Source organism: Lepisma saccharinum, chromosome 18 (genome assembly GCF_977018435.1).
Source record: "Lepisma saccharinum chromosome 18, izLepSacc3.1, whole genome shotgun sequence".
In the NCBI taxonomy this organism is placed as follows: domain Eukaryota; kingdom Metazoa; phylum Arthropoda; class Insecta; order Zygentoma; family Lepismatidae; genus Lepisma; species Lepisma saccharinum.
Genome location: NC_139246.1, coordinates 23,484,058 through 23,556,146, shown reverse-complemented (window position 1 = coordinate 23,556,146; position 72,089 = coordinate 23,484,058). Strand labels below are relative to the sequence as shown.

Below are 72,089 nucleotides of genomic sequence, written 5' to 3'. Positions count from 1 at the left end.
GCCAAAACAGTCTGCTGAAGTGTTGGCTTCCAGGCTGAAAGAGAAAGGACTACTCAGACCTGGCACTAGTGTCTCCTTTTATCGAAACAGAGAAGCAGCACTGCGAAAGTACTTCCATTCAGACGGTCAACTTTTTTAATGTAATGATGTTGAAGGGCTTCTTTACAATATGGGACTGCCTACAATGATTCAAGTGAATGGAGACTTTTATTGACAGTAGTAAAAGGAGTTTGAAATGTGTGTTACTGCACAACATAAATATATATGGTTCAATCCCAATAGGACTCTCTGTACGAAAGAAAGAAGAGTATGCACATATCAAAACAATTCTGGATAGATTGGAATATCATGTTCATGGATGGGTAATTTGTGTTGATTTGAAAATGGTTAATTTTCTGCTGGGGCAGCAAGGAGGTCACACCAAATGCCCTTGTTTCCTCTGCTACTGGGACAGTAGGGCTACATTAGAACACTGGGTTAAAAGGACCTGGCCACCAAGAATCAGTTTGACGCCTGGTGACAAGAACATGAAGAATGAGCCTTTGGTTGATAGGAATAAAATTATATTTCCCCCACTGCACATAAAACTTGGATTAATGAAGCAATTCGTCAAAGATCTTGATCACACTGGAGACTGCTTCAGCTATATTTGTTCAACCTTTTCAAGTGTTAGTGCCGAGAAGAAAAAGGCAGGAATATTTGATGGCCCTCAGATAAGAACACTCATCAGGGATCCAGACTTTGTTACAACAATGACTGCGGCAGAGGCTAAGGGCTTGGGTCATTTGAGCGAAGAGCATTTATATGCAGTCACAACTGTGCTACGACTCATTAAATGTTTGTTTCGTTATTATTGTATATTGTATTTTATCTTATTCTCATTTGTATGTCTGTTTAGCTCTTCGTAAATGATCATAAATGTGCTGTTTTTATTGAAAATGCAATATTTGATATCTCAAAAACCTGATGTGATAGTGCCCACCGGTCAATTCCGGGTAAAATCAATGAAAATGGGATTTGCCAATAGCATACAAATGAGATGTGATAGAGCAAATCTGAGATCAGATTTGGAATCAGCACCCCAAAGTTACCTCAAAACCATTGGAAAACCTTATGCCAGAAAATGTGTGTTGACCAGTGTAATACATGTGACTTCTGAGAAACCTTATTGGCTGTTCGAATTGGCAGTATAATTGCGCGTAGAAATATAGTGCATATGATAAAACCATACAAGCGAACATAAGTGCTATTTTGAAGTCGCGGTAACTTATATTACGAGGTGTACAGCCACGACCAATGTATTCATGAGCATAGTAAAACCAGAACTAACGCATGGGAAAGGAACTATTTTTCTAAGTCACGTGAATTTGTTTACGTTAACTTTATTCTTGCAATGGATGGAGATTAAGTAATATGGTAAACTTATATTCTTGTTACATATTATCGGCTGGACTCTATAGCCTTCTGTAATATTGTTGTTCAATATTCTTATTTTTCTTCACGTTTTTAGTGTTTTTGCTCAAACTGGCATGAACTTTAGACATTATCACCGCATGCAAAATTGTACGCACACATATACTTCAAATATACACTATATCATGTATTCGGTTTACAGTTCCTTTGCGTTGATTTGTTACCAATGTAATAATTTCCCAATCCCCATCGCCACGATTAATTGGAGGCCTACCGAATCATTGTAAAGTAGTATATATATATATATATATATATATGCGATAAGTTGGCGATATGATGATTTTCAAAACTATTGCAGATTGCGTAAATCACTTTACCTGTCAGGGAATCTAATTGATCATCATGGCCAGCCTAGAATGGAAAGGAACAGATAAAATATTCAAATGCAGACCAATGCTGTTAGTAATCAATAATCATTATACAGGGTATCCATATTTGTGGAGACTCCCGTTTAGAATGGGGAAATATAGGTTGTTCTACATGAGTGCAGGGGTGCCACAGGGGGGATTATGGCGCAGTTTGCACCATCCAGATTTTTTGGGAGGAATTTTTTCCATTCAAGTAGTGTAAGATTCAACATTTATATTTTTTCCCAAAATATATGAAAAAAATACACCTTAAATGCAGCATATTTAACCCATTTGATGAAGAGAAGAAAGTATTTAAGGGCATTATCGAAAGGGGGGAGGAGAAATATCTAACTCTTACATATTGGGCCTTAATTGGGTTCTGGGGGTATTCTGAATTAAACGTTGGGGGGGGGGCAGTATTCAACTGTAGTTCTTAGATTCTGGCCGGTATTTTACTTAGAGGGGGATTCAGCATTAAATTGAGGGAGGTATCCAATTCTTGCGTATTTCTATTATCTTAGACTCATGGGCGTCCGGAAGGGGGGGCAAGGGGGGGCCGTGGCCCCCCCCTGGAAAATGAAAGTCAACCAAAAAATATGTATTTCACACATAAAATTTCATTTTAGCCACAATAATATGTGTTAATTATAGCATGAACACCATAAATTCAAATTTAAGCAATGTTTTTTAGAGAACAATACTATTTTTGGGAAAAAATTGTCTTCGTTTGCCCCCCCCTGGAAAAAAAATACCTTCCTTGCCCCTCCCTGGAAAAAATCCTGCGGACGTCCATGCTTAGACTGTTGCCCAAATTCTGGTGTGGAGACAGAATTAATTTTTGGGAGGAGGCAATATTCACTCTTCAATATCAACAGTAAATTGGCATGGAAATTTTGCTGGTAGGATTGAGTACTAAATTTAAAGGGAGAGATATGAAGCTCTTGATAAAGTGTTAACTCTTAGATTGTCAAGGGATTTCTGTAGTGAAGAGAGATTTCGAACATTAAATTTTGGAGACTGTATTTAGCGATATGGTATACACACGTTTTCGACCCAAAACGTGCCAAAAGAGAAGCTGAAAAAGGCTAAATATCTCGGGATCCTAAGCAAGAATTGACCACTAAATTTAATATTCTTGAAAGCATGCAAAGAAATGGATGTAAAAATTTTCTTGCTAAAGCAGGTGCATAATTTGTAACAAAAGAAGAGAAAAAGTTCCTTTCGGTAGACACGCTGTAGTAATTAAATACCTTGTAGGGGTTACGATATGGTTTGAGGGTGCGGCTGATATGATTGGGGAGGGACGCATGGCATGATTTGGGGGGGGGGGAATGCGCCATTGGCCTTGGGCGAGACGGGCACCCCTGCATGAGTGGCAACTCTTATGGTTCGAACAGCATAATGGTGGAAGTTATTGAACATTATAAATAGCAAAGTGTTTTTGGTGGGAGTGTAGCCCATTTTGATATGTCACATGACCACATTTCCAGTTTAAGGAAATTAGATCGACTCGCACGTGACTGCGTTTCGGTAACATATTCTATTCCCCTTCCACATGTTCTAAACAAGTTTTTCCACTCGTATGGACTACCCTGTATTTGTTATCATCTACCATTAATGAATTAATTAATATAATGTTAATTAAGTTTTGATACACACATGAGTATTACTGTTCACGGACGTCCACAGGATTTTTTCCAGGGAGGGGCAAGGAAGGTATTTTTTCCAGGGGGGGCAAACGAAGGCAAATTTTCCTCAAAAATAGGGTTGTTCCCTAAAAAACATTGCTTAAATTTGAATTTATGGTGTTCATGCAATACTTAACACATATTATTGTGGCTAAAATGAAATTATATGTGTGAAATACATATTTTTTGGTTGACTTTCATTTTCCAGGGGGGGCACGGCCCCTCTTGCCCCCCCTTCCGGACGCGCATGTTACTGTTTAGATATTTATTTATTGAGAATATTCTAGATACATAACAGACGGCCATTTTACACTGAAATTGTGAACAATGAAAAGAGCGAAAAAAATAAAAAACAAAAATTTAAAGTAACACAAAATGAACAAATATAAACAAAGAATAAGTAAAAGATTGCATATTTGATATTATTTACAAGCATTTCCTCTGACAGAAGACCGAAAGGCATACTCCGAGGAAAATACAGTAAAATCTCGTTAATCCGGACCCCGATATGCCGGACTTCGCTTAATCCGGACAGGCAAAAGGAAAAAAAATCAGAATTAAAAGTTTTAAATGTGGCTAGAAGTCAACAATCGCATCCGTCATATTGCTCCGTAACGGCCAAGTATACGTACATCCAACGTCCATGGGAGAACTTCCCAAAGAAAAGGCAGTCAACCACTGATGCAATTCTGTTTCCCGTAGACTTTCAAGAAAAGAAGCCGCATTTACACAGGAATACCCGCGGCATATTCTCGTAAAACTCTGGTCACTATAATACGTGGCTGTACAAACGCGACACTTTTCCATAACAAGACGCCAGTTCAAATAGCCTTACAATTTGCCTTCCGCCTGCCGCACTCTAAGAACGTACTTCCCTTGCTTTAAGCCAACACACAAATTTTTGAATCGAACAACATTCAGCAACAAGTTCGTAAAAAAACACAGCCCCTATATTGTACTGTATAGTGTATTAAGGCCTATGCCCTTTAAATACACCATAATAAACGTGTTTTAATGCACTTCTACTGTTCTTTTTGGTTATTTCAGTTAATCCGGACTTTCGTTAAACCGGTCAACTTATCCCCCATTAGTCCGCATTAACGAGGTTTTACTGTATATCAATACTTGGGGAGGTCATTATATTGTGTGTGAAGTCTGTAGAAAGATCTTTTTTGAATTTCTAGTCCTGGTTTTTCTTGATCGATAATCCAGTCTTATTTATGCATTTACTGTAACACCATTGTAGTGTGAGAGTCATCGAAGGTTGGAAATTGGATTTTCAATTGTTTGACTGCCCTAAACACAGTTCCAGACTGTATTGCATTGTAGAGTTGTATAAAGTGCTAAAAAATGTAATACATTTACAGAAGGGTGGGCTAGAGCCACCCTCACTCTTCCAAGACGACCCCTGTACCGGTACCAGTAGATCTGCGTTAGATTCCTAGTGATCATTCAATATCTTTGCATTAGTGGTTGTGAGGTCCCTGGTTCGAACCCGCGGATGTGGCAATACAATCATGTCCATGCATTACCAGGGTTCGAACTGGAAAATTTAGCTTCCTAGCCTTTGACACTAACCATTCTACCACAGAGGCAGTAGAAAGAGTGGATGAATAGCAATTGCGAGCTTATGTCGAGGAAAATATAAAAACTGTCACAACTATCGTATGTATATAAAACATTATATATAACTAAATTGTTATTATACGAACCACAGGAGAGTCATCAAGAAGACCGAAAAATGTATCAGCTGACCCTAAAATTGACAAGAAAACAATAAATAATAACAGTAACATGTAAAAAAAAAAAAAAATCTAGCTATAAGTATTAACGAGAAACAACAAACAACATTGCAATATAAAAATAATGATACAACGGGTATAGCCCCAAACTTTGAAGGTAATTAGTAAAAATATAATATTTTTAAAAGTTATCCCCTGCACATTGCAACATACCGGAATATGAATGTGATGTGATCATCATTATTCACCAGGGTTGCCTCCCGGGTACCCATTTATTAGAGGCTAGGTGAACACTAGAGCTACTCTATGCAGGAGCATTGTTGGGAAAGTTTCTCACTTGAAATCACCCACCTCGGAATCAAACCCATTATTTTTCATTTTCTCGATTTAATAACAAAAAAAAACCTTTTTTTCTGCCGATTTCTTCCTTCCATGTTTTTCAATTCATTTTAATGTCTGTTTTTTTTTGGTAAATTTCTTGTAAGGGACAGACGGATTTCATCAAATTTACAGGAGAAATTACATACCGAATGCAGTTTCTTTATACTTCTGGAAGTTCGGGAAAGTGTTTTCTCGCATCGTTCATTGAATTTTGCCGGTAAATCATGTATTTTTCGATATAAATGTGTGACCGATGCACGAAAGCTCTTGCATCCATTTATTTCCAGGTGGATGTAGCCTGTGTGTGATGACGTAATCCCGGTCAGTGTTTTCAAACATGTGTTTTTGTAACTGAAGAAGGTACGTTTCCGCCAATGGTTTGTGGGGCTATGTGTCAATGGTTCGTGGGGCTATGTGTCAATGGTTCGTGGAGCTATGTGTCAATGGTTCGTGGGGCTATGCGAGAATGGTGTGTGGGGCTACGCATATTTTTTTCGAAACCAATTTTTAACTATTGTAACCTATACGTGACCCTACCTAACCTAACCTTACCGGAAATGGTTTGTGGGGCTATGCGTCAATGGATTGTGGGGCTACGTAGGTATTTTTGGGTGCAGTGGGGTGGAAACACTGCATGCCGAGTACGGTAGTGAAACTGTGACCGCCATTTTGTGTGTTACCGAAGGCAAAAAGAAACGAAGAAAACTTACTCGATATGTCGCAAATAGAGCTTATTTCCGTGAAATAAGCTAAATGCCACCTTCAGCGATGTTTCTCAATGCAGAATACGTAAGTACGAATATTCAAATTAAATGAACTAGCAAATTTCAGCCGTCTGTCCCTTACGAGAAATTTACCGTTTTTTTTTCAATTCTCTAACCTTTCATTGTAAATCTCAACAGCACAAATATGGATCTCTTAAAGGATTCGAACCCAGGACCCCAGGACCCCAGGTTGCCTACTGAACCACCGTGACATCGAAATAGAAATAACATTAAAGAATAAAAGAACATTCAAACTAAGATTATAGTGTTACTTTCCACTATCAAATAAAGACATCTATTTAGCATACTCCAATATTAACTTTAATAGGAAACAATATCATTTTAATGTTAAAATAGAGAGGGAGAGAGTGAAAAGTTGTTTGATTTTTTCTTACCAGATGATAGGGCGGCCGGTTCTTCATGAGCCTGTGTACATAAAGAACGACATATTATGTATATAAATGTAAGTTATATAAGTTTAAACATATCTGATACTGAAAATTAATTATAAATCTTTCAATTTTTAGTTCATCCGACATCAAAATAATATATTAGGTAGGCATATTACAATATTCATTCATTCTGTTTTCATGGACTGAAGCAGAAAGCACGAAAAATCAGAGAGTAATCTCTGCTACAGGACAATTACACTTACTAAAGACCCATAGAATGAAGGATATTTAAATGGACAATTTGCCTGCTCTTGTCCTTGCTGCTAACTCAAAAATCTTCATCACAATAGAGCTTATAGTGATTATTACCACACAAGTTTCATGTGCTAAAATATATACAAAATCAATTATTTGATTATAAATACTCACTACAGGAAGGGCACCTAGAAGACTGAAGACATTATCAGCTGATCCTGTAATAAATGGAATATAACAAAATGATTATAAAAATGTCAAAAAGCAATCATTGAAAGAGATGTACAGTCACGGACACTTCTGGGTTGTAGTGAGCTCATTGAAAGTTACAATACACTAGTGTCCGTGACTGTCCTTAAAGCTCTGGATAAACTTAAGGAAACTCGGACCATATATTCCTTACAACATTAACAAGATAAGAAGAGGTGAATGGACACCACAAACGCCTTCCATGTTGCCAATTCTTGTAGAAACCCACGTGGACATGTGGTGTCCACGTGCCTGGTTCTTTAAGTTTGTCCTAAATGAACTATACATTTTTAAACATAAATTTCAACAATAAAACTCAATTTAATAGATCTAAATACGAGGGGCTTTCAAATGCTAGCTTTCAGTACATGACCGAGTGCAGTGCACTTTCGTCAACGTTCTGAAAACTTTTCAATACCAATTGCGAAGACAGTTTCTGGTTTGTCCACCCCACCCATCCAACCGTAGAGAGCTGTAAATGTCTCACTACATTTGATTCTGACTACGCAAGGTTAGATGGAGCCAAGTCTGGGTTATATGGAGAATGAAGCAGAACGTCTCGCTTCAATTTTCTTCACGTTTCCAACGTTAATGTTCCGGTGTGAGGACGCGTGTTGTCATGAATGAAACAAAATAATGCTGTTGCTCCCGTTGCTTAGATAGAATTGCTGGTTTCATTGAGAGTACTGTTGAATGGAATGGTCCATTCTAGCAACAATGTCACGTGTTAATGATGTTCTAATCCACCGAGAGTGAGGCTGAGTTTCCTCAAAGTCCAATCCTTGACAAGGAAAAACATGTCATAACATGACACAGCACGCATCTTTCCATCCATTGTTTCGTGCGTCTCTGGGAACTAATTTCTCGTCGATATTTGAACAACGCTCGTAATAATTTTTAATAACTTTTTAGTGTAAAAACTTTGAAGGAACTAGAAAAACAAGTAATTGAGCATACCTGACTTTGCAAGTGATTTTAATGGACTGGCATGAAGAATGGTTGCCTGCAAAGAGAAAACAAAAGAACATGAAATTAGCAAAGCCAGTGGCCTAAGCAGGGGTTAGTGGGGGCCATAACCATCCTCCCTCCGTTGGCACAGCTTCTCTGGAATACATTCAGGAAAATGTGGCGAAACGTACGAAAGACTCGCTATTAAAGAAAACAAAGGGTCATATCAATAATATTGTGGCCGACAATGAATGTTTTTTTCCAGGTCAACCGTGCTGAACAAGGCATACTTGAAGATTGTTAATTCCTCTCTCATCCACTAGAGGGGCTTGCTGTTGTCAATATCAATTAATAAGTTGAGGCTGCGTTTAGTGAATAACTGCGATGTATTACACAGAAATTAATCATAATCTTACATGCTAACAATTTATTTGTTATTATATCTTAAAGAAACTGACTTTTGAGCATGGATTACATAGTATTATTCTAATACTTAATATATATTTTATCACATTGTGTTCGATATTCGAATCTGTATAGCAGAATCTGTAGACTCGTCATATAACTCGTGCTCGATATCATAATCATTTTGATCTGTTTATTAGAAGAAATGATTTAATAAATAATGTACTTGTAATTGGCCTGACATATATTCGGTTACAATTTCTGGCAGTTCACAGGTCTCTAAAGTGTCAAATTGATTGTAGAGGCGAAATTAGAATTATAAATTCTTTATTCATGGGCGAAGTTCGGCCTGTGGCTGCTTTATCACTTAACCCTCAAAACGTTTACTATCAAACAAACAAATATAACACTACTGTGATAGATACAAGTATTCAACACTTAATATTCCAGTAACTAACACTATAAAAACGTATCAAAATAATTTTACACAAATAAAAAGTTATTCGTTTCTGGTTCAAATCTGATAGTGTATTTTGTTTCCATTTTAGTGCAAACATATGCACTGTCCCTGTCCATTGAGAAATAGCTTTGAAGGGTTAGACTAGTGCTTGTAAGATCTTCAACTACAGTAAATTCTACATACATCTGTGGCTTTATTATTAAGACTAACACACTTTTGACGTGACTTTCGGCAACGTATTGTCAGCTCTCATATTAGAGGTGGGGTTTCTCAATGCTCTTAATGTCTTTGAAAATTCCAGAATGTAGTATTGCATAAAGGAAGAGAAATGAGTACGTTCGCTTGTTTGAAAAGTTTAGAACGTAATGTTTTGTGTGTACTTGCTCTAATATTGTACAAATACTCAAATTATTTTTGTCAATTTTCTTAATTTATTTATTTATGCTTTGCACTTCTACAGAGGATTGAACCTCCAATTACAGAAGGCGTGCACTGTGTTTGATTAATACAATAGAAATTGCATGGAAATATACAAACACATATTCATTCATTTACGTACAATACGTATAACATACAACATACGTAACACATGAGTTATATATACACACTTATCTACATACATTCAGGCAAGAGGTTTATACGTAATTCACAAGTATTGCATACTGTAAATGGTAACATTTATATTAAACATTCTATATTCTATCAGAGTTTCGTTTTCTATAGCACTGAATCTATTATTCTTTTATATCTGTCAAATGGAAGTGAAAAATCTACACATTGATTGTTTGCAACAAGGATATTGTAACTGTGACACATTCTATTTATTGGTGAGTTTCTATATTTCTGAGTTTTTGAAATTTTTAAGTTTGAATATTTCTATTACGCAGATTATTTTTTCTTATATTGAATTGTATTTAACCGAGAAAGGAGCTGTTGTCTAAAACACCATTAATTGCTTTATATAAGTACAACTGTTCTACTATTTTCCTTATATTACTAAGACTCTTAAAACCAAATATGTCAAGCAGATTATTATAATTCATGTTATTTTGTCGTGGGGACGTATCATATTTTTTGTAAAACAGATACCTTAGGAACTTTTTCTGAATTCTTTCTATGCTATTTTCGTACGATCTATACATTGGATAATAATAATTAACATTAATAATATACTGATTAGTGCTGTCCATTTCAAAATAGCCAATTACATGTTTTACATAAACGAATTCAATGGCGCCACCAAATCGGGAAAGCAATATTTTCTTTTTTTGCAATTTTTACATTTTTAAAAATGATTTTAATTGTTTTCCGTCATTCCTCCCAAATTCCTACTTTGCCTCTGTAGTAAATTCTGGTGCTCATACTTTGAAATACGAAAATTCAAGTATCGCTAATTTACAGTAGTTTTTGGTCTTAAATTAACGTTTGTGTACGGTTCTACCAATTCGTTCCACAGGAAACACCACCGTGCAAGATGCCCTGAACACTTACCAAGAGAAGCAGCGCTACACATGTGTTCAACCAAGCCATGGTGTTCTCCTACGGGACAGTTTAAACGATCTGGCGCACTGCTTACTTTATACGAGTTCGTCTCGCAATAAAAATATAGAAGGAAGTTTATTTTTATTGTAGTGCACGAGGGAGACAAAAGATAACCCTGAAACCAGATTGAACATCATGTAATTTCCTTGGATTTCAAAAACAAACTAAAATATCCGGGATTTTTCATTCAGGAAACTGCACGAAACTACTACTCCAAGGCCATATTGACAGATCTTATCAGAAACCCACATGTGTACACGTGTAAGAGGAAAATTCCTATAGTTGCTAGGATTAGCCACGTTACAATATACCAGTTTTATTATTATGGATAGTCCAATTTTCAGGGCTAGCTTTATTGATACCCCAAGCGCTATTTCACATTTTCCCCAGATCATGTCATAATCCCTATGAAGTATTTCTTTTCAACAGCGTGTCTGCTACTATCATACTCCTGAAAGCCACTCTGTTTTTAACTTTACTGAACACGTTACTTGATCTCCCCCCATAAATCGTTCATTTTCTACATCTAACGGAATAAATAGAAATTTATCTAGTAGAAAAAGTGACTTGGAACCAACTAAAGTTAATGAATCAATAATACGAGGGTGATTCAAAAAGTAAGGTAACAAGCGTTCTCATGGACAAACTTCATTCCACTAATACACATTACTTTTCAACATATGGATATATATTATAAAATATATTATTATATATGTTGAATTAGCAGTTATGACCCTTGTGCATAGTCTGTGCATAGCAACGATTATGCATATTTTTATGTGTCTTATGAATGATTTAAGTTTTAATAATGTAATCCACCTTGTTACAAGTTTTAATATATTTAATTATGAAGTTCCAATCTTGAGATGTTTATTTCTGTTTATGTCATAAATATTATTAGGTCATAACAAAATGGCGACGAGGATTAAGAAGATAAATAAATACTACTGTAAGTAGAATTATAGTAATTAAGTCCAAGTGAGCCAGTATGGAAAAACACATAAGTTTTATACCTGCATTTGAGGCTTATAACCCAAGCCAGGATATAAATTCGTATATTAAAAGATTCAAGGCTTTCATTGAGGCTAACGATATACAAGAATGGAAACGAGTGTTTATTCTTATTTCTGTAATCGGTAGTTTACCATAACAAGAGCTGGAACACAGATTAAGTCCAAAGGATCCACAAGATTGCACCTTGGAGGAACTCTATGCTACATTGCGAAAAATATATGCACCACAGATTAATAAATGGATTCAACGATTCGCTTTTATGCAAATATGTCCGAACATTTGTTCCAATAGTACACCAAGGCATCAATGTCAGCATAGAAGAAATCTGCGTCAAGTCCCTCAAGCCACGTCACCACGGCTTGCTGAGCTTCCGTATCGCTTGTGAATCGCCTACCACCCAGGTGGTTCTTCAATGGTCCGAAGATATGGAAATCACTGGGTGCCAGGTCGGGGATGTAGGGAGGTTTGTCCGGTACTGCCTACAGGAAGCGGAGTAAGAAATCACGCGTGCTGTTGGATGAGTGTGGTTGGGCGTTGTCGTGCAGCAACACGAACGCCTATTGAGAGAAGTCCATTTGCCCGTGAACGATTTTGTTCAATATTGCTAAGTCGATCGTCCTGAATCAGACTTTCAATACAGCACAGATTGTCAACTGTGGAGGACGTGCTTTGCGGACCGAATTGTTGCTTATCTTGCACATCTGTTCTGCGGTTATCGAACCCAGTGCACCAAGCCCTGAACTGTTTCCGTGACATTGCATTATCTTAATGCCCCTCCCTCTGTGCCCACGTCTATGCTACTCACACACATTTTAATCTTCATCTCACTTACGATCACTTCCCTCACCCCCGGTGTTTTTACATTATTGTACCGTTTTCTTCTCACAGAAACATTGCATCTCACTGTTCCTTGCGTAAGTTCTTTTTGCACACCACACTGAAAACTAAATGCATCAAATTTATTTGATGCACTAGAGATGCATTCATTGATGCACTAAAGTGTGATTCTTGGGCTTTACCAAGTATCAAGGTTACAGTATGATGCATTTTTGTTTATAATTGTTAAAGGCAGCAATAAAAGTACATCATGCAAGTTAGTCTTTCTATGTCGAGCTTACTAGATTGGGTTCCAAAATTAGGGGGGCAAGATGCAAAAAGTGGGGGAGAAAGAACAGTTTACTTCCAATTGGTACATAAGGTACATAGTGCGGCAGCAAAAGTGGCAAAAAGTGAGGGGCAACTGCTCCCTCCCCGCACGCCCCGCCCTAACTGCGTAGGGCTGTACATTTCTCGCAAACGCAATAACACCAAAAGACGTCAAATCTTGCAAGGAAGTGTTTATATGCGCAAAAATAAACCCTAATTATACCTTGTCCCAACTATGTTTGGAGCAGGAGAACGAAAACAAGTAGTGACGCGAGACGGCTCCACCAATGAACGCGCGAGAGGGAACGGGATTGTGTGGAGGGGGAAGCGACTGCAGTTACCAGCCTTTGAGCAACCTGTACTGCCCACTCATTTTCCCCCACTACTCTGACGCTATGTGCGACATTGCTCCAGATATAACTGAGACAGGGTGTAGGTTTCTTATAGAAATCGTGAAATGATGTGTATGACGTATTAAGTGATTCCCGCAGTCTTTTTTTTGTCATTTATTGCTCTACTTCACAAATAAGCCATAGTTGCACGCGTGACATAGGATAGCAAATTATACAGTATCATTTCTCACAAACCTAATGCTAAAGTCCTGTGGGAATGATGGGATAACATTATTAAGATGATTCTGAAAAAACTATTAAGAGTGATCAACAGTGGTCTATAATAGGGAAAGATGGAAATCTACGTTGCTGTGGCAAAAGACCTTCGGGTTTAGGAGTATCATGCAACATCATGTAGTTTTTGCGTAGAATTGTTCTATGTATCCAGGGAGACCCGTATTCGTGTATTTGTATTTCTGTGATCATGAGTATGAATGTTGAAGTGACAATCACAAAAGGACACTCATGACCATAGGCGTAACTTGGCAGGGGCAAGGCGGCTTTTGCCCTCAATTTTTAGGTTAATTAACATTTAGAAGTGAAGGTTAATTTTGTTAACCTTCTGAGACCGGAGGAGCAAAACAATGAAGAGTAATCTTTTTTGTAATTTCACCAATGTAACAGTTATTTAGTAAATAATCCTGGATGCTATTTTCATGGGAAGAATAGTACCTCCCTGATTTCGCAGTGGTAGAGTTGTCGCCTTATAATCAAGGAGTCCCGGGTTCGATACCCGGTAGAGGCACATAGTGGTTCGGATCCCACTTTAAATTGTAGATCCAGTCTCGATTAGCCTTACTGTGCATAAAGTGAACTTAAAACACCTATAATCAATAAATCAATCAACCATGGGTTGAATAACGTTTCGATTCTGCCTCCCCCCTCAAAGTTAAGCCCCAAATTCGTTTCTGGCCCCCTCAGTGGCGTACACAAGGGCGGGAGGGTTACCGGGTTTAACCCCACCTTGGGCTTTTGAAATATTATGGAAAATGCTGTAGAAAAAATTAAAAATGGCTAATTTATCATAGTCAAAGATCTGTGACAGTGATAATAATAATAATAGTAGTAGTAATAATAGGCTATAGCTCTTTTCAGTTCTTACGGCGGCCGGTCCTAGTTCTGCCAAGGGAGCCGGGATTACGCAACAGGCCAACCAGACAACAGCAGTGGCGCCGAGAGACACGACGCGGCCGAAAAAAGCACTACGTGAAACTCGTTCTACTGGCCGCTACGTTTCTTATCGCGCTGGATTGGTCGCTTACCCGCTCCCCACTTCCCCTGCCAGCTTCTAGAGCGCCCGCCGTAAGAACGGAAACGAGCTATAGTAGTAGTAGTAGTAATAATAACAACAATATTAACAATACTAATAATAATAATTTGAATTATTATTCCCATGCAGCATGAGAAAAGCACAACATTTCAAACACACGCATCTTTAATAGTGAATGCCTTGAAACTAAACACGAATTCTTGAAAATTAAATATGAGGGCAACTATGATTTATAAGAAAAAAGTTGTTTTGTACATCAACTGCAACAATGTTCAAAGAACATGCATTTTTTTCTGTGAACAATGAACTAAATAACGTTATTGGTTCGTTGTAAGCTGCTAATGTAGACAAATTCTAGACCTACAAGAATACACAATCACCGTCTTCCCATTGTTTGCGCGGTACATTTGAATTTCTGAATTCAAACTGCAATAAGCTTAACTATTGTGAAATGTTTTGTTGGTAAGAACAACGAGACAACCAGGTGTGAATTATCGTGCCCGTGTATAGTAGATTTTGAGAGCGGTATCAGCGCGTTTCTCATAAATCTTTACAGTGTAGTTTGGGATCCGTCGATATGTCTAAACAATCTAAGCGGCCGCAAAGTTCAATTTTGCAATTTTTTTGCTTCGTCGCAGTGTGCCGATCTCATTGCAAACGTTCTTAGCGATGCTGATTTCGCATTCCCTTGTGAACTCTTAAGTGATGCTGAGTCTACATCCACATCATTAAATAATGTTGAAGAAGTGCTTTGTGAATCACCTAGAAGAGATAAATGTGTTGGAATGTCTATAAACTTAGTTTTGAACAAAAACATACACTCAGTGGAGTTGAATTTAGCAACATGTATTCTCGCGCCTCATCATCATCCTGGGTGAGTTCCCATAGGTAAAGGTAATGTAAATTTCCCCGTGCATATAGCACCGTGTCATTAAAGCACGTGTAATAGTGGTGTGGTGGGGCCCCACACATACTCAATCTCGGTCATTTTGCGGGTGATGTGATCAGCACCATGATCCGGCAGCGTTTATCCCCCCAGGGTTGCTCTCAGGTACGCATTGATATGAGGCTGGGTGCGGGGACAATTCCGGGGATCTCCGGCGAGGTAGTTAGACTAGACTACCGCGGCTCCTTGGAAGAGTTTCATATTTTGATTATTTAATTTAATTTAATATATTTCATTCTTTTTATTCATTATCATAAATAAATAACTGTTGACTAGACAATTATTTCGTAACAAAGAAACAAAAAAATGTAATTTTGTTCTATTGCTTTCATAAATATATTTATGTAGATCTCGACTACTTAATAATAGTAGTGATATTAGTAGTAACAGCAGCTGCATTAGTAGTATTAAATTAAACTAATTAATTAATTATAAGTATTATTAATTAATTATGAATATCATTAATTAATTAAAGTATAATAAAACTTTGGTGATGAAATCCTGCGTACCGAACCAGGACACCAACCCGAAACTCTCGGTCACCGTGGCAACTTTTATGATTACGTAAAGATTGGGCAGTAGTATATTATGTATCTGTATCGATAAGGTTGAGAGATGTTTGCAAAACACTTCCTGATGCCTTTGTTTTGTTCTTAGATTTCCGGGAAGCTGAAAACCCGCAAATGCAGCCTATAGATTGCGTGAACTTCCAGCAAGGCCAATTCTTATAGAGCGACAATAGGGGCGGAGCTAGTTGTGACATGTGACAAGAGGAAGCCATGCTTCCGGTCGATTGTAGGAAACTCCTATTCTCACCGTCGACAAAATTTCCGTTTCTTTGACTGACCTTTCTCCAAAGATCAAAAAAACTTGTCTGAGCCTCATCATGCAATGCATGTAACCGGTACAGGCTTGTTCACCTTTGCCTTCACCTTCAACATCCAATATGGCGCCTGATCAGAGCATTCGTGGTGCGGTGGCGCTGTTGCCTTGTAATCAAGGAATTCTGGGTTCGATCCCCGGTGGAGGCACATTTATTTCACTGTAGTTTGGAACACATTTTAAACTGTAGGTCCTGTTCCGAGCAGCCTATCTCAGCATAAAGTGGACTTTAATTTTGACAAATTCTTTAATCCGAGCATGGGCGTCGCCAGGAATGTTGGCAAGGGGTAGAGGGGGCACACTCAGGTAAAACCAGAGCAGGTACGTTTCATTTATGAAATACTGAACACAAAGCTAAATATATGAATTCCGGAACAAAATGCCTCGACTCTCTGCCCCAAAAAAATCAATCACTCCATCAAGGGCGCCCGCAGGGAGGGGCCAGGGTGCACTTCCCCCTGAGATTTCTGGAAAGACTGCAGCACCATCAAACCATCCTCCCCCTCCCCAAACACTGCGTACGCCACTGGATCACACCAAATATTTGTGCTGTGTAGTTGTCTTAACGAAAACTGGTTTGTTCTGTGGCTGATTCAATTATTGTTTCACAGAGCCGTAGACAGTGAAAATAGAATTTGGTGCCTCCTGCAACAAATTCTCCTCCTATATGCTTAGAGTATTTTATATTCAAAATTTTCTGGATTCTATTTCAAGTGCAAAATTCACCTCCTGCGACAAGTTACATTATTTATTTTTCTGTTGTGTCAGGTTATTTACAATGCGTTACTATGTAGTTTAATTAGTAAAATTATTTCAGCACAGGAAATACACAATACAGTAGTATTTCTAATAGAACAACATGAACATCGATAAAATGCTGCACCTGCAGAAAGAAATCGCACGGGCCAAGTCCTGTGAATAGGGTGGATGGGGAATAAATTCGAAGCAAGATTCGTGAATCTATTCACCTAATATACGGCATCATCTCCTCAAAATTTACTAAAATATTGAAACAACCCTCGTACAAACACTAAGAATTATATTTTTAAAACTGATGTTATTAATCAACACTAAGAATATTGATCGTGTCTGATAATGGAGCAGCCAACCCATGAGTTGCAACCTCAGTATGTTCATCGCTACGAATTTTTATTTAAGGTTAATTTTTGCAACGAAATAAGCATTCCATCACTAATATTTTAATGCCATTTCTTTTAAAAAAGAATACAATAACAGTAGTTCATAATTGCAAGACATAACAGTTGATTGTTCTAATAGCATTCATTCTTCATTTCCCCATTTTCATCATCCTCTGCATCATTTTCCTCATTTGCTTCCTCCTTCTTCGCGCTCTTCTCATCCGGTAATCAGGGCTTTCGCCCCCTCCGTCGGGTACCCCTCCGTTGCCCCCGCCCCCGCCTCCCCCCCCGCCGCCACCTCCGTACATGTAGAAGCAGAACAGTGGGTCGTCGTGGTTGTCAGTCAGGTCGCTCAGATAGTCTGGGAAATCATGCTCCAACTCGTCCTGCGTTTCGGAATCTTCAGACCGGAGTGCCTCCGACTGGCTCGGATCTAAAAGTAGAAAATGAAAGATTATTTTTTTGTTTTTGTTCATTTCAGGACCGTAGCCAGGCAGGGGCCAGGGGGGGCTTAGCCCCCCCTTTACATTAGGTAAACTATTTTGCATAATTTGTTTGCAGTGAAGATTGAAAATGTAGACAACTCATAACTTTAAGGATAAATCCACAGAACATGAACAGTATCTATTACATTCGCTCATTTTGTTTATGAGCAGAAGTAGCTGCCAGTATTTAGAATATTCTCTACACTTCAGAAGGTTCTTTCATAGGGGAGCTACTTTATCTGTACCTTCACTGTCCCTGTTGCAACTTCCCGTTTAGACAGAAATCTGTGACTTTGATGTCATCATGCAAGTTCCCTCCGCATCTGCGTCAAAGGTCAACAACAGCTCCCAAGTTTTGGGAAGGAAGGGGAGTTTAATTGCTTCGGCCGGGGGTGGAATATACTGTAGGCACTGTGATTAAATATTGTGCATTTTGTGTGTGTGATATACATATCTGTATCATCTAAAATAGTATGGGGTGTGTAAGGGATAATTCAGTATCAGTCAAATAACACTTCAAGAGATGTTTTAAAAGATACAGAAAAATGTAGTATTTGTGTGGTATATGATATGTATAAATGAATGAGCGCCCCCCCCCCCCACACACACACATAATTTACTTTCATTTAATATTTTTTTCAAAAATGGACTTTGTTTACAAAGCCCCCCCTGATAACCTGTGAGCCCCCCCCCCTGGAGATCAATTCTAGCTACGGGCCTGGTTCATTTACGCCACTTTTCTGCTCATTAACGCTAATCGCGTTGTGGATGAATGATGAGAATGAAATCAGAGATGTGCCAGGGTGGAGGAACTTATTTCTCCAGTTGAATTCTGCTTCAGTCGTCACGACTGCTTGTCATGTCACTCTTTCTCTATCTCTCTATATTTCCTTTTCTTTTTCTTTCTCTCTCTTTCTCTCTATCCCTTTTCCTCTCTTTCTTTCTCTGTTTCTATTACCCTCTCTTTTTCCTTTCTTTCTTTTTCTGTTTCCACTTTTCCTCTCTTTCTATTCTCCCTCTCTCTTTTTCTATCTCTTTTCCTTTCTTTATTTGTGTTTCTATTCTTTTATTTCTTATTTCCCTCTCTTTCTACCTCTTTTTCTTATCTCTTTATGTTTCTTCTTTCTATATTTCTTATTTTATTTCTATATCCCTCTCTCTCTACCTCTCTTTTTTCTATTTCTTTCCTTCTCTTTCCTTCTATGTTTATATTCTTTTCTCTATTTCTATTTTCCTCTTTTTGTTTCTTTCTCTTATTTCTTTCTATCTCTCTCAATGGCAGATCCAGAAGTTACAGTTGGGAAGGACGAATTTCAGTGCTAACCACTCTGCCACGGAGGCCGTCTGTTAGGCAATGAGGTGAGACCATAGTCGTAGCTACGGGGTGTGCCGGGTATGCCTAGGCACACCCTAATAGGCTGCTTTATCAAAGAGAATTAAAGACAGATATTTCAATAAGAGAGAAAATAAGCGGCAGTTTGTAAGAAGTTGAAAATGTCATTACTTGGAACAAAGGTGTGCATTATCGCTGATGAAACGAGTGTCTGTAGTTTTTCGATTTTTTGATGTCATTGGAGAAAGAAGATATTGACTGCATTCTACTCTGTACTGTAGCGCCTTTCTTATATACCTGTCACAAGCTGCACGTGTTAAAACTAAATTAAGAGCAACTCAGAAGCTGGATAGATTGGAAGCCCTGCTCTTGCTATTTGTGGAACATGAAAAAGCTTAGTCTATTGATGTAAATGAAGTTATTGATGAGTTTAAGAACATTGTACCTTTTGACAGACGTCTCTTGTTATAGATGACGTGTATTTTGATGTATTTGTTTGTAACATTTATGAACATTTTTTGTGTGTGTAATTTCTATGCAATTTGATTTTTCTCTACTACATATATTCAGAAATTTTCAACACTGTCATTTAGTGAATTTATATTCCTTTACAAACATCAGTGCAGTTAAAGAGCCAAGTGATTGTGTTGGAAAATATGCTATTAAAAAGGTACAAGACCTCATTTTTTTTCTTTGTGCACACCCAAATATAAAGTTCTAGCTACGCCTATGGGTGAGACCTCTAAAAAACAGTAACTGTGAACCTATTTGATAATAATAATAATAGTATTAAACACCATGTTAACAACTAAGATACCATTCTTTGCAGTCTAACGTATTTGCCACTGGTACTTTTTAACATAATGATGCGAATTGTATAGCCATCCGGTACTATTTATTTTACTAGACCACTATTTAGAAATTATTTCTTCTTTTGTAAGACATAATGTGACATTGGCCTGCCTTGAAAAATCGTGTTCGTTTCAAATTATAAAACCCATAGTTGTGGTCAAACGAAGGAAAACTGAAGCAAGGTGATCCCAGATCTGGCCACCCAGTGTGGATAAGAATTCGAGAAAAATATTAAGGAATTTAAATATTAGTTTAATATAAATAGTCAGCTTTCTTGTAAGCTGATAAGTTTTCAAAATGCAATAGTTCATAGTAAATAAATAAAAACAGTAGAGCCAGCAGGGGAAGCAGCAATACGTACCTGTTTCTAAGGCTGACTGCTCATCTTTCTGTACTAGAGGAATAGCATGGCAGTTCTGAAACAAAAATATTGTATTTCAGACATACATGTGATGAATTCTCTTGTTTTGGAGATTTTCTAATTAAATACTATCGTCCGAATTAAAAAAAAATGAATAAACAAATAGCTAATCTAGACGCCAGAAGTAAAAAAATGACATTTGTGTATTAAACTTACAGTACTTAATCAGTGGGCAATAGTGAACACGAAAATATTGATAGACATTTCAGAATCACAGCTTTTCAATATGGTGGCCATTCAAAATGGTAGCCAACATTGTAGCCATAATTTTTCTCCGTTTATTTATCCGATGTTAACGATTTTTATAAAGCGGAAGCTCAAAGACAATAATAACGCTTTCTATAATTCCTTGTAAAGGGTGGCGCATATTGTATCTACCAATATAAGTAGACAACTCTGTCGGAACGCAGGTGCTCATGCGCAGAAGTTTGCCGTACTTAGGCAGCTGCTTCCCAGTGGAGTACCTATAACCGCGTTTGTTACAACCTGTCCTGGTTCCCACGCTAGTTGCTCCCTGGCTTTTCTCGGTGCTGGGGAAAGTCAAAGCCAGGCAGCCAATTAAAATACGCAACGTCGCAACAGCATCTACGTAAGCGCCTCTCTTCTAGCTTCCATTCGCTCCTCGCTGCCCAGCAGACGATTTTTTTTCCTCGTTTCTCATTGGCACCGAAACTGTCGAGCGCTCCCTAGCGCGGGAAAGGGGACAGGTTGTAACAAACGCGGCAGCTGCCTAAGCATGGGAAACTTCTGCGCATGCGCACCTGCGTTCCGACAGCGTTGCCAACTTATATTGGTAGTTAAATATCCGCCACCCTATATGAAATAAGTTCTTGAGAAAATTTGAATTGATTGAATTTTGGTCATGATACTTTTGTTACTATTATGATTTACTTCTTGTAGTGAAAATATTACCAGAAATAAAGGTAGCTAGCTATATACCCTTATCTGTGATATTAAATAATAATAACCCGCAGCTCTACAGCCCGTGAGGGCCTTGGCTTACCTACCGACTGCTGGTCTCCCTCCCACACTGTTCCGCCGTCACCTGTTGTAGCGTGGAGATCTTAGACCAGTATGGGGTGACGGGTGGTCAGCCCGTCGAACCCCCAGCCGTTGTAGGTCTTCTCGACCAGGTTACCGCTCACTCATTCGGAGCTCCCCAATTTCCTCACGATGGTGGGTTGCCACCGGCCCTATACGTAGGCCGAATAAATTCCGACCAGAGCCGGATTCGAACCTACGCCGTCCCGCAGCGAACGATATCAAGGCGAGTGAACGCCTTAACCCGCTCGGCTACGGAGGAGGACATCTGTGATATTACCTTACAATAAAGAAAGATTATGATCTGAGCTTTAATTTAGATGAAATGCCAATAAAAACCAGGCCTCCCCGATGGCGCAGTGGTAGCGTCGTCGCCTTGTAATCAAGGGGTCCCGGGTTCGATTCCCGGTGGAGGCACATAGTGGTTCGGATCCCACTTTAAACTGTAGGTGCAGTCCCGATTAGCCTTACTGTGCATAAAGTGGACTTAAAACATCAATCCAATCCAATAAAAACCGAAATAAAAAATTCAGCTCTATAAAATGTTGAACATTTAATTTTGTCTTTGAAATTTATGAATCGAATAAAATTCTTAGCAACACTTCCTGTAGAAAATACCACCTTTAATGATGAATTCGAGTCACTTTGTGTATATGTATACAGTCTACTGCAACATTATAAACGATTTCAGAAAACAAAATACCTCAAGATTCAAAATGGCGGTCATGTTTACAAAATGGAGTATTCGCCGTTTTGAACATATAACATTTCCAAGGGCACTGAATTAGATGGAACCAGTTGTAATGTTATAACTTTCAAATTTACAAAAAAAAACAAAAACGAAAGCAGCTGACCAAGGCAATCTTATTTACGTAAACTTAACAATTCAACACCGTATGAGGGTCATCCTCAGATTAAGAAACAAATTCTAATGAAAAAACTTAAACAGGAAGAGTATGTATTCACACAAGGCCCAGGATCTAGACAAGAGTAGGAAAATTACGTATATAGCGTTTTTTTTACGTAAATAAAACTGCCTTTTGTGTTCTTATGACATGGAAACAAGGCTTAATTGCCTTACCATTGGATATTTTCAAATTTAATATTTCATTTTCCATAAAAACAATAATGGAGATGATAAGGGTGATTAGGTACTTGGCTTAATAGCGACGAAGCGGATGAATAGTGTTTAGCTGAAATTGATGAAGGGACGTTCACAAACACCCATTGAGAGGACACGAAACACAAACCCCATAGATAGAGGCACATATTTTTGGTAAATAAAAAAGCAAAATTTCGGTACAAAAACAGAGTCAAATTCGGGTTCAAAAGCGGTAAATAAAATGAAATTTCACTGTTATAGCGGTGAAAAAGCGGCATATAAAATGTGAATGTAATCCAAAATTTGATTTGAAAACTGCACTATTACACAAAATAGAAATATCCCTTCTAATAGCACATTAAATCATTACCAGAATATTAAGTTTATTCCTGTATAAAGGGGTCCATTTTTGCTTCTCAAATGTTTGCAGCAGAATTAATCAATTTTCCGTGAATTGCATAACTCGCAGGATAATTCTGACTTCAGAAAGTGCCGGGATGGTATATAAACGGTAAATTTCGTGTTTAAGAGTCTATTTAGCATTTTGCAGTTCATTTCGCATCATTTCGTTTACAAAACAGGGTACGAAAATGCACCTCACACCTTTCAGAAACATTAAAAATTAGTATTACAACGTGTTATTTGACATTTTGTGTTTTCGTCAAAAACGAAATATGCATGCCTCTACCCATAGATAATTTTCCTTGCCTCGTGTTCAGACGCCAGAGCCCCTTTGGCCTGCAGTTTCTATGGCTTTTTGCCTTGGTGGGGGGGGGACATTCAATGACGTATTTGTGATTTCATTTTTTTGGGGGGTGGTAGTTTTTTTTACGTGAGCAAATTTGTATATATGTTACCAGTCAGTAGACTAAACTATTTGCCTTGCGGTTCTCAGTACCTCAGAACATTGCTTCTAATCTAGGACATTAAATTTTATAACATTTATGTGTGATTTAGAAACATTTACTATATTTACATTATAAGAAATCTCAAACACATAGTACATAAAAAGAGCTATCGAAATAGCAACAACGAAACTTGACCAAATTTCTGTTGCCAAGTTCAAACGTAACGTGCATCTAACAGGTTGGTCCTCCTTTAATCCAGAAGGCTGCACACTTTTCGGCAGGGAAGTCTTTGATGACTGGGCCATTGACAGACAAGAATGATTTTATAATTGAAGCATTCCACCGAATAACGCTGTTTGGCATATTTCAACGAATAAAACCTGTTGTATGTTACTGGACTACAGTAGAAAACACATAAAACCTTATGCAAACACAGTAGCAATCTTTGGGCAACATACGACCTTAAGACTGGCCAGCTTGTAGCCTGTAGAAGCAGGGCTGCAGCCTGATTTCACTGGTAACTCAGCACATTCCCAAAAGTGCCATACAGCGTAATTCGGTGGAATGCTTCAATTGTGTTCGTTGCATAATTAAGAAATAGTATACTCAATTCAATTTTCTTTTAGGGGGATAAAAAAAACATCCCTGACAAGGATAAAAGTAATTTTCTTTTGACAGGGATATTTTTTTTGGGGGGGGGGTCCCCGGCATATCCCCCGTTAATTCGCACACTGCTTTAAACTGTAGGTTTAGTTCCTATTAGCTTATCTGAACACAAAGTGGACTTAACTTAAGGGCAGTAGGTCTTGTCTTCTCGTTGTCACAATTCGCTTTTCGTGTTTTCGCGAGGTTAAAATAGTCTTTTGTCTCGTTACTATCCTTAAGTCAATCAGTATTCAACTAAATATCCACACGCATGTTGAGTCATAATACAAACACCACCTCCGTGGCAGAGTACAGCGCGCTACGACGCCAGGGGCCCCGAGTTCGAATCCCAACCTACGCACGAGTGATCATTGTGAGCGTCTATTCATCAATTCCATCATATCGTCACCCATCCTCATCGTCGTAACGTCGTCGTAACAAAAGAAAATAAAAGTAAAGAAATGGATTTTATTCTGCATACCTACCTCAATCACAATTGATGCACAAAGCAGGAACACCAACCGGCCAGCAACCATATTCTGAATGAGGAACGAACCAACTGCCACCAAATCTTCATTCGTGACAGTTTCGTACATGTCCGTTTCAAAAGAAGAAAAAAATCGAATTCTGTGACGTCAATTGTATTAATTCATTTTTTATTAAGATTCGTATCAAATCATGCAGCGATGTTATATCATTATTAAAACACTTCTAACCAATCAGACTGCCTACTTTCAAGTGTCCCTTTCTCAATATTAAGGATTGTATTAATACCGTTAACAAGAAACAATAAATCGTTCTTAAAACTGACTTCAATGAACATCCGTTCTTATCTCTAGAAACTAACACGCCTCTCCCTGGCGACCTTCGAGTTTGAAAATGTTAATTCAAAAATTTTCAACAATACGCACGTTATGATTTGTTGCCGGTAGTGGATATCCTATTGTTGTCACACGAGCATCAAGATCAATTGTTGATATTCCGGAAAATGTTCAGACGGCACTGTAGAATGTCACGAACTTCAAAATCGCAGTTTTTTCCTAACCTTACTGGTTTCAAGGATTTATTTTTATAGGATCCTTCAGCGATTTTAATTTGCAATATATTGAAACAGATTTATAATATTTATTTATTTGGAACACAGAAGGTGCATGAACAATGCCAGTGTTCAATATGGGATGGCACCATTAGATAAATAAGATCATAACTAAAATAATTAACAAGAAATATGAATGACGTAATATACATTTTACATTTCATAACAATTGTGAAAGGTATTTTTTATTACAGTATATAGACAAAGGAAACACAGAGATATAATGCAATATAAATGTCGCTAAACTGTTGGATATAACCTTACAAGCAGTGGCGGTGATTAGGTTCCAAAACCGGGGGTGGCAAGGTGCCAAACCTGTGGGGGGGGGGGGCAAAAACAGTATATTTCCCTTCGTAGATAAAATTTAGCATAGTGCGGGGGCAAAAGTGGCGAAAAGTTGGGGGCAATTGCCCACCTCCTGGGTTCAGCTTCTGTCATTTTGGTTTTTCCGAGGGGGATTTGAAAAAGGTCAGTTCTGGACAGATTCCGCGTAAATTTGATTTATGCCTTACTGTGTTGTATGAGAATTGTACACCTCAAACCTACTTGTTTGATTCTCCAGCTATTCTGTCTCTCCTCCTATTTTGTCTATGCATTTCTTCTCATCTCTCTTTTCCTTTCTTTCTCTGCCACTTTCTATCTGTCATTATATCTTTTATCTTCTATGCCCCTATCTCTCTTTATCACCTTCTCTTTTTCTCTGGTCATTCTCTGTTTTCTTTTCGTCATCTTTCTCCCTCTCTCTGTCTCTGATTCTGTGTCTTTTTGTGTTCTCTCTTTCCATTTTCCGTCTATCTTGTCTTCTCTCTCTTCTCTCTGCTTCTCTGTGTCTTTTTCGTTACATTTCGTCTTATTTCTCTCTGTCTATGTCCTTCTGCCTTTCTTCTTTTCCTATTATTTCTGTATTTTTCGTTTCACTATTTCTCTCTCTGTGTTTCTTCGTCTTTTTCGTCCTCTTTTTCTTCTCCTGTCAGCCTATTTGCGTCTTCTCTCTCCTTCTCTGCGTCCTTATCGTCTATTTCTTTATATATGTTTCTTCTTTCTGTTTTTCATTTCTTCTCATGCATCTTATGCATTTTCCAGTTTCTATTTTTCTTCCTGCTGTATCACACGTCATAGGAGTTTTCCAGTCAGAAAACTCAGATCGGATTGCTGCACAGAGAGCTCGTACGCTTCATAGGGTGCTGGCAGACACGTATCTAGAAATACATTTCAGGGGGGGGGCTCCGGACCAAGTGTCTCATAATAATAATAATAATCGTTTATTTAAAGTGTTGAGCACAGTATGAAACCTAATACAGCACTAAGTCAAATTCAAAAGTACAAAGTTACACGAATAAAATAGAATAACATAACATAACAAGTTAGCATATTGACACTTCAGTTTACAGTTTTCAACAAGATCTATTATATCTCTGATACTAATAATTGTTTATTGTTATATAATATTGTGCAATTAACTGTGTATTGTTATAATAATAATAATAATAATATTTATTTAAGTGATGATAACGATTAAACAACCAGTTATATCACTATATCAAAATTGGTTATACAAAATTAAAAATAATAATACATAATTATAAAATAAAACAATGGATCCTACAATCTTATACATCAACATAAATTCAAATTGTAGGTTTCAACAAGATTAGCTACTAAACCTCTGGCCTTCTTTAGGCATGTGAGAATTCAGATATACCTATGGGAATATCTGGGAATTTTATAAGCTATATTATTCAAAAAGTATTCACTGTTAACTTGGAAATATAATATCTTCTCTACAAAATTTAATAATAATAATAATAATAATAATAATAATAATAATATTGTTTAAATTAGAATAATTATATTAAATTAATTAATATGTATATTAATTTATATTTCTTGTTACGATAAACACGGTATAAGAATAGATACAACAGCACGTATTGATAACACTGATGAACAAATTCAAACTTTTTTTTGCTCCTTTGAACGAAAATAGGTGATTATTTATAATTTGACCCCACTGAATCCAAATTTGAAAATAGAAATGCTGTATCACCTATCGTTTTCCCTGGATTTTCATTTTTTGTTTTTAATAAAAATTTAATTCCCTTTGTAATAATACATCGAAATTTGAAATTATTTTTGTTTGTTTGCTCATGAAATAAGATTTAAATATTGAAGTGAATAACTATGAAATATAAAAAATTAAAAATATATATATAGGACCGATTTTGACTGTTCAATGAAGAAATTTCTTGCAAAAAAAGGGAAAAAAACACATTTTTACTCACATTTTCAAAATTTCTTTCTTGAACTCTGCCGTTTGTAACTGCCACCAGAAACCTCTTCCTTGAGGTTCCAACAATAGTCTGCTAACATGTTCTGTACAGATTTTCCTGCATATCGTTTCTCCATGACATAAATATCCTGGTGAAATCTCTCGCCGCATTCGTCACTAACCGCGCCCAAGTTAGGGGGGAAAAAGTCCAAATTCGAATGTAAAAACTGAATTTTCAAGGACATATTGCACCCCATGCGCTGATAACACTTCAACAAGTTCTTAACAAGTTCCTTGTAGTTGTCAGCTTTCACATTTCCAAGAAAATTACAGCATATTTGTCTGAAAGCTAACCATGCGCATTTCCACAAAGTTGTCATCATGAATGATCTCACGGATTTGCGGCCCAATAAATATGCCGTCTTTTAACTTACTATCACTGAGTTTAGGAAATCTTTTTCTCAAGTACCCAAAACCCTCACCGGGTTTATCCAAAGCCTTAACAAAATTTTTCATCAGCCCTAACTTTATATGCAACGGTGGTAACAAAATCTTGTCTTTCTCAAGTAGAGGGTGATTCCTAACACTCTTCTCTCCAGGAATTAGGTTTTTTCGTATGGGCCAATCCACAATGTTGTAATGTTTATCTTTTGCCCGGCTGTCCCATTCGCAAAGAAAGCAACAAAATTTTGTAAACCCAGACTGCATGCCTAACAGTATACCAATCATTTTGAGGGCTCCGCATATCTGCCAACCATATTTTTCATAATTTATCACTTTTAATATTGTATCCATATTTTCATGTTTCCTTCACGGTGGAAGAATAGGCAAGGGGTACTGATGGGTATATATTCCCATTATGCAACACTCGTTTGGGTTGTGACTCCTTCCAAGTTCTTGCAGAAGGCCTTCTACATCATTGCACTAAGTTAACTCATTACTAACAGAACAAAATGTGTCAGTGATTGTTGGCGTTTCCGATATGACACCTTAACACCATCTTGTAATAAATTCCACCCTCGGAGACGAGAACCTAATAATTCCTCTTGAACTTTAGAAAGGTTGAGGTCTCTGACTAGATCATTTAATTCGGATTGGGAAATAAACTGAGGTATATTTGGATCAGGAAAATTTGGATCGGTGTTTGAATATGAAGGTCCAGGTTCGTCATCTGGAGAAGCACTGCTTGGTTCTGTTTCATCCACTGTCCATTCTTTAGGAGGCTTAGGAATTGGTATAAAATCATGACTCATACAGTAGGTTTCTTGGCTGAAGGAACATCAGAATAAAATATAGAATGTTTTGATTTTGAACTATATCCCACTATGTTTGTTAAACAGAAGTAACAATCCGTAGCATGATCTTTCTGTTCTGTCCATATTACAGGGTTTCCGAAGGGCTTTGATTTGTGAGTGCCATTAAGCCAACCACGTAAAGTTCGCGAACAATTACAACAAATTTTACCTGGTGCCCAGCTTTTCCCTCGTCTACTTTACTTCCAAAATACAACTCGTATGCTTTTTTCACTATAGGAGTGATAGTATTTCTCTGTGACTTCGGAGCAAATTCTCCGTAAACATAACAAAACAAGTTCGGGTTATTCACACATTTGAGTGACATGGCGAACTCATTAATTGAGTTATAATATATTTATTTAAAAAAAACAATTATGAATGCTCTGATCGTTTTGTTAAAATACAACTTACACTTCACTTCACTATACACAATATTACATTCACAATTTCACGAACATACACAAACATAAAATACGGCTACTCGCGAAGTTATCGGAAAGAAAGTTAAGACTCGACTAACCCACAAAAGAACAAATTTTAACAGAGAAACAGGAAATTACTCTACTGCCAGATGTTTCCTCCACGAAATATTAAGTGCCAGTCATAAACACACAAGGTCGCTAAAAGGTTCTTATCCATTTGCTAGGAACCAAACGTTAAGAGGGTGCAGAGACCTGAAACCATAAAACTATAAAATGTGGGTGTTCTGCAAAAACTTTAGGTGATACAGGAAAACGGATGCGATATTCGTTATCAGCACATCTGAATACATAAAGATCACTTAGTTTTATTTAAAGGAGTATTTCATTGTTTATCAGTGTAATCTAGCTTACATATAGTTTAGATCGCCAAAATTAAGGATATTAATGTAAAATACATAAAGAATTCAATATTTATCCAATAAAAAAAGAATGTTAAATCCAGTTGACGAAAAGTAAAGTTCATTATTAATATTTTATTATTATTATTTTAAGTAGTAGTGTGCATAAATCTTCTTTGGTACTGTAATTCAAAGTTATGATCCCAATATAATCCTTGCCTTCCAACAAGTTCGGCTGAAACAAATGTTAAATAAGTATATTTTCATTATTTAATTTTAGCACTTGGTAAATCTTTCGGGGGGGGGGGGTTGCTTAAGAGAATCTAATATATTATTTTGCTTCTCTTGTAAAGTTTACTCTGAATTGTGCCACATGAACTTAACTTTAAATACACATTTGAAATGTTCTAGACCATCAACTTTGGGGGGCTGAGACCCTAAACCATCTACTTTGGGAGGGCTATGACCAGAGATAGCAAAGCACGTGACTTATTGCTATATACTAAGTATATAATTATGAGTATTGTTAACATTTTTACTAAAAAGAGTTTCAAAATAAGATGTGCATGAACTAGGGTACTGGATGGGACGTTCGGGCTACAAATGGCTCTCACATGACATTCAGAACGAGATCATTGATATATTAGGGAGATCTGTTTTGCGCTCCGTGGTAGCAGATATTAAAAGTCGGGAATATTTTGCTATTATGGTTGACGAAACTTGTGACATATCCATCCGTGAACAATTGACATTTCGCATTCGAACTGTAAAAAAAATTTTAATATTTTTGAGGAATTCATGGGCTTTTATGAGATTCCGAACACTGAGGCCAAAACTTAAAAAAGGCAGGGAGTGAGTCATTCATTAATTTGTTTCAGTGACCAGAGCCCCCCTCCAATAATTTTGACAAGTCGGCGTCCCTGAAGGAGGGTAAGAAAGACGTCAATGTTGAGGGCAGGATTGTCTGAACACATCGTCTTCATCTTCACGGCCAGTTTGCTCCTGAAAGAGCTGCATTTCCCCCCAACCCTTTAGGCCTAAGGTCAAGGTGAAGAATCTAAAACAAAAGAGAACAAAGGAGCATCGCGTGATTGTCAAGGCGAGGCGCATTTTTGCCGTGAAAGACTGGAATATTATCACACATCCTGCGATTATGGACGTCCGCAAAGAATTCTGGGAAATACTGACGTGTGCTTATGTGAGTCGCAGGAAGTAGTTTTCCCTTTAGCGACAAAGGATTCACGATTTTAAATACGCATTAATACTTTTTTTTCAGAAAAGATGTCAAACATGTAGTAATTCTTTGACCTTTACGTAAGCAATGTGATGCTGATTTTACAGTTCTTTTCAAACGCAGTGTTATGTAACTTTGTTACAACACATATTGAATTTGCACTACAAGAATTGCGCAGATATATATAATTTCTCCTTTAACTACTTCTTCTTACCATCTCTTCCTCTCTGAGCTCTGTGTGGCTCTCTTCCCATATCCCATTTCATTCTTCTCTCTCGCTCATACTCTCTTTTCCTTTCGACTGGTCTTCCTCTTCTCACCTCTTTCTATATTCTACTATTCTTCCCCTTCCCTCTTTTCCCTTCGGTTTTCCCCCTCATCTACTCTTCGCAAACTTCCTTTCACTCTCTCTCTGTTTCTCCTCTATCTGATCCATTATCGTTTCTCTTCTCTACTCCTCCCTCTCTCACATTCCTCTCCTCATCTCTCTCTGTACTTGTCTTCTTTCCTGTCAGTTATACATATTCACAATTCTTTTCCCCATCTTCGCACTCAATCTCTCCGTTCTTCACACGCACTTTATTTAATTTCTCTCTACTATCCATCAATTCTTCCTTCTCCATTTTCTTTATATTTTCTTCTCTTCTCTCGCTCTTCACTTCCCTGACTCTCCTTCTTTCTCTTTCCTCTTCCTCTCCTTTGCTCTGTTCTTCCATCACCGTTTCTCTTGGCACTTTCTACTCTCACCTGATTTTCCTTCTCCCTCTCATTTTCTCTTTTCTATTTTTATTCCTCCTCTCTCTCTTGTTCTGTTATTCCCTTCCTTTCTCATATCGCACCTTTTTCTATTTTCCCCTTCCCTCTCTGTGTTTTCTTTTCACGCTTGTCTTTTCTCCACCCTCTCTATTTTCCTCTTCCCACTCTGTTTTTCCTTTTCAAGCTTGTCTTTTCTCTCCTCTTCATTTCTCTCACTTCACTTTTCTCTTCCTCGTCCTCTTCTCACCTCTCTCTATTTTCTTCCCTCACACTTTCTCTTCTCCCCTCTCTTTCTCATCCTGCCTGACTTGTTTTCTCTCACCTCTATCCTCTTCATCACTGTTTTGCTTTGTTCTTCCCTCAATCTTTCTTCTCTCCTTTCTCATCTCTCCTGACTTTCCTTCTCCATCTTCTTTCTTTCCTCTTCTTCTCTTTCTCTGTTCTTACACCACTGTTTCTTTTCTCTCTTTCTGCTCTCATCTTTCTCTTTTCTCCTTTTATTCACCTTCTCTCTCTCTATTGTTCTCTTCTTCCCTCCCTTTGTCATATATCACCTCTTTCTGTTTTCCACTTCCCTCCCTGTGTTTCCTTTTCACCCTTTTCTATTCCTACTAACGAATAGTTTGATTTTCTTTACTTTTCTTCGCTTTTCTGCCACTTTTACTAATCACGAAGATGAGGATGAATGATATGATGAAATTGATGAAGTGACAAGCACAAAAGATACCCATGCCGTGGACAGGATTCGAACCCGAGACTCGTGGCGTCGTACTAACCACTCCGTCACGAAGGTCGCCACCAAGCAATGGTAAACACTGGTTAAGTATTTAACGAAGGTCAAGCATTATCGTGCTAAAACAAACCACGCAAGGTTTCTCAGGTTGTGATTTCATATCCTTTACGTGACATTGTTATGACGTCATACTGCATAAATAGATACGCCTTAGAAGTAAACATACCAATGTTCTCACAACTTAATCTTTACTAGACACAACACAATGACAATAGCTGATTTAAGCAAATCGAATTCACTTCAAACGCTTAAATGCCTCCTAATGACCCTACGGAAGTAAATTAAATGCAGACGTAAGAGTTTAATTGTTGTGAGAAGAAGCATTGTTGCAGCGACATGCTAGTGGAAACTACCTGAGTAATTGTCACGATTTTTTTTGGTGAATTAGGGACAAACCATGTAGCAAGTGACAATTTATACACAGTGTTGCCGGTTGTATATAAATTATCATTTTTCCAAAGTTTTTTTGTCGTAAAAATGTTTTGACTGCAGTTGACATTCCAATAATATTAGCAGGAATGATTTCATATTAACGTAGAGAATTAAAATTTTGAAATGAAAACAGTAAAGAGCGTAGGAAAAACCGAAGTAGCAAGTGCAAACCCAGTTAAAATAACAAACGATTAACATTTTTGCCTTTGTACTTTTAAAATGAAGGATAAAGTGGGAATTATGAAATATGTAATATACACCTTTACAATTCCAGCCCCCCACGAAAAAACCTAAATACAGTGGAATTTATGAGTATTACCATGCAAATTGTCCATGACTATTTTCATTGATTTTTCTCTTACATTCTATGTGTTTTTAAGCGATGGATTCTTATGTATGCTTGTGCAGAAGTTGTCAGCATCTTGTTCTGAGTTTTCTTTTAATTCTTGAAGCTCTTATTGGGTCAAATAAAGTGCACGAACATGGTGATGGATAATTTGCACGGTAGTACTCATGGATCCCACTGTACACTAGTGCACTTACATTAATTTATACACCTATTTCAGGCACATATCTAGAAATATATTTCGGGGTGTCCGAACCAAGTGTGTCAATAATAATAATAATAATAATAATAATAATAATAATAATATTTAAATTTTAAAAATATAATTATATAAAATATTAATTAGAATATGCAAATTTATTAATATTGCATTTTTATTATTACACGAATACGTAAAAAATATGGTATAAGATACAGATATAACATCATATAGCTATTTGTTATCTAGCTTGCGTGTACTTAAGATCATCAAAATTTGTATAAAAACAAGGAAATTAATGTCAAATAGATAAAGAATTGTATATTTATCAAGTAATAAAAAAGGATGTTAGATCTAGTTGACGAAAAGTAAAATTCCTGATTAATATTTTATGGATATTATCATTAGTAGTAGCGTAAAGAAGCTGTAAGCCTGGGTATGATACGATAGTGTACATAAATCTTCTTTTGTACTGTCCTTCAAAGCAGTATGATCCAAATATAATGATAATAATAATAAATATAATAATAACCATTGACTTCTGATTTCATAGGAAATACAGTAAATAACCACCGATTATAGTAGAATCGAGTACATTTATGCTGAAAAGTATATTCTTATTATTTTATTTTAGTATTTGGTAAGTCTTTCGGGGGGGTCCGCCCCCCTGGACACCCCCTAATATACGTGCTTGAGCAACGTTTTGTAATACACACACAAAAGAGGCAAAGCTACATCTTTGACATAGCAACATGCTGTGAATGGATATGTGGGGGTGGGGTGTGAAGGCCATTCGTTAGAGGCTGGATGGATGTTAAAGCCGTTCCTTGCAGGGACATCGAACCCTGATCTCCCACATGGCAGTCAAGCACCCTACCGACTGAACCATATCATTTTAGTACGATCTCCTCAAAATTTATTGAAAATCGGCCCCATTGCATTTGATGCTTCTCTTTTAGGAGAGCTAGGCCAAAAGGGGGTCGGTAGCAAGTACGCCACTGCTGTCAAATCCTTAGGTTAAGTTACAACCTAACCTTTGATCGGCATAACATCAATATTGTAAATAAACAACAATTTTAAACTCAAAACTGGCAACACTGCTGAAACTTCCTTAGGAAAAGTCCGCCTTTCTCAGTGTAAATATATGTTTATGTTTTTGTGCTTTGATCAAAACTCTGATTTACCGGGCTATTGTTTCTCCTTAGTATTGTGCGCAGGGACCTTCAAAACATGGTGTCTCACGCAAACAGGGACAAACAAAGGTCACTGCGTGATATATATGCACACACAAACATGCGCTTAAAAATAGTAGAGATTGAAAGGAAGTGTCCAATACTACTGAAGACGCAGAATTCAAGATGAAAACCACAACCATCTTCACAATCTTCACTTTGGTCGCCTGCTACGTTCTGGTGCGTATCTTCTTTCATATTACTTTACCTGGTTCTCCTTTGAAGGCTCTTTAGCCTTCGTTTCTCTACAGTTGTTGTTCATTGTCCCAGATTTGATGCATGCTACAGATATTAATACTACAGACATTTTAAAGAATTTCCTACTCACACATATAATCTGACATTTATATTTTATTCATTTATTCAAAGTTTCAGATACAGCATTTATAATAGCTAGAGCCCGGATTTATAAGCACAATCAAACAATAAAATAAGCAAGTTAATAAGCACAAAAATGAAAAAAATAAGCATAAACAAATACAGGAAAATCTGAAAAATATTTGTTTATTAGATCTATTACCTTATTCAAAGCTGTTACAGTATGTAAGGAAGGTCATCCTGAGATTTTGAAGCTAATGTGTCTGTCAGTGAAGAACGATTTGTACAGTGAAAATCACAGGCGCATGTGAAAAACACCACAGTTCTTCTTCGCTGAATTCCTCTTCAATGTCTGTTTCTTCACCAGAAATATTTTTATAAATTTGACACAGTGTTTTCTAACCGGGATTTTTCAGTAATACCTGACTGAGCTTGTCGGACACAATTTTAGCAACACCGTGAGTTTCTGAAGACAACGTTGCTGAAATTTCATCAATGAGAGAAAGCGAATGTTGCAATGGATTATTTCGAGGTTTGAACTGTGTTATAAGACGAGGCAATTTGGAAAAATGATTTTGGATGTACTGTATCTTTTCTTGGATGCTGTTTCTCCCGTGCGGGTATCTAGAAGCATTGATATCGTCATCCCAATGCAGTCGTGTGATTGAAATAGGATTGAAATATGACAGATTTGGGTAAAATATGCTATTTTAAACCAAAATCATAAAATAAGCAAGCATAACCGTTTCCTGCAGAAATAAGCATTTATAGGCACTTTCAACCTTAGTTAAATAGCTCATCAAGGTATGTAATACGAAGTATAAACTTTCTCCTTACAATTAGAAGTCTGGAAAAGAATATGCATTTCGCTTACAAATCCAGGCTCTAATAATAGCCATTTTACACTGGGGTTGCCTGGATATTTATTTATCCCAATATACTATTAAAGTTGTCGTTGGAGAAACATGGCGATCTTAAATCCACTCCGCAGTACTTAATAGACTGCCCCCGTGGTCGAGAAAGCAAGTCTCTCTCTCTCTTTCTCTCAAATGTCACCGTAAATGTCACCAATTATCTTAGCGACTCCGAAAACTATGGATTCGACACTAATCTAGGTCATTTTTGACATTTTACTTTTCACCTCCTCTCACCCCCATGCAGATAGGTGATGATGAACTTGGAGTTGAACGGTTAAGTGTCACTAATCATCTTAGCGACCCCGAAAACTATGGATGCCACACTAATATCGGTCATTTTTTATTATTTTTACATGTCACTCCCTCACACCCCCGCCCCTAGGGGTGCCAGGGGTGTCTTACCCCCACAGTATTTCTTTCGAGATTGCAAGTGATACGTGTACCAAATTTGGTTGAAATCGCTCCAGGCGTTCAAGAGTTATGCCGGAACGAACATACATATATACATCCATTTTTATATATATATATAGAATATTCCAAGTTTCAGATACAGCATTTATAATAGCCATTTTACACTGAAACTGTAATAATAATAATCCTTTGCGCTACAGCCCATGAGGGGCCTTGGCTTACCTACCGACTGCCGGTCTCCCTCCCACGCTTTCCTTCGTCACCTCTAAGCGTGGAGATCTTCAACCAGGATTGGAATAGTCGGAGGGTCAGGCCGACGTATCCCCAGCCGTTGTAGTATGTCTACGCGACCGGATTACATTCGAAGCTCCCCAATTTCCTCACGATGGTGGGTTGCCACCGGCCCTATACACAGGCCGAAAATTCCCGAGACTGAACGCATGCCGTCCAAAGCAAGGTCCCTTAGACCGCATAGCTACGGAGGAGGACCTGAAAGTGCACTAGATTAACAAAAAATAAGTCAAGATGGTTTTCGGTAAAGAAAACAAGAATGTTATACATAAACATGACAAGATATAAAGAATCAAAAGATCTATAGACGAATTGTAAGGGACGATCGGAAAGTACTTTCCGGGGAGAAAACGTCAATATTTGTGGGCAGTATAGAACTGAAACAGCCTGTGGAACAGAGAGCTAGTGGTAGAGTTGTGGAACAATTGAGTGTTTCGGGTCGATCGACAGGGCACTCTCAAGTTGGATTCTGTGAGTAGAAATTCGGATCTTAATTTTCCATGGACGATTGAAAAAATTTCATGTCGGCCAGGTAGCGTCGGGTCTGCAGTAACTGAATGTTTAAAGTAGTCTGGTTTCTGAAGATGCCGCAGAGAAGAAATTCTATGACAAACAATGGTAGTACACATCAACGTCCGCAGGATTTTTCTAGGGAGGGGCAAGCAGGGTAAATTTTTTCCAGGGGGAAAAAGGGGGCATATTTCCCTCTATAACAGTCATGCCCTCTCAAAAAGCACTTTCAGTCTGAAATTATCATGTTCCTTCAATGCACCTATAATAATTAACATAAATTACTGTGACTGAAATGAATTTTTGTGTTAATTATATACTAGTATTTAGGCGGACATTCATTTTCCAGGGGGGCATGCCCACTTGCCCCCCTTCCGGACGCTCATGGTGGTAAAGAATCTGGGGGCGGAATCCATGTCAGAGAGATAAATATTGGAAGCCATGGCCCAGACTGGAGAGCAATATTCAAGAATCGGAGAAATGATTGATTTGAAAAACAGGCTAAGAGAAGTTGGAGTATTAATTTCAGTGAATCTGTAGAGGAGGCCTAAGAGGCGCATTGCACTTTTAGTTGTAGCTGCGATGTGTTCTTTGAAGCTTAGTTTTTCGTCTACGATAACACCTAGATCTATTCGGTTCTTGAAGAATTTAGCTGGTTAGCAGACAAAAGGTTTTCTCTCCTATGCTTTCATAAGAGGGTGTCACAATTGGATGGGTGTGTATGGACTGTACCGCACTTATCCCACCCACCATTCATCTAATTCCGAAACGACGGGTACGGGGAATTAGATAGGGTAAAACACTACGTATGCTAACGAAAACACCTCATAAGCAAGGTTTCTACCCTATTTCAGGGTCTGTTTCACACTAGGAACCAAACTTACATTTCAGTGTTGTTCTTATTCTGAACAAGACCCTGATATAGGATGGAAACGTAGATTGCTTTCGTCAGCATATCTAAGAAACAAGGCTTAATGTTGTTACCGTTAGATGCAGGGGCACCAAATTCTGTTCTAGTCATGGCAACAGAAATCTCTAGCTTCTGGTCTGTCTTTGTTCATCAAGATTTCGCCAAGAAACCAATTTCTTTATGTTCCAAAACCGGGAGTCAAGGAAACAGTGCACGCTATACCCCTTCGGACATTGGACGAACTGAAGAACATTACAAATGATATCACCGATCGAACGGTCAGGAACATGGAATGACGTGTCCAGCTGAACCTTCGGGGGAGAGGGTGGGGAGGGGATTGCAAATGTAATGTAAAGGTTATTTAACTTCCATATCTATACAGTAAAACCTCGTTAATACGGACCCAGACAAGCCGGACTTCGCTTAATACGGACAGGAAAAAAATGCAAGGTTTTAAATGTGGCTAGAAGCACTGCATTGTTGAATTACTTTATATTTTACTATACTGTATAGTGTATTTATGCCTATGCCCTTTAAATACACCATAATAAACGTGTTTTGTTGCTATAAACAGTTATAATGCACTTTCTACTGTTCTTTTAGGTTATTTCAGTTAATCCGGACTTTCGTTAAACCTATCAACTTATCCCCCCCATTAGTCCGGATTAACGAGGTTTTACTGTAATACATTTCAGATGTAATAACTTGTTGCTAGCTATGTTGTTGTTCAGATACTTTGATAGTGAAATACGTCAGTTCTATATGAATCACCCTGCGCTTGCAGTATTGAGTATGTAGTTGATGTCTTGTATCACTGTTCTTTATTTCAGGTTTGGTCTGAGGCTGCCTCGACATATCAACTCTCAGGTAAATAATTTAAAGTTTAGGAATAAACTAGTCACGTAGCACACAACACATTACGTAATAATGACAAATTTATGTAAATTTGTGACAAATATCTGCGTGTTTGGTACAATCAGTACCAAATAACTGCATAAATACTATAGAACTCTTCACCTATGCATGTATTAAACTATATCTGTTGCCCAAAAAGAAATTGACAATGAAAGATGACCCAGGACGACAAAAATTCTCGCTTCAATCCCGGAAATTTATTACGCAAAGAACATTTTTTGTAAATAATTTATAATTTTTTAAGTATCTTACGGCTGAGATGCTTCAACCTAGTACTGGCATGAATACTTTTTGTCTCGGTACTGTAGAAATTTGTCTGAATTTAGAACAAGGAATGTGCTGTGCTGTGACGTGCCGTGCTGTGCCGTGTTGTGCCGTGCCGTGCTGGGCATGGCGTGCTGACCGTTCATGACGGATTTCCTGCCATACCGTTCTACATATATTTTACCAGAGATTTCTCAGTCTGCAGTTATGAAAATAATATTTATTATAACAAGAACAATTATTTATATAAAATTTCCTCAACGAGCACTATAAGATCTAGGAATGGTATCGAGGCAATCCTAGAAGAGACTTGGCAATTTCTCGGTCTCGCCTCGAGTTGCAAATGCCTGTCTCGTTCTCGTCTCTATTTATAAACATCAGTCTTATTCTCGACTCGGTCTCGAAGGCCAAGTATCGGCCTAGCCTCGAGTTTATAGAAAATACAGCATGAACAACATACACAGCGTATATAGCTCATTTAGTGGTAGCGTCGTAGCCTTGTAATCAAGGCTACGACGGTGGAGGCACATAGTGGTTCGGATCCCACTTTAAACTGTAGGTCCAGTCCCGATTAGCCTTACTGTGCACAAAGTGGACTTAAAACATCAAATCAATCAATCAAAAGTATGGAGCTCATTAAGGAAATCAATTTTCATCTTCGCCAGCCGTTTCGAAAACGGGAAGTTTATCCTGAACGCTCACAATTGTCACCAAGGCATGGAATTTGTAATTACCGTCAATTATCAAGTAGATATGAGTTTGGCATGTGTAAAGAAGCTGCAGGCTAAAGTAAATTTAGTTTGATTTGAATTTGAATTATTGTTTAAGTCCATTTTATGTACAGATAAGCTAATCGGGACTGCACCTATAGTTTAAAGTGGAATTCGAAACACTGTGCAATGTGCCTCCAGCGGATATAGAACCCTGGACCATTTGATTGCCTTTAGTTTGATTGAATTTTCAACAACATACCAATTATTATTGTTATTATTAATATTATTATCATTACTGCAGACTGAGAAATCTCTGCGAAAATAAATATAGAACGGTAAGACAGGAAACCCGTCATGAACGGTCAGCACGCCACGTCACAGCACGGCACGGCACGGCACAGCACCGCACGGCACAGCTCAGCACAGCACAGCACAGGTAGATCGATCTAGAATTAACCCATTCGGAACTGCCAGTTCTGTTTCGTACACATCGGTACAAGAGTCTTGGGAAATAAGTATAGGTCTCTTCATAATTAGCGCGCTACGGCATATTACAATGATGGGCGTTGGCTATACAGGATATAACAGCCAATCAGGGTGAACTGGTTTGTAACTTACAGGAAGTTACTTTTGCCAGCTATAGACATGGAGTTAAGATTAGAAATAACCTTCCTCCACGTATGAAGGTTGAAATTCGGAAGTTGGCTGTGTCTTATCATGACATCACCCAAAGGCAAGGTCTTGGTCATTTGTCAAACATATGACATCACCGCACTCCTGGTAAAAGTGACAAACATCCCTTACCAATGTAGTACGGATGTGCCTAGGAAGGTCTTCCTCCCAGAATTAGGACTGTTTGCAAAAATAGCCACCGAAACAGGAACGAACATACTTGTGATTGACAGGCTGAGTAATTAGGCTAGGTTAACAATAAACTGAAAATACTGTGGGATTTCAGAGATTGACGTGTGTGCTACCAGAAACGATGTCCGTGATGTTACTGGCTGTGACTAAACCCTGGCGGTAAAGTTACATAAGCTGGTTTTAATCTTAGATATCTCAAGTATGACAAAACATACGTGACTAGATTGAGTTATCACTAGACCTTGGATTTTTAGGTTCATAAAATATAATCCAAAAGTCCTAAATATCTTAAATTATTGTCCGAAAATCCTGAAGTAAGTTCAAAATTCCTGAAAATACTGATTAGATGTAATCATTACAAACAATTTTTTTTGGAACTGTAAGAAATTTTAATGCGTGTATATATAACAACCAAATATTAATTTCGTAACCAAATTTTTTATTGTATATATCATTTTCAAAATTATCCACAAATTATAGTAAGTACTACTATACTTGTGCGTTATCAAAAATTACTTGTTGATATGAAAAATGAATTACGTATGTATCCTGCAGACATAACATTCTTTTTATGTTATCCATAACTCTGCCATTTGACTGTGGGGATCATTTGAATTGAATTGAATTGAATTGACTTTATTGCTGGGCAAGGTTCAGCTGTTGCTGGTCTACCACCTAACCCCAGAAAGTACAGATTAAAATTAAAATAAAATAAAATTCAAGATTACAAAGAAAATGAACAAGAAAGTACAATAAAATACAAATGGAATAAAATCATATACATTGGAATAATATTAGCAGTGAGTTAGATAATAAAGTAACTGAAGTCGAGAAAGTTGGTAGTAAAAAAAAAATTCTGGCAACACACAGTATTTATCATTATTCATAAGTTGATTTACCCTGCTTCTGATCGTTTGTTCACGGAGCATCGCGAAAACGTCTGAAATTTTGATTTTTGGTTAGATTTGTTAGTGCATTCCAGGCTTTGGGTGCTGCGTAACTGAAAGAGGCCTGATAAGCTGAAGTTCTGCAACGAGGTAAGCTGAAGCTGGCAGCGTTTCTGGTTGAATGCTAATTAATTTTGCTTCTGAAGTTTAATTTCGAAAAGAGGTAGTTTGGGCTTTTGCTATTAATTATGTTGTGCAGTGTACAAAACAAGTGCAGTTTTCTCCGTCGTGCCATGGAGAGGATTCCGTGCTCATTAAGCACAGGGAGAATATGTTCACACTTTTTTGTTCTATATACATATCTAATGCATGCGTTTTGAACTTTCTGTATTTTTATTGCAAGCTTTTTTTTTCTTACCCCTTAAACGACATCGCAATAGTCAAATAGGGGGAAGATAAGAGACTGCACTAGGTTTAATTTTATCTTAGGAGAGAGGAAGTCTACCAGAAGATAGAGGCTTTTTAATATGGAATACGCCTTGCCACATTGTTGTATCACGTGCTCAGACCAATCGAGCCGCTGGTTCATGATCAGTCCTAGGTTTTTTACTGTTTCAGAAAATTTAATACGCTGTGTGTGAAGAATTATTTCGCATTCATTGATGTCAATATGTTTCAAGAGACTGTCTGTTCCGATAATTGTAAATATTGCTTTGTTTGAATTTATTACTAACCCATTGGAAGCGCACCAATCGCTTATGTTCTTCAAATCTTGGTTTAAAAGTGCGACCGCGTCCTGCAATTTTGATATGCGTGTGGATATATACAATTGAGTGTCGTCAGCATAACAGTGAACGTTGCATATTTTAACAGACTTGACTAAATCAGCGGCCGAGAGCGTGAATAGCAGCGGACCAAGGATCGAGCCCCGAGGCACCCCAGCTCGTACGTGAAGTGGAAAAGATAGCTCCCCTGTCTTAACCCTTTATATACTGAAAATGATCTTTCAACAGAAACAGTCAGTGGTGCAAATTTCAATGCTGAAACGTTACTTCGCAAGGCGTGATATCTACAAAGCACCGAACTGACGCGAAAGAGACCTTACAGATCAGAAGTTTGTAGTTTCGACTGTCCGGGTAACGGTGGCGCCAGACTTTGTGGCCATGCTTTGTTAAGAGCTTTGAAAAAACATCATGAACTTGCAGGGAGGGAAATTGACAGAGCACCTTAGAAATGCAATTCTTTCTTAGCCAGACAGAGCAAGTACATCTGCGTGATATAAAAATCCTGTAAAACCCTAAGAACATGTAAAGTGCTAAAACAAGGTTTGATTAGGTTCACAAACTTAGAATAGGTTAATTTAGGTACTATAAACCTTCATTAGTTGTTGTTCATCTCACCGTGGCGGAGAGGTTAGCACATCGCGCTACGACACCAGGGGTCCCGGGTTCGAATGCCGGTCTGGGCATGGATGTTCGTGAGTGTCCATTTATCAAGTTCATAATCACCACTCATCCCCATCTTCGCAAATTAGCGAAAAGTGGCAGAAAAAGCTAAGTAAAATAAATCAAATCAATCAATCAATTAAACGCTGACGTAACTTGTCATTTGTTATTTAGCTGCGAAGGTTAAAAACCTAAAATCCGAGGTCTAGTTATCACGTGCACTAACATTAGGTTAGTAACATTTAAATTCTAGACTATTAATATTTAGTAAAGTTGTGTATTTCTGAATGGTGAGTGTCTGGTCGAACATCATTCGAACTATTGCCCTTAACGAAACGTCTTTGAGAGTGGTGTTTCAACAGAACATTGAGGTCACACTAGAATTAACCCATTCGGTAGTTCGGTTGGGTGCACTTCAATACCAAGAGCCTCGTCTCGATTTTACAACGCCGCCTCTGCACCATCTCCATAATAGCTACTAAACTCCCGGCGATGAAAATAGGCGGGTGGCAGAAGTTGGCGCTGTTGCCACGTCGGAGCACAACCCTGTATGTTCCGGGAATGAAAGATCTCGTTCTAGAGTTGGTCTTTGTAATCCATGTGATACAAACTGACAGTATTTGCTCGAAAGGTCAGGGGTGACACAGAAGTTCCCCTGATGGAGGTCGGCCTAAGATAACGCTCCAACTTGGCAACGCAGCCCGGGTGACGTTGCCACACAGTGCGCGGGAACCAGCCACTTTTGTCCCGCTCTCGCTTTGCTTTTCCCACATGTAGCCAGTGGCGCAACCACAAGGGGGCATTACCTCCCAACCTTTGAAGGAAATTAATTCTGGGGGGGGGCAAACATTGACGTCCAAGGGCACCTTCAGGGGTGGCACAAAGGGCCAATTGTCCCCCTGGATTTCAAATTTTATGCAAATAAAAATACGTTTCGTAAAATTTTGTTGCTCGATTCGCTCGTATTCTCTGCTTTTCTTACAGTCTCACCAAGTTGAGAGCCATAGCTAGGGGGCGGAAGGAGTCGGACCTGGGCACCGAACGATCCAAATGGAAAAAGTTTAAAAGAGAGAATGCCATGGAGCCCCGTGAAATCATTTGCGCCCTATTAAATCAATATTATTTTAAGTTTCCACAAACAGGATCTGAAAATTTTCTTGCTCGCTTGGCTTGCATTATAATTCTTTTTTATAATGCATTGTAAATTACTAGAGAGAGAAGTAAGACCAAATGTGTACTTCAGTCTGTTGTTGCTAAACAGTTTTGTTTTAAATGTATGAATAATTGTTTTGAGAAAAAGAAGCACACACATGTGAGAGAGAATTTATATTATTTTTGCTGTTGGTTTGTTATGATTATGTAATGTATTTAAATATAATATGTTATATATGTATGTATTAAAGAAACATTGAATACTTGCGCAATTTTGTGTTAATATGTAGCATTTGTATTTTCTTATGTTACGTCGCTCCATGTTGCATATGTGTAAAACATATATTCTACATGAATGTTACACTTGCCATATGTACAAAAGAAATTATGTTCGTCATTTTGTTTCAAAAATAGTTTGTGTGCTTGTTTTCCATTATTAGCTAAAGTGAAATTGAACGTGTTGAGAAAATACCAGAAAAATGCTAATAATAATATTAATATTAATAATAATAATAATAATAATATCAACATTTGTGGTTGCGCCTCTGTATGTGGCACCAGTGAAATTCTGCCCAGCCGATTATTTTCATGGCTGTGCGTTTAGTTAAGAATCAAATTACTAATGTGTCTCTTGTGACAATGTAATAAAATGTTTATTCTCTTCTAGATGGTGCAGTACAGGAACCACTAACGATGAAGGTAAGTTAACCTCTTTAGCTACAAGCGTTCTTCCTTTTCCTCTATATTCCTTCCTCTCTCCAACAGGCTTGAGCAACTTGGGTGGGCTTGTACGATACCCATGAGCGCTACGTACACAGCGAGCTTCTCTCCTACACACTGAACCTCAAGTTCTCCTGCCACGGTTCCTCTTTTCCGTCTCTCTTAAAACGCTACAGCTGCCCTGAACTCCACACGTGCATACGAGAGCGCTCCTTCACAATTGAGACACGTTGCCCAGGCTTACTCTACAATTTCCTTTATTTGGTTTGAGTTGGTGTTTTAAGTCCACTTTATGCACAGTAAGGCTAATCGGGACTGGACCTACAGTTTAAAGTGGGATCCGAACCACTTGTGCCTCCACCGGGTATCGAACCCGGGACCCCTTGATAACAAGGCAACGACGCTACCACTGAGTTATGGGGAGGCCCTAATTTCCTTTATTGTTGGTGTTTGTCTGATTTAATGCATTAACCCTAGCTTATCAGAGGGGCTGGGGGAAAGGGCACTATGCTCATCACGTCTTGTTTTCCGATCTTTCAACTGTGAACATTTATATATATATATATATATATATATATATATATATATATATATATAATACATTGTTCTCTAGGGTGTTACTAATGTTACTGTATTACTTTTGTTCATAGAAACATAAACGCAACGAACATAGGGGCAAAATACACTTGGTGAGCCTATTAGACACTGCATCTGGATGTGTGTTCTTCATGACACTCTTCGATTGATTGATTGAGTTTGTGTTTTAAGTTCACTTTATGCACAGTAAGGCTAATCGGGCCTATACCTATAGTTTAAAGTGGGGTCCGAATCACTATGTGCCTCCACCAAGTATCGAACCCGGGACCCCTTGATTACAAACCTTATTTTCAGCGTTGCATCTTATATGCTTACAGGATATACGAACGCCTCCAAGATAAATGTTGAAAAACTCATTCATTCATTCATTACTGGAGTGGTGAAAGAGCAAATGAGAAAAATAGTAAAAAAATATATAAAATAACAAAGGAAATAAATACTGTAAGAATGAAAGGGAGAGCACAGTAAAGAATTAATAAGGTAGAAAAAGGACAAAGAAACTCAGAAGGAATTAAGGAGAGTAGAATGAAATGTAAATAACGTAGAGAAAAAAATTATGATAGTATAAAAGGTACAGATACATAGATATGTAATCTGCAGTAAAGTCAGTGCTGCCATCTATTGTTTTGCTTGCGAAACTCTATATTAATATAGTGAACGTTAGGCATACGGAATATTAATGCATCATTTTTTTCACTCCAGGTCAAAAGGAGTCCCCAGTATGGAGGTTATGGATCAGGCTACAACGCAGGAGGTCATCAGAATCATCAAAACGGCCAACATTACGAGAGAAGGGTCACCGAGGTCAGGTCATCATCAGCCAACAACCATGCGTCAGCTGGAAGGAACTCACAGTATGGAGGGACCGGTATGGGTGTGGGGACCGGTATGGGTGTGGGGACACCAATGCACTATGGGAAGAAATGAAACTTTAAAACAAATCTCATATGCAGACGACATTGTACGTAGTTTAAACTTGTAGAAAGTTACTTAGTAAAACAGGGTCTCATGTACTATACAACAGTAAATAAACTCCCTTTAATGCTTCTTTGTCATGTTTACTGAATTCTTATGCATGCCTTATTAGCATAGGCGTGCGCAGAACCCTCTGATTAGGGAGTAAAAGTATGGAACAGGGGCGTATATAGGATGTCTGGACCTACGAGAATCATTGTATTAGAAGAATTCCAACTTCCGTGGTACCAATGTTCTTTACCCCTTCTTCATTTCCCCTCTCTGTGGTTCAGATATTATTTTACATATAAACATGGTTTCGTAGAGCAAAACTGTCTTTGCCCCTCCCCACTTTTGTCACCCAATCACCGCCACTGACTTCCAACGTATGAGCAATTTATTTTGCAAACACATAGATGTGACACAACTAACTAACAAAGTGTGTGAGAGTGTTAATAACAAGAAATTTGCTAGATAACGAAGCGGATAGTTCAATTTCATAGGAAATAATACACCTTCCTCCCCCTCCGTGGTGGCTAAGAACTTTTGTCGGCTTGAAAATACTTAATTAAAAAAAGCATAATATTGTTAATAACAGTGATTCGATTCCTCTACACTAAATTTCTAAGCGAGAGTATTAGGGAGACTCTGCCCCCTCTTGCCCCTTCCCACCTTCGTGGGCACGCCTATGCTTATGAGTGGGTTTATTTGTGTACTTTTCTTGATATCGTCTAATCTCTAAATATGAGATTAGGGGGATCAAACTTCAGGCCATGTGAGCGCCTGGTATTAGAAGTATATTGGCAGCGAGAGGTACATTTGTAAGCGAGGGGTGGGGGGTGCCGGTCTGGAGAGCGGTGTCAAAATTCAAACAAGCAGAGGGGGCTAGCCCCGAGAAATAAGACTGAACAGACTGAACAGGTGGGGCCTGCTGGTTCTTGCTTCGATGTAGGCCTATCCTGGAATAAAACGAACTAGGGAGTGATCTCAGTTTCTCAAAATTCTACCCTAACGTAGTCCCAATATTCTAATTGTAACTTTTCGCTCGTAATTATTTCCTTTTTACTACGACAAATATGGAGCTCAATTGCTATAACTTAATCTGTTGTAATCTGAAAGCAACTAAGAGCGAGCTATTATCACGCGAACTATTTAACTGGAATTGAACTTTCGATCGTTAAAACCGTTGACTCTACCGCGTCAGTCGTCAACGGTGATTTCTGAGGATAATGCTGATTTACTGTATTTAATATTCTTCCGGCCTTAGTGCAATGTCAGCGGAGTTGTCCAACTCCACTGACGCTCGCTGGCGTGATTGGCTTTTAGGAAGCATTTGATGCCTAGTATTGTGGCGCATTGCCTGTGTGACATCATACATCCAAGATGGCTGCCTCTGCAGACATTTACAGACAAACACGATTATATCTCCTTAACTCCTTTAGGAGTAATTTTGACCATTTGTAAGTTTGTTGGGTTTTTACACGAAGGGAAGACATGTGTATGGAGGATTCTTTCATTTCGAGGGATACAATCATGTATTACAACAGGTGTTTTGCTGGATAATGTGTCAGAGACCATACATGACTTCCCAAATCCAAGATGGCCACCTTGGAGGTTCTGCACATGAAATACTGTCCATAACCTGATTTAGAGTTCGTTTATCAGATTTTTCCACAGGCATTTTCTGTTAATAAATAACAAGTGAAAGATATTAATTATTACTATTAGCATTATCATTACTATTATTATAAATATTACAGTAAAGGAGTAATAGCATCGCCTGTGAATTCCGCATTGTCTTTTGAAATGTAAGCAGCTCACCTGTTATCAAGATTGAGAGTGGTTGTAATAAAGTGCGAAATACCATGTCATCAAAACAGTCACTTTATTCAATTTCTTCGTCACTCTGATCAGAGTGTCTGTCCTGTAAGTCATTGTTTTCACACTCTTCTTCACCTGCACTACAAATACACAGTTCAGTACGTCGCAGGGACTGATCCCGGCATATGCATGAACTTTTTCTCTTTCCGAAACCACATGTCAACTGTAATCTTCGTTGAAGTTGTAGGTAGTGTGAATATGACAAGAATGATCTTCTTGTCATCCTCATTTTCTTCTTTCTCCATTCAACAGCCTATTGGGCTGGGTAGATTTTGATGTTTCTTTTCTGCTTTTATTTCACTCCAATACTTGGAAGTAACTCCTCCTGATGAAAGGTGTGAGGGTCACTTTGGCGACAGCGTTCACACTATCTATTAATCGTATCCCAGTTTGTGTTTGTACTTGAAAAGAAGGCAAAAAAGTGGTTGTTGAACGCATTTGATGGCGCAGAAGATGATGTGCAGAATCTCTTGCAAATCTTGGTTCTCCTGAATTCGATGATAGAATGAAAGAATGAATTGATTTATTTTCATTCTCTTTTCTTCTACTTTTGGCTAATTCAAAGATGAAAAATTAATTATAACATGAAATAGATGAAAGGACAATCACAAACACATATGGGCAGTGCACAATTCAAGTCCCATGGGTCCAGATGCCAGAGCATTGATTGATTGATTGAGTTGGTGTTTTATTTAAGTCCACTTTATACACAGTAATGTTAATTAGGACTGGACCTACAGTTTAAAGTGGGATCTGTACCGCTTATATGTGCCTCCACCGGGTAACCCCTTGATTACAAGGCGACGACGATACCACTGTGCCATCGGGGAGGCCCAAGACGTCAGAGCAATGTTAGTCTGCAAAATGCAATCTAGGGTGTACTTCGTGGAACCCAGGTATCACGGGTTTAAATCATGGCCTAGACATTGGTGTCATTTGTTATTTCATCATATCATCCTCATCTTCGCGATTAGCCAAAAGTGGCAGAAAAGCGAATTAAAATAAACCAAACCAATCAATCAATTATGGAGATATTTTAGAATGAGTAATCTTCAATTTCAGTTTGCCCATTATTTGTCTTGGTCAGTTTATAAATACTGTCAATGCTTCTTACAACATCGCAAGTACCATTGATGTTTTGGATTTGCTCAGGTAAGGCTACCAAGTTGTTGTTTTCAAGTCGTCTCCCTTAACGAGGAACGCTAGTGGCAACCCTGCCACGCGCCCCTGGTAGTTATGCCAGAGCAAGCGTTTGCTGTGTTGGGTTGCATACGTACAGGATAGATTTTAAGCGCTTATAGCGCAGAAACTAAGCGCTTTCGAGGTAAACTTTATAGGGAAAAGTTACTTGTTTTTGTGATATCTACCAGCACCCAAGCGTTGTTGAAAGAGTTTTGCGACACCCTGTATACTTTACACATATAATTACATTTCAGTAACAGAAACTTGTGTTAATTATTAGAAAGGCTTTACTAGGAACACGAAAACCTCAAGGAGTGTTTCTTGAGGGGCAAGACTATCGGGGGGAGGGGGGTTAACTCCTTTGTCATCCATGCGGACGTCCATGTAGCTAGCTATCCTGTGTACATTTTATCTCAATACATGCGACTACGAATAAACATTAGCAACATGTTTTTGCACTATATACGACTTCATCATTCCACATACTTATCAATTAAAGTGCACACTATTATTGCACACTGAAAATTATACTACACTCATCAAAACCGAGGCCCTTTGTTATGTGTTTGATATAGTTAAGCACAAGAGGTTAAATTTTGAGATGATGGAGAATAGTTATCTCCTCTTACTCAAAATTGACGTTAAATGTGAGAAGTATTCTTGTACCGTTCCAGTACTTCTGCATCTATTAATTGACAAGTCTAGGAATTAGAATTAGGCCACTTAGATGACAATTTATTGTACTTAAGAAAGTGTAAAAACACGTCTGCAGAACTTTTCTTAAAGGTGGTGTCAAAATCTTATGACGCCATCATAAGGAAGAAACTGCTTGAAAAGAGTTATGATAGAAACGGTAGAGAATGGGAAAAAGGAAGATGATTATAGAAACCCGACACAAACATACAAGAAAGAGACATAGAGAGAGATAAGAGATACATTACCAACAAATTATTGACAAAAAATTAATGTTAATTCCATAGCGAGAACATTGTATGATCAAAATTTCTTTGCCTACATTTCATTCAAATTGACAATTGAAAGTAAATTATCATTGTGCTATCAAATCTACAGCTATGAAGCGTAACAGAAACATGCAACATGACAAATTTATCACTGTCAATTGAAAATATGCAGAAACACAAATAAAATACTGAATGAAGAGACACCTAGCATTCTATAAAGCATAACCACAACAAAAATCTGTCAGTTACATCGGTGCTGCCACCTATTGCACAGAATGAACACTACGATTTTGTTCTACACAAAAGAATACTGAGGTCAATGGCTTTCAATAACAAAGAAATGCATGGTAAAGCATATGTGGTAACAAGTAACATCCGGAGAAGCAAATTTGTGCAAACTGTGTTATTTTTTGCAGCTCAAAGAGAAACTAATGTTTATTGTCGTTTGCTTTCTCTTGAGCACCCGCTGTTTTTTATAACCTGCAGGTTGCTATTTAAGGGGCCGTTGAATAGCCCGAGAGTCACAACAGATTTGCCTGTTTCAGAAGTAATCTCCACGTCATTTCAAGCTTTAGAAGAAGAATGAGGATTTTGTTAGTAGTCTGTGCCTTTTCAACCTGCCTGTTTTATGGTAAGTGTTTTAAATGTCGCATTTATTATCATCACGATCAAATTGGTGTTGTGTTGAAAAATCGTGTAACTCCATGTTTACGGGTCTTCGTAAAATAGATTTGTTAGAGAAGCAGAGAGATAGGGGGGGGGGGTGATCGAGAGAAAGAAACAGACAAAAGCAAGCGATGAGAAGGAAAGAAGAAGGAAGAGATATTGAAAAGTGTGAGATTGAAAAAACAAAGAGGGGAAAACGACAAGAGAGAGGAGAGAGTGAAAGAAATAACAAAAGGTAAGAGAAGAAGAGAAGGAATAATGAGTGAGACAGAGGGAGAGAGAGAGAGAGAGATAAGGGGCAAAAAGAGAGGGAGAGTAGTTCGTGTTACGTCATGTTTACGAATATGGGTAAAATAGAATTTTTAGAGAAGCAAAGAGAGTTAGAAGGAAAATGAAAGAAACAAAAATAAAAGTGTGTGAATGGGAAAGAAAGAAAGAAAAAAAATACACAATTTAAAAGAAAGACAAGAAAGTGAGAAGATAGAAAGGAAATAATAGAAACGAGAGAGAGACAGAGAGAATTAGAAAGAGACAAAAGCAATACACACACAATACATTAATTAATAAAAGTAAAAATATATTTTCATTAAAAAACTATCAAATAAATAAATAGATACTCACAAGTGATAGCTGGACGTTAGATGCTTGTTGCATTTTTTGACATCTCTGAATAATGCCTTTTATTTCGATAGCGACCTATCCACATCACACGTAGTCAGACGTGCATACTTGAAGTAAGGGATGTCATTCACACTTACACCATCAATATGACCTACATGCTCACCCAGAACCTGAGCAACTTTACACAGTTTTTGGTACCCTGTGTCTAATTTTTCGAAGATTTCGGAATTCGTCTCTAAGCACTTGCATGCGTGTCCCTGATAGGGAGTTCAATTTCCGTTCAACTTCACTCAGGTTTTTTTTTTGGATGTTTTTAGTTTTTTCTATCACGCCACACAAGAAGCTTTCAAAATCTATAGATTTGCAGACAGGAACCTCAATTCTTTTTGTAAACATCCATCTTTCAATAAATCTTGAAGGATCGCAATGAATTACGCGTTACTTTTGTCAAATTCGGTCACAACAAAGGCAAGAACTTCAAAACTATTTCTTGCAGAATCCCGAATAGGATAGTAATTTACTACTTTACCATGTATTTCGTCTATTTCATGCACTAAAGGTAAAATTATGCATTTTTATGTGAAATTAGACTTCGCAGATTACATGCAACCATATGGTCGGCATTCCTACCGAGCTTGGCCGGCTTCCGAAGGAACAGAAAAAATATGTTTAACCAAGAAATCCACTCCCTATTATCAAATTGAGTAGTTTTTCCATATTCCCATAGACTCAAGTGTTCCCATTTATATTTTTATATTCAGTGGCGCAACCACAGGTGAGCATGGCGGCATTGCCCCGAATCTTTGACGGAAACCAATTCTAGGAGGTGCCCGGGGGGGGGGGGGGGGCAAACATTGATGTAAAGGGAAGCAAGGCTAGCAGAATGTAAGAATGGCAGGACAAAATGATACTAAAGATGGAATTAGTTTTCATATACTTGTTGCATTTTTCTTCCAGATGGCCAGGAGCACCTTCAGGGGGCTCAGAGGGGCAATTGCCCCAACCCCGCGATCTCAATTTTATCCAAATAAAAATATATTTCGTAAAATTTTCTTGCTCGCATCGGTAGCAATGCCTGCTTTTTTTAGTCTCATCAAGTTCAGAGCCGTAGCTAATGGGCGATAGGAGTCGGACCTGGGCACAGAACGATCTAAATGAAACAAGCTGTAAAAGAGAGAATGCCATGACGCCCCATGAAATTATTTGCGCCCTATTAAATCAATATTGTTTTCAGTTTGCAAATTTGGATCTAAAAATTTTCTTGCTCACTTCGCTCGCACTCTCATTCTCTTCTGTAATGCATTGTAAATTACTAGATCGAGAAGTAAAATTAAATATGTATTTCAGACTGTTGCTGCTAAACAGTTTTCTTTTAAATGTATTAACAATTATGTATTAACACATGTGAGAGATAATTTATATCATTATTGCTGTTGGTTTGTCATGAGGTGGATGAATTGATTATCTTTTGTATTTAAATAATATATGTTACATATATTTATGATTAAGGAAACATTGAACACGTGCACAATTTAGTGTTAACATGTTGCATGTGTATTTTCTTATTTCACGTCGCTCCATGTTGCATATGGGAAAAACATATGTTCTACATGAAAGTTACACATGTCATATGTACAAAAAGAATTATATTCGTAATTTTTGTCTTTCAAAAATACAGTTTGTGTGCTTGTTTTCCATTATTAGCCAATGTGGAATTGAACGTGTTGGAAAAATGCCAGGAAAAAATGCCAATAATAATAATAATAATGTCATTATTATTATTACTCCTATTATTATTATTATTATTATTATTATTATTATTATTATTAGCACGTTTATCCTCCTGGTGCTTGCACACCCAGACAAAACTTTGAGGTTGTGCTTCTGTTTATATTATTATCGCCCAGGAATATTCTTTCACACACGTTAAGAGAGCAGTATCTGCACAATAATACACATTATAGGCTTTGTGAATGTCGTATATTAAGCTCTCGTTAAGGTGTGTTGATAAAGAACGATGTTTATCGGAATTTCTTATTGAAAACGCGCTCTTGTGCTTGTTAAAGATTAGACAACTTTCGTGCACTTTATGTCTAAATTACCTAGATATTTTTTTATGGATGGAAGAAAATATGACGAAATTATCCATATTCATAAGGATTTAAAAGTGCCTCGGTAGTCGAACATGTTATGTTACAATATTTAAAGGCACCGGGAACGAGTCCAGGTCAGGCCATGTGCGTTTAATTTATCTTGTTTTTTCACTTCTGTCACCCAATCATCATTTGTAAGTTTTACCCTCAATATCCTTAGTTTATCTTTCTTCCTTTCTCTCTCTCTCTTTCTTCCTCACAATATATCTCTCCTTCTTTTCAACTTTTTTTTCCTAATTCTCTCTTGTCTTTCTTCTCCTTCACTTTATTTCCTATCACTTTATTTTTCTACCTCTAGTTCACTTTTATTCCCTTTTTCTCTTTACATCTTTTTCTCTTTGTTTTCCATCTCCTTCTCACTTCATGTTTTTTCCAATTATTTATTCTCTTTATCGTGTATTGTTTACATCGTATTTCACAGTTCAATCGTCGCAGATTTTGTCAATTTTTTTTGCAAAATATGTGGGGAGCGACCATTATGTAAAGCTTTATTTTTTAAGTAAATAAGTTGTGCCGTTTTAGTATTTAAACTGTTTTTGGTGAAAGATAATGATGCACGGAATATTTGTGATTACACGATAAAATTGAATAGTCCAAATCGACGCACATAATTTCATCGTGACAGTTTATACTGCTCTTCCGGATTCTCTGGAGTAGCGACGCGCAGAGGGGAAAGCTTGGGAGCGGGGCCGGACTAGGTGGGGAAGGGTGCGGGATGAAAGCAACGAAGTGCTGCGCGGTGTAACGGCCGTAAAGCAAAACGCTTTCTGCTGCCAATTTCTTCTTTTAATCTTAACAATGGCCAGTGTATTGTTTTACACAAATAACAAATAATATTGCACGTTTATTTGTCTTTTGATGCTACGAAGAACAGAAAAAAATTAAAACAAATTTAAACATACATTTTCAAAAAACATGCAAATAACCACAAACTATGAAACATCATGTATCAAAATGTGTTTTAAACAAGTCTGAAAAACATGTTTCAAACACTATGTTTTAAACATTTGTAAAAAACAAAACAAAGCCATGTGTTTCAAACAAGTTGTTCTCGAACACATTCAACACTATGAGGCGCTCTCCTGAATGCAGAGTTCCCCTAGACTTTCGAGCTGACATGTTTACTACGGAACTACTGGACCGCGAATGAGCCCCCTCCCGTGGATGCCCCTCCCCTCCGCGTGTACATTGGACGAGGCGCACACCTTCAAAAAGCTCACAGAACGCGTTCGCGTTCTCTTACTCCAGAGAATCCGGGAAAGGAATATAGTGAACATTTTTCCGGGCTGAAAGAAGTTAACACATCAGTTGTTATTGATTTGCACATTGTAGCCGAAATGGGTAAAATGTTCTACGGTGTTGCCAATTACAGACTTACAAAATGTAATCTACTGTGTCCGAAGATTCTGCGCCCCTATAATTGATTTCGTTATCTGACGCGCCGATTACGTGATGGAATGTTATAAACCAATTTTTGGACCGAAGAGACAGGTTGCGCGACGATTATTATACAATGAAGTACGGTACTATTTCACGCATTAGTAACTTCATCGACAGTTTTTTGAAAGACGATATACTTATTTATACAAAAGTAGTAATTTATAATAATCTGTCTGATTACGATGTAGGTGTAAATTATTTGTACGATTAACATTAATCATTAAAAGGTTCCTGTTTGTTCTTGAAAAACTTACACATTTTTTCTATTTCTAGAAGAAGCAGCAGTTAGCTCTACCACACTCGAAACGGTAAGAGTATTCAAAGTATTGGGTGGTGCCATCTAGGAGCAAGTATATCTAATTAAAGCTTAACGAAGCTTAGATTAAGGCAACTTATACGTCGCGTAACCGAAAGCATACTGCATGCTGCTCGTTTTGAAACCTGCTTGGTAGGTAGAAGCATTCACACTGGTGTCACGCAGTATGCAACCACTGTGGTATGGAAGCTGTATATTGCACTTTCTTTTGGTTACTTAAAGTCAATTCTCTACGTTTTTAAAGCTGACCGCGACGACGAGGATTAATAATGAATATATGGAATAAGAAACACGATGTACATACTGGTACAGATACCTCCAACCAGGCCTCATTCCTTATCAACACGGGCGTCGCCAGACATATTTATAGAGGAGGTCAGGCTACAAATAAAACTTGATTAGTAGAAATAATAGCAACAATAATAATTATTGTTATTTTACAATAACAACTATTATAAGTTATTAAAATATACCAATTTCAATCCAAGTTTATTGTTATTATTACATAAATTGAGAGACTTTGCTACTTGATCCACTGTATCAGTGAATATCTAACACAATTGTTGTCCATTATTTTTCTTATATTTTGTTCGGTTAGTGTACTGAAAATCATAGCATTGTATTTTGTTATTAACTTTTACACAATCGTTCAAAAAAAGGCCTTAAGAGTTAGTGTTAAATTTTACTCATAAAGTTTATATTCTGTGACCTCTCACAAAGAAAACTATAAGTTTTGGAAGCTGTGGATCAATTTATTCTTTGGATTATACACTAAAGTTTTTTCGATGTAATGCAGCTTTTAGTGTGGTTATATTTCTGTTATTAACAATAAAAATAACATTTAAATTAGATATCTGTAGGATTTCGGGTGGGGTTCAGCCCCCTAGCCCTCCCCCTGGCTACGTACCTGCCTCCAGCCAAGAAATATCGGGAACAGTATTGTAATTTGACTAACAGCTGGAAACACTGAACTGGCTGAAATTCTTCTGAAAATGTGCGTAGTCAAAAGTTAATCACCCAAGTGTGTATACATTTTAGAACCCAAAATTACAAAAGGAATATTTCATTACACTCGCAGTCTTTCTGTAATTATGTTATTTCAGATATAACATTTTTTCTGTTGCAGCCTCATTCCGATACGAGCTATGTGTGTAACAAGCAGCTCATATTCACTGACATTTGTTTTTTTTTGACGGAAAACGAGAAAAATTCGAGTACGACAGAGTATGTTACTAATCGAAACGTGAGTGACCTTTGGTCTTCTAATGCAAATACATAAATCACGATGAGAGACATAATGCATGATCATAAATGCATAATTTGACGGGAACATATACATTTTATCTTATCCGATAAAATAAATAGCTGCGAGCGGCAATTGTGAATCTGTAGCACGTGGTTGCGTACACAAAGGATAGAGAATGCAGTGACTAACGTCGCAACGAGGCATCAACTAGCAGGATTTGACGAGTTGTATCTTTGCGGGTGACCTTGACTACTTATCCCAGAGAGAGAGAGAAAAAGAGAGGGGGGAGGGGTTACCACCTTCTTGCCGTTATGATTGGTTGGTTGAATTGTAGTATTTATGCACATACAGGCTAGGACAGGACCTACAGTTTAAAGTGAGATCCAAACCACTGTGGCACGGGTCCCGGGTTCGAATCCTGGCCTTGGTATGGATGTGTGTGAGTGTCTATTCATCCATTTCATCATATCATCACTCATCCCCATCTTCGCAAATTAGCCAAAAGTGGCACAAGAGGCGATGTAAAATATAGCAAATATATCAATCAAATCAATCAAACCACTGTGCAATGTGCCTCCACCGGATATCGAACCCAAGACCCATTGATTACAAGGCGACAACGTTACCACTACGCAACCGTAGCCGTTTTGATGGGTAACGGATCTTACAAAGAGGAAAATGACGCGCGCAGCCTGTAACTCCTCCCCTCGCTACTGCGCAGTCGCATTTGGTCTCGGTTCACCCGCAAAGATTCAGCTCGTCAACTCTAAGAAAAGTTCTCTACATACAGTGAAAGTTACTATTGCAGGGCAAGGCACTGTGTCAATATATTTCCAGCTGTAATGTAATTACATTTTTCATATTTACAGGCAGGAAATAATACCCATGAAAGTGAAGAGAACACAAGTAAGAATCAGACGACAGATGGCACTGACAGATCTCTGATTGAAAAGTACGATGAATATTCTCATAAGAAAAACGGCAGTGATGAAAATGAAGAACATGATGAGGTTAAAAACGATGATAATTCTGGGCATGAAATCCAAGTCAGTGATAACGTTGATAATAATGAGACAAGCGATAATACTGAAGAGAATAAGGACGATAGTGCTGATAGTGATATCAACAAGCAGCGGAATAATGAGTGAGGTAACTTAAATCAAGTGTGTGGGGCTGTTAGCGTTTAGGAAAAGTAAGGATGAAGTCCGTTGTGAGTAAAGTAAATATTTGATATATGAGGAGGCATTTCCTTGTCAAAATGCCCCTGAATCTTCATTTTTGAAATTAAATGAAATGCTGCTGCAACTTTATTCTATCTTGTAAGTGAATATTCTAAAATTGTATTTTGGATAAAAATTCAAGTATTATACATACTTAAGTTAGAATGTAGAAGCTATGTTACATTTGGTTCGCTTATTTTAACTTTCTGATTTACTTGTGTTTTGTATTGTGTACCACCCGTGACACCAAAGAACAATTAATTTATCCTTTAACTGGAACATTTACCCTTCAATTCAACTGAATATTTAAAAATCAATTACCTCCTCTCTTTGTCTTAAATAATTTATTTTTCATCATTTGGCAATCCACAGAAATTTAAATAAATTGACTTTTAAGTAATGAGGCACTGTTTCATCTGTCCAACCTGTGACACAAAATTGTTCACTTATACCTATAAATCTGGGAAAGTATTTTAGGGGTATTTATATTTAATCAACAGTGTTTAGTTTCGTAATTCATTGCACAGAAACTGTAAGAAAAATGTTGCTTAACTATTGGTAGAATAGATACTTTAATGTAAAAAATGCAATCTGGGCGTCCGACCCGTGATAATGGATTGCCCCATATAATTCGAATTTAAAAATTTGGTTTTTATGCGAAAAATAAATTCTCGAGTAATTTATCCCCTTTCCAGTAACTAAAAATATATTTACATGTTATGGATACTATTTTTTGAACGTGCGTCTATTCAGCACACAAAAGGTTATGGTTCCAGGCGTCTGAGCCTTGTTAGCCTGTTTTCAGGGTACATTTACAACAATGAAAGGCTGTAATGACACCCCTTAAACCTTTATCACCTATGAAATGTTATGTAATACACCTTTCATTGTTATATTGTACTGGTTTAATACAATATAATATACTGGGAAAAAATATACCCATTCTTTGAAAAGGTAAATACATAACAGGTTAATCAATCAGTAACAGTGAAGGGGCATTGGCTGACGAGAAATGGGAAAGTTTTCGGGAAAAGTGACTTAGAAGCATGATCAATTTAGAAACACAATTTTACTATTATGCTATTATCTTTATTATTTATTTTATATAATTTTGTATCGTCATCCTTCGTGGCCGTGCGGTCTAAAGCGCTATGCTTTGGATTCTGACTGCGGGACGGCATGGGTTCGAGTCCGCCTGGGTTCAGTCTCTGGGTTTTCGTCCTGTGTATAGGACCGGTGGCAACCCACCATCGTGAGCCCGGTTTCGGAATCTCCTATACACACAGAACCCAAAACGTGTCAATTGACACATATATATTTTGATTTCAATAACACGTTAACGTGCATACACTGCAAATGGTGCACCTTTTAGTGCGTCAAAATACACATAGGAATGTATTAAAGGGAATTTTTGTGAGATGAAGTTCCGTGTGATGCACTAAAATGCATCAATTTGGAAGATCAGAATTGATCATTTCGAAGATGACAAACTTTCACTTTTAATGCATCAAATGACACACCTAAATGTGTAATTTTGTTATCTTCGAAATGATCTTGTCTGATCTTCCAAATTGATGCATTTTAGTGCATCACACGGAACTTCATCTCACAAAAATTCCCTTTAATAAATTCCTATGTGTATTTTGACGCACTAAAAGGTGCACCATTTGCAGTGTATGCACGTTAACGTGTTATTGAAATCAAAATATATATGTGTCAATTGACACGTTTTGGGTTCTGTGTGTAACGGCTGGGGATTCGACGTGCTGACCCCACGTCACCAGTTGAAGATCTCCACACCTGTAGGTAGGATGTGGGAGGGAAACTGGCAGTCGGGAGATAGGGCAAGGCCCTTCCAGGGCTGTATTATTTTTCTTCTTAATATTTTGTCTCGTATATTATTACTTTTGTATCGGCTTGGTATTTTATTTCCATGTATTTTTTTAATAGCGTAGGGTATCGACCTGGTTCGTCAGGACTTGTAGTTTCGAATCAGGCACAAAGCAAGGACCATGCTCTCGTTCATTAAACCTAGTCCTGGTGATTAATATAAACTTTATGTTTGTATTAAATATTTTTTGTTTTCCGAAATACATGATTGATTACCTAACCCCACGTTTTTTCTAAGAACGACGTTAGAATAATTCAAACAAATCCACGATAATTCCGAACTTTATATATCATTTTAAATTTTATATTCTTAGAAATCACTTAACCGATAATTCTAGGAAACTTTATAAATGGATTCTTCCTTTTCAGACTAGAAAAGCACAAGATGAGTTAATGCAGCTACACGGTGCAGCCAATGGAAAAATCTTCATTATTTCTAAGTTACTTTAATTTTGAAATGTCGTTCCTAGCAATGAAATATTGCTATTTATATGTATCATGGGGATCATTTGTTTGTCTTAAAATATATGTTTTCATAAGAAGTTTTTAATTTTCGAAATGTAAAAAAATACAAGTTCTATAGATAATGAATAATTAATTTATATATTTCCTCATGAACTATATCTGTAAAATTCTTTGCATTCAACATGTGTAGAAAAAAATATAGAAACAATACAATTGACCTTTTAAAATTAGTAACAAACAATAACAAATGGACCAATGTCTAGAGATATAAACGACAGTGGCAACCTTGAATATATCTTGCTGCATACGCACAGGATAGAATTCGAGGGTTCGAGACGAGACAAAATATTAAGAAGAAAAGTTATTTGTCTTGATGTCTGACTATGTGCTGTGCAGGTTTGTTGAAGTTTTACGGAAACACCTTGCATGTGTGTACACACGCACATGCACCATAACACACACACACACACACACACACACACACACACACACACACACACACACACACACACACACACACACACAAACGCTTACATATACATACATAGCCTTTACTCACACACTCAAAGAGTCCAGTTTCGAACAAGGTAGAAGTGTTTCGGATCTCAAATAAAACTCTGAATCTATTCCCGATAGCCCAAGGGGGATTTATAACATTGGGCCCGTAAGCTATCATCATCATCATCATCATCATTATTATTATTATTATAACACCTGTAAACTTTAAAATATAGACAGATCTGAAAATTATTCATTAAACTTCGATTAGCGTCACATTTTTAAGGGGTCCACGAGGACCAGGGGGCAGGGGGTGGCCACGGCCCATCCATGGGATATGAAAAATATATATTTCACACATAATTTCACTTCAGTCACATTAAGTTACGTTAATTATTACAAGGGCATCGAAGGAATATGATAATTTCAGACTGAAGCAGTGTCTTTTGAGGGAGCATCAGTATTATGGGGAAAAATATGCCTCCTTTGCCCCCTGGAAAATATACCTTGCTTGCCCCTCCCGGGAAAAAATCCTGTGGACCTCCATGGATAGCCTAGTGGCAAATTCCCCATGGGTTAGCCTGTCTGAAAAAGTAAATTGGATCTAAAACAAATATCGGCATTGCTTTCGCAATTATTTGCAATCCCTGCCACAGAAATGTATTGGAAGTCTTCTTACAGTCTCCGGTATACAGCTACCTATTTAATCTATATTTTCTGACGTCAGCTGAAGAGAACGTGCATGTTGTGTTCCTGTCATGGCGGACAGGAAACCAAATGCGGTGAACTTCTGCGTCATTCTGTCGGAAATAACCGGAAGTTATGCCAAATTGAGTTTGACAGAAACAGGACGCAATGTTCTGAGCATTGGACGCAGTTGGTAAAACCAACCCATATCTATATTAAGGATACATCGATAAATAGTGCAGATTTGAATCCTTAATCAGTTACTTTTTGTAATAATCAGAAGATGGCAGGTCGGAACATTGGCATGGTAAGGTTTATTATACGAATAGTCTTAATTTGCTTAGTTATGTTTTTCATTAGTAATTAATGTATATTTTTTTAATACTGACTACGTTGAATTTAAGTTCATGAATTCATTTATCTTAAATCAGAGTGTTTAAAACAAAAAGGCAAGGAACTTTTTTAATGATACTGTAAGCTACTGACGTCATTAACTTATTATGCTACAAGGCGATCTGTACAGTAAACCCTCGTTAACACGAATTCCAAGGAACCGAAAAATCAAAAGTTCGTGTTAAAAAATATTCGTACTAACCGGGGACTCAAATTTTATTGTTGCAATACAGTTCTTTCTACACATTAACCATTTACAATACGTATTATGTATGTCATCATAGAAAACACTACTACAGTACTACAGTAATTAACTTAAAAGAAAAAAGTGCTTGCAGATAATTTTCTGTGAAAAATTCCTGTATATTGCGCTGTCGCAGACGGGAACGCAAATGTCTGGTAACTTCACGGCCAACTGTACTCATAGCTTTCTTAAAACTAGCGGTAAATTCGGATGTTGCAGCAAAACGTTCTAAAGTGTCCAATAGAATAGAAAAACACATCTGAACACACAACCGAATTTGTTGGTTAAATGCGTATAAGCTCATTGTTGACGCGATGATCGCGATTGTCGAGCAATTGCACCCAAGTTTTAATCTTGATGTTACTCGTACTGGCTATGTTTTAAAGAATAGAAAACATATTTGAACACATTGTTGATCTGAATCTGTTGGCTACAATACTGCATAAGTTGATTGTTGACAAGATGATAGACATTGTTGAGCGATTTCTGACATACCTAGCAGAGGAACAACAGAAAAAAAATATGAAAAACTTTGAATGCTCGTGTTAAATGAGATCTAATGACGCAACTGACTAAAAAACAGTTCGTAATTCGTGGTAACCGAAATTCGCGTTAACCGATAAAACTTCCTATAAGATATAATACAATCCCTTCGGGGGCCAACATTTTGTTCATGTTAACCGAGTGTTCGTCTTAAGCGAGTTTGTGTTAACGAGGGTTTACTGTAGCAGTAAATTTAGCCCTCCTAGCATTATTTTCACAATTAAAATTCTAACAATGCCAAAGTTGTTAGTTTAGGAATGCAGGTTTAGGGTTGTTAGCAAACCCATTTTCGCGACATGTTAGAAGCTGAATGTGCCTCTCACCTGGCCCGGGCAGGCCCGTACCCAGGGGAGGGGCCGTGATGGCCATTGCCCCCCTCAAAAAACTTCGAAAATATTATCGACGATTTCGATTTTGTTCTTTGTATACGTTAAATGTTTTTTGCGTAGAGAGGCAAGTTTCAGAAGTCTGCAGTGGTGCAACATTTGATAATTTTAATTTTATAACCATTGATGTAAAGCTACCGAACGTCCCGATTTATTCGGGACAGTTGATTCTTGTCCCACCTTTTTTTTCGAACTGCAGTTGCTGTACACAAAAGTCTCGTTCTTTTTTTTACTCACATTTAGACATGTTCTTTATTTTAATAATGTTATGTAAATTTAATTCTAATAATCATCATGCCCCTTGCGTAGCTCCAAAACACTTATATCTGATTACATATGCGCGCATATTAATTTTTAGAAGACTTGGATTTGTGAAGGGATGAAAAATCATGTTGCACGTATCTTGAATACCTACAATGAAGGTGCTATTTACGGTAACTCTTAACATATTGTAAAATGAAGCTTATCTTTTTTTGACATTAAAATGGCAAATATTAAACATGGTCATACTTTTATTGGAGTAAAGTGGAAAGTAACGAGCCCCTCTTTCTACACACACACACACACACACACACACACACACACACACACTCACACACACACACATATATATATATATATATATATATATATATATATATATGTATGTATGTATATATATGTATATGTATATGTGTGTATATATATATATATATATATATATATATATATATATATATATATATATATAAAGACATTTCCGGATCTGACCTCTCCCTCAAAAGAATCATGCATACGGTCCTACCGGTGATTGTTAACATGATATAAATAATATATTTAGTGGAGTGAATTTAGGATATTTCATTTCACTTCATTTTATTTTATTTATTTGTCCTTCACAGGAACGAAAGCACATTTATGCTGAACATAATATACACAAATCCAGGATTGCATTTATAGGGACGGTGAGAGAAAATTCCCCCTCTGGTTACTTCATCCCCTATATTATTTCACAAGTTTATCTCTAGGATTCTGATTTCTTACTTTGGGGGGGGGGTGGTAGAATGCAAATAAGTCATACAAGATGAACTGATTAATTTTACCAATTCCGTAAATCACTTTTACATCGTAATTTTATGTCCATTCTGACATGTACTTTAAACTGTATAATGGACTTTTATTAAAACTGTAACATTGAATCTTAACATTGACCGAACAGAATGACATTATCCAGGGTTCGAATCCCGGGTATGGATGTCTGTGAGTGTCCATTCATCAATTTCATCATATCATCACTCATCCCCATCTTCGCAAATTAACAAAAAAGTGGCACAAAAAGCGAAGTAAAATCAATCAGAATGACATTACCATCTGGTATTTGAAAAAGCAGTCTAATGTCTGAATCACATGAGGCTAGATATCCTACTAGATTTTCCAATTGGACTTGGACTAGTTGTGCGGTGCTTACTCCCCTGCTGGGCATCACACGATACTAGTTACCGCATTTGTCGCTATGTTTTTGTTTTCACTAGGCATTGCTCAGAGCAATCACACTAAACAGATGGACGAGGACTTGAGGAAGAAAGTCGTAGGAGAATAGCTACAGGTGTTATTAACAATTAAAAGAATTATAAGAAAAGCAAGGGTTACAAATTGTCTCTAAAGTAAACATGTAAGTCAGGGCGTACTCAACAACATACACGAAATATACAGGATTCGTTCATAAAAATATTTTGTTCACCTAATTACGTCAAATATTTAATAAACTGGTAATAATAAAGATTTTCATTATGGCTAATCACATCTACCGTTTACAAATCTCACTGCTGTCGATAAATTCCTAAATATTAATGAGAACGAATGCACCTGATTTCTGTTAGTTTTTCTCTCATCGAGCAGCAAACGAAAACAAACCAACACTTGGAAACCACACACAAAAACTCTTCCTTCACAAACTAACAGATTATCTTCACTTTCGCTCTGATTGGCTGTTCAACAGAATCTAGAAGAGACGCCAATTGCAATTAGAACACGGTCTACTCGTCAAAATCAGCCCGGCAGGCAGCATTTCCAGCCAGGTAGCCAGTTCGGCGCCAACTAGGGCATTCCTACTGGAAATCCAGTACCAGTTCGGCCTCAATACACGATGCACCTTCAACTGGCCACTCGCCATTTTGCCACACCAGCGATCCTAGCGGGGCAGCGGCAAACCAGCATAAGCGCACGAAGTCGGAATAAAACTTGCAGAGATTTTCTTTATCTTGTGTGATATTCTCTTAAACAGTGACGTCATAACAACTGTGCATAGTTGTTTCATGCTTTTTGATAACCTGCATTATTGTTCAAGGACAAGATTCTCTTTCACAGACCGACTGACCTTGAAGATTTAACTAAGCATACATGTACTAAAATTCAAAATCTGAATGTTCTAAATGATCTGAATATTTGTATTCTGTTTCAGGCTTCTCGTCTTCATCCAGGGAACACTCTTCCTCCAGATGTTGAGCTAATAGATGGTGGGTATCATTAATTTAATTACTAATTAATTTGATTACCCAATAATTAATGTTGTTAATTCACATTTTCTTTGGTTACTATATAACGTTCGGTGGCAACGTCGCCCGTCGCTGCCTTTTACTCAAGGATTCTCGGGTTCGATACCCGGTGAAGGCACATGGTTCCGATCCCACTTGAAACTGTAGGTCCAGTCCTGACTAGCCTTACGGTGCATACAGTGGACTTAAAACACCAACTCTACAGCTCTAGAAAAACTAGATCCGCCTATGGATGCATAATTCAGTTTCTTGAAAGAATATAGGATGCCGAAGAAAAATAGAACGAAAATATCGATGTACACTTCTGTTCACAAAAGTGGCACGTGCCACTTTATCTGAACAGGAGTGTACAACTTGAAACAGGCTATTTTGAACGATTTTTCTGTTTACTTATTGATATAGAAAGATTGAAAACCCAAAAGTCGATCATTAAAATATTCCATCGTGAGTTTTCATTCCAATTTTATTCATGTGTGATCGACAGTTAGGAAACCTTTTATTCGCTTTATATACAGCTGTATTATTCACTAATTATTGGTAAATTGTTTTATTACAATATAACGGATTTTATGCGATCTTGAGACCATCACAGTCAAAAGCGTTGAAAAACTCAATATGCTGACCAAGGCAGTAAATTTATTTTATTTTAAAACATGAAAGTTGTTTTGCTCTAGAACATTCAAGGAGGGGGCGTTCCCTTGTCAACTATATTAATAATCTTGTGTCTGGAGGGGAGTGATTTTTGTGTATATACATCTTCATGTTTTGTATCTTGTTTCATTTGTACTTGGTAAAGAGTCTGAAGAAGACCTTGCTAGAAGGTTGAAACGTTACGTTTAGTTGATGTTTTAAAATAAATTAAATTATCTGCCTTGGTCACCATATTGAGTTTTTCATATCATGGAGACAAGGTTTTATGGTGTTATCCAAAACGTTGTGGATTTTCTCAATATTAAACTCGAAATCATTATTTTTGTACTTTGCACATAAACATAGACAAAAGTTTCGTGGAAAACTCAAAATACAAAATATATCTTAAGGAAGTGGCAACCAATAACAAAATATTTAATAAAAACAAGTTACTGGAGAATTGAAATAGTAAAATTTCAAATTGTGTTTGTAATCTAAACCATTGCAAATAACATGGTTAACATCAGTTTTAATATTTAGTAAGTGATTTAATTAACAGTTTATTGCTTTATAATAATATTAAACTTAATATTTAGTTTAAAATGTAGTAGTTCTTATCAAATTCTTTGAATAGAATGCAAGAATTAACACGACGCGAAAAATTCAACCTTTTGTTTACACTAAGTTAGCAAGTAGCATAATTCGATGTTTAACAGTTTCAAAGCTGTAACTAGTGGGATCCATAAGTATTATCAAGCAAATTGTCCATCACCATGTATACTTCCTTTGTTTTATGCAATGAGAACTTCAAGAACTGATACAAAACACCAAATAATCCGCTTACAACCTCTGAACCAGTTTAAGTAAAAAACGCAGTCCTTAAACATACGTAGGAGGAAGATAAAAACCAACGAAAATAGTCATGACAATTTGCTGAGCAATACTTAGGGATCCCACTGTACAATAATGCATGATATCGAGCAAGGGCTTACAAAATAATAATGTATTGTTTATCATTAATTAATTACTTTCGTAATCATATTTGTCCATAACTTAGATAATATTTTCATGTAAATATGTATTTTGTTCATTTGTCCCGAACTATTTAATAGTAAATATATTTTGCATTTCAGAGTCGCTGTTAGGAAATTCAGATTTTGGAAATAGGGTAAGTTTGTATTTGATAGGCGTTCCCAGAATATAAATATATAGCTATAGATAGACGAGGCGACCTGGAGATATAAATATTGTTAACTTTCATATTTTATTATTAGTATTATTAATTTGAAGTTATTTTGGGAGTCGAACCCTCAAATACCTTTCCCTCGGCATTAGACTTACATCGTTTAATAACTAAGTTACTAAGTGTCAGAAGTATTTTCAATTTTTACACAAAATTTATGAAACAAGGTAAATAAACGAATCTAGATGTATTAAGAAATGCAATAGGGATTTCATTGGTCCCTTACATTAAAAGAGGCAGAGCATAAATTAAAGAGTAATTGAAAATAAAAACGTTAGAGAAATATTTCGACCTAAAAGGGATGAGGAGAGAGGTGAATGGAGAAGGTTACATAACTTAGAACTGCATAATTTGTATTCATGTCCAGATATTATTATAATAATTAAATTAATAAGATTTAGGTGGGCAGGCCATGTGGCACGAATGGGAGAGGAAAGAAGAGTTTACAGGATTTTTGTTGGGAAACCTTATGGTAAAAGAGACCCGCAGGATTTCCAAGACGAAGATGAAGGGATGATGTTAAGATGGACCAAAAGGAAATCGGTTAAGGATGGGAAGATTGGATTGATCTTGCCCAGGATAGGACAGATGGAAGGCTTGTGTTGCTGCAGCCATAAACCTTTGGGTTTAGGAAGGCTAGAGAGTTAGTTAATAGGGATATCATAATATTATATTCTGGAAACATTTTATGATATGGATGAGAAATGTGTGGTTTGTTAATCAAATTCGTAAACGTTTGACGTACAAACAATACGTGGGTTGTTCAATATATAAGTTTTCGTATGCTGCAAAAAAAAAAAATGAATAAAAAAATAAAAAAATAAAAAAAAATTAAGATACATTAGAAAACTATACATACATGTGTAGGAGGATCCTTCCTCACTTCTCCACATAATCCCCATAGAGATTCAGGCATTTGTCCCCCAATTTGTCCATATCCTTTGCAAGAAAATCAGGGCTCTGGCTATTGAGCAGTATTCTCACATTCCGCTTCACTTCTTCATCTGTTGCGAAACGGTAACCTTGCAATTCAGACTTTAACACCGGAAAAATATGGAAATCACTCGACGCTAAATCGGGGCTGTATGGAGGGTGGGGCAGCCGTTCCCACCCAATTTCTTCAATTTTGTGTTGTGTTTGCACTGCTGAGTGGGGGCTAGCGTTTGACAATAACGGTCAGCATTAATTGTTCTTCCTCGTTCCAAAAATTACATTAGCAGAACGCCCTTAGCATCCCAGAAAACGGTTACAAGCACTTTCCCAGCTGATCGTCTTGAACTTCTTCTTCACAGGAGACTGTTTGTGCTTCCACTCCATGGATGTTCTCTTGAATTCGGGAGTGTAATGATGGACAAATGTCTCATCCCCTGTCACAATGCGCATGAGGAATGGCTTGGTCATCTTGCTGGTATCGCATTAAACCTTCAAGGCTGCAGCCCATTCTCATCAGTCGATTATCGCGACTCAGTTGATGAGGAACCCAACGTGCACACACTTTGCGGTGTTGCAATCATGAATGAATGATGTGATGGGCTGTTCCAACAGAAATGTTCAACCTTTTTGCAACCTCGCGTACCTTCACTTTTCTTGAACAAGTTCATCCACCTTCGCAATGTTCTCATCAGTAGTGGCACTCGAAGATCGCCCGGCTCGAACGTTGTCAAACATGCACACCCTGCCATCATCAAACAACTTGCACCAACTCCTAACCATTTGCACTGCCATTACGGAATCACCATAAACAGCAACAAGTTTTGTATGAATGGCACTAGGAGGTAAGCCATTCGCCCATTCATATCGAATGACAGAACGAACTTCTTCTTTACTCCAGCTTTCCAACACGCGTGCACCATCCATGCTTCTGAACTCCTTATGACGCGAGCCCGCGTTTTCCGAACAAGCATTTACTTTTCGCCCTTGAGTGCATGCGCTTTCACGTCTGATAACGAATCGATTGTTGTTCCTTGTAGACGAAGGATGGCGCTTGTCAACCATGTGCTTCTTTTTAATGGCATTGCTTTATACGATATTTTATAGCACAGGGAAACTTACATATGAACGTCCCTAGTATGTAGCAGATATTTTATGTGTGTAATGCTATTATTTGTTATATCTCATTAATGTAATTTGTAATGATGTTTCCCAGCACTGCATACATTTATCCATATTTCAGACAATTTTTTGTGAAAACAATGTGAATCTATTTCAAATAGGTATTTGTTTCTATTCCTTGTTAATGCATATTTTCATCCAACAGGTTCCTAGAGCATTGGCGCCCGGTACATGCGATGATATGCATTGCTCAATGGAAAACGTTGCATCTTCAAGAAACATTGAAAGTAATGGTAAGTAGCTACTACTAAGACGAAGTAAGTCAAGATCGAGAAAGTAACTGACACAAAACCAGATGCATAGGATATATTTGATGCACTAAAGTGTTTTTCTTTTGTTTGTTTTTCGGCCTTTGCCAAGAATCAGGTTTACAGTTTCATGTATTTTTACATACATTTTCATACATTTTCTGTTTAAGTTGATGCATTTCAGCTGTGTGTAACTTACTTTTGAAGTAACTTGTAATTACATTGTACAATTACCTAACATGTCTACGTATTCATTATTATTTTTAGAACATTAGAGAAAATAGGGTTACATTAAATTTTGGAGACTGTATTTATTTGGTATCCACACGTTTTCGAACGTGCCAAAGGAGAAGCTGGAGAAGACTAAGAAAGTATTGACATCCTATTAAATTAATATTCTTTAAAGCCTGCAAAGAAATGGATGTAAAAATGTTTCGCTTCGCTCGCAATAATGTGTTGCTAGGATACGTGTTTGGCGCTTTAATGATGTGAATGTGAAGTTTTTATACTATATCTGCAGTACAAGACTCGATTATGATGAACGATTTTAGGGGTGGTCTTGAGTGATGGGCCCCCTGTTTAGGGAGGAAGGTCAGGTCAAGTATAGTGTTCAGTAAAGCTAGGAAAAAGTTACTTTCGGTAGACATGCTGTCGTATTTAAATACTTTGTGCGGTTTACGATATATTTGAGGGCGCGAATGATATGATTTAGGGGGGCGCATGACATGATTTTTGGGGGGGATGGATGACATGATTTTTGGGGGGGACGGATGACATGATTTTGGGGAGATGGGCACCCCTGATTTTATTACTGTTTGATAGCCTATTGTTAGTCGCTTACATTGATCAGTTACAAAATTATTTATTTTCTTACTGCAAGGTTCATTCAATAAATAACCGGAAATATTTTTTTGTATAGAATCTATTATTAGAATGGAATACAACATATGATTATTATTCAACGTAGTCCCCCTCAAGTTCAATGCACCTGCGCCAGCGCTCCACAACCCTCCCAATTCCACGTGAAAAGAATTCTTTTGGGCGTGTGCGTAACCAGTCATGCACTGCTGCCTGGACGTCTTGATCATCCTCAACCTTGAGCCACTTAGAGCGTCTTTAAGTGGGCCAAAAATGTGATAATCTGAAGGTGCCAGATCCGGGGAATACGGGGGGTGGGGTAAGCAGACGAACTTTAAGTCATTGATGGTAGCTAATGTGACTCTAGCAGTGTGTGGTTTCGCGTTGTCATGCAGTAACAGGACGCCACTGGACACCAGACCACATCGCTTCTTCAAAATTGCTGGTTTTAAATTTTCACGCATAAGGTTTGCGTATGTCACACTGTTTACATTTTGACCTCTCGGCATGCAATGTTGAAGAATTCTTCCCTTATGATCCCAAAACAAAGTCAACATGACCTTACCAGCACTTCTTTCAGCTCGTACCTTCTTGGGTCTTGGAGATGAAGAATGTCGCCACTCCATTGTAGCCCGCTTTCGCTTTCGTAAAAATGTACCCAACTTTCATCTCCCGTGTCAATACGGTGAAGAAATGCCCCCCCCTTCAGCCTCGTACTGTCGCAAAAGCCCCCAGCACACATCCATGCGCATTTCTTTCATTTCTGGTGTCAAAAGTTTTGGAACCCACCTCGCACACACTTTCTTGAACATCAGTACGTCATGAACAATATGGTGGGCTGATCCGACACTAACGTTCATCTCTGATACAATCTCATTCACCGTAATACGCCTGTTTTCCCGTCAACTCTCGCAATGTTGTTCTCCGTGACCGCAGAGACAGAGCGTCCTGGACGTGGCGAATCTTGAACACTTGTTACACCCTGTTTGAACTTCTCTGCCCACTCGTACACTTTTGTTCGACTCAAACGTCTTTCACCATATTGCACTGCCATCCGACGGTGAATTTCGATTGGTTTCAACCCTTCATCTAACAGAAATCTAATGGCACTTCGCTGCTCCAAGTTGGTGCAAACCTGCAAAGGTGCCGCCATCTTGTTTCACTGA

At 37.6% G+C, this 72,089-nt stretch overlaps 4 protein-coding genes and 1 long non-coding RNA gene across 5 annotated transcripts in view; 3 read left to right on the top strand and 2 right to left on the bottom strand.

The window, feature by feature from the left end:
- Positions 1 to 10,698, bottom strand: part of LOC146001914 (uncharacterized) — a 12,049-nt gene extending 1,351 nt beyond the window's left edge. Inside the window, exons 1-6 of the mRNA XM_083139630.1 lie at positions 10,599 to 10,698; positions 8,252 to 8,297; positions 7,220 to 7,263; positions 6,794 to 6,824; positions 5,224 to 5,267; positions 1,791 to 1,824 (exon numbers count right to left, since the gene is read on the bottom strand). Of these exons, the coding sequence (XP_082995756.1) occupies positions 1,791 to 1,824; positions 5,224 to 5,267; positions 6,794 to 6,824; positions 7,220 to 7,263; positions 8,252 to 8,297; positions 10,599 to 10,637 (238 nt within the window). The 5' untranslated portion in view covers positions 10,638 to 10,698. The remainder of the gene's footprint in view (positions 1 to 1,790; positions 1,825 to 5,223; positions 5,268 to 6,793; positions 6,825 to 7,219; positions 7,264 to 8,251; positions 8,298 to 10,598) is intronic.
- Positions 10,699 to 17,587: 6,889 nt separating this feature from the next.
- On the bottom strand, positions 17,588 to 24,909 carry LOC146002162 (uncharacterized). The gene is made up of 3 exons (XM_083139879.1): positions 24,651 to 24,909; positions 20,470 to 20,524; positions 17,588 to 17,871 (listed from the first exon to the last, which is right to left on the bottom strand). Exons 1-3 carry the CDS (start codon positions 24,759 to 24,761, stop codon positions 17,588 to 17,590), a joined length of 450 nt encoding a protein of 149 aa, XP_082996005.1. The 5' UTR covers positions 24,762 to 24,909.
- Positions 24,910 to 34,697: 9,788 nt separating this feature from the next.
- LOC146001913 (uncharacterized) lies at positions 34,698 to 46,599 on the top strand. Its single transcript, XM_083139629.1, has 4 exons — positions 34,698 to 34,817; positions 38,825 to 38,861; positions 44,902 to 44,933; positions 46,254 to 46,599. The coding sequence occupies exons 1-4, from the start codon at positions 34,764 to 34,766 to the stop codon at positions 46,476 to 46,478; spliced, it is 348 nt and encodes a 115-aa protein (XP_082995755.1). The 5' UTR covers positions 34,698 to 34,763; the 3' UTR covers positions 46,479 to 46,599.
- A 4,470-nt stretch (positions 46,600 to 51,069) lies between these two features.
- Positions 51,070 to 60,505, top strand: LOC146001911 (uncharacterized). The gene is made up of 4 exons (XM_083139628.1): positions 51,070 to 51,161; positions 55,684 to 55,718; positions 57,842 to 58,121; positions 60,452 to 60,505. Exons 1-3 carry the CDS (start codon positions 51,113 to 51,115, stop codon positions 58,118 to 58,120), a joined length of 363 nt encoding a protein of 120 aa, XP_082995754.1. The 5' UTR covers positions 51,070 to 51,112; the 3' UTR covers position 58,121; positions 60,452 to 60,505.
- Positions 60,506 to 61,898: 1,393 nt separating this feature from the next.
- LOC146002161 (uncharacterized) lies at positions 61,899 to 70,058 on the top strand. The gene is made up of 4 exons (XR_014443684.1): positions 61,899 to 62,039; positions 65,739 to 65,793; positions 67,596 to 67,630; positions 69,963 to 70,058. It is a non-coding gene; the product is annotated as an uncharacterized LOC146002161 (long non-coding RNA).
- Positions 70,059 to 72,089: the final 2,031 nt, after the last annotated feature.

Coding starts and splice junctions, on each gene's coding strand:
- LOC146002162 (XM_083139879.1), bottom strand. CDS start 24,761: ATGTACGAAACTGTCACGAATGAAGATTTGGTGGCAGTTGGTTCGTTC. Junction 20,525..24,650: donor GTGCATCAATTGTGATTGAG/GTAGGTATGCAG, acceptor TTTTTGTTTCAG/AACTGCCATGCTATTCCTCT. Junction 17,872..20,469: donor GCAGTCAGCCTTAGAAACAG/GTACGTATTGCT, acceptor TTCTACTTTTAG/ATCCGAGCCAGTCGGAGGCA.
- LOC146001913 (XM_083139629.1), top strand. CDS start 34,764: ATGAAAACCACAACCATCTTCACAATCTTCACTTTGGTCGCCTGCTAC. Junction 34,818..38,824: donor TGGTCGCCTGCTACGTTCTG/GTGCGTATCTTC, acceptor TCTTTATTTCAG/GTTTGGTCTGAGGCTGCCTC. Junction 44,934..46,253: donor AGGAACCACTAACGATGAAG/GTAAGTTAACCT, acceptor TTTTCACTCCAG/GTCAAAAGGAGTCCCCAGTA.
- LOC146001911 (XM_083139628.1), top strand. CDS start 51,113: ATGAGGATTTTGTTAGTAGTCTGTGCCTTTTCAACCTGCCTGTTTTAT. Junction 51,162..55,683: donor TTCAACCTGCCTGTTTTATG/GTAAGTGTTTTA, acceptor TTCTATTTCTAG/AAGAAGCAGCAGTTAGCTCT. Junction 55,719..57,841: donor GCTCTACCACACTCGAAACG/GTAAGAGTATTC, acceptor TCATATTTACAG/GCAGGAAATAATACCCATGA.